The sequence below is a fragment of the Cyprinodon tularosa genome, unplaced genomic scaffold (assembly GCF_016077235.1).
Source record: "Cyprinodon tularosa strain WSP-4 unplaced genomic scaffold, ASM1607723v1 ctg404, whole genome shotgun sequence".
NCBI lineage: Eukaryota > Metazoa > Chordata > Actinopteri > Cyprinodontiformes > Cyprinodontidae > Cyprinodon > Cyprinodon tularosa.
The window spans coordinates 1,311,550-1,383,638 of NW_024039124.1; the positions used below are offsets into that span (position 1 = coordinate 1,311,550).

General features: G+C 37.6%; 1 protein-coding gene across 2 annotated transcripts; it reads right to left on the reverse strand.

The window, feature by feature from the left end:
- Nucleotides 1-10,681: 10,681 nt before the first annotated feature.
- Nucleotides 10,682-50,673, reverse strand: hs3st1l2 (heparan sulfate (glucosamine) 3-O-sulfotransferase 1-like 2). 2 transcript variants are annotated; one of them, XM_038298292.1, is made up of 4 exons: nucleotides 50,571-50,664; nucleotides 16,700-16,787; nucleotides 15,072-15,487; nucleotides 10,682-12,555 (listed from the first exon to the last, which is right to left on the reverse strand). In XM_038298292.1, the coding sequence occupies exons 3-4, from the start codon at nucleotides 15,342-15,344 to the stop codon at nucleotides 11,890-11,892; spliced, it is 939 nt and encodes a 312-aa protein (XP_038154220.1). In that variant the 5' UTR covers nucleotides 15,345-15,487; nucleotides 16,700-16,787; nucleotides 50,571-50,664; the 3' UTR covers nucleotides 10,682-11,889. The 2 variants fall into 2 exon arrangements, with proteins under 2 accessions (XP_038154220.1, XP_038154219.1); XM_038298291.1 differs by lacking the exon at nucleotides 16,700-16,787 and having other exon boundaries at nucleotides 50,571-50,673.
- Nucleotides 50,674-72,089: the final 21,416 nt, after the last annotated feature.

Sequence of the window (72,089 nt, forward strand, 5' to 3'; positions counted from 1 at the left end):
TGTCTCTCTTTTGTTTGCATAATAAAGTAGTAATCTGATCAAAATCAGAGCAGGCATGAGGATGTAGATATCTCATTTCCAAAAGTGACTTTTGTTGTGCAAGATACGTATTTTGAAGATGTTTAGCAGATAGATTTAATTTTTTGGTGCATGTATTTTTAGTCACTTTTTTATTCATTAGACTACAATTATTGTAATTGATCAACCTATTGACTTGTCTCAATGTTAATGAACAGCATAGTCTAGTTACCAAAAGCAATGGCAATATTTATTGCATAATACTTCTAAATTGTCAGAACAGTGTGAAATGGTCTGCAGACTTTTAGACCTATGTAAACAGGCTCTGCCATGAACTCTGATGTGTTAGCATTGCTGAGTGTTCATCTGAGCAAGGCGGGTGAATGTTGCGCTCTTGATTACTTGTTCACGTAAAATATTTGCCTTTTTTTTGGTCCATTTTGGCAAAAAGAAAAAAACTAATAATTCTAGATTTCTGCTGGTGGTTTTTTTTTTTTTTTTTTTTAAACCTTTATTTTACCAGGAAGTCCTTTGAGATAAAATCTCTTTTTCAAGGGAGACCTGGCCAAGAGGCAGCAGTACAATAAGACATGGTGTAGAGAAGCTGACATTGTCTCTGGGATCAGTTTATATAAACAAATTTGAATGTTAGTGGACCTGAACTGTGTGCATTGATATACATTCATGAATCATTTCCTGAAACATTTTACTTAAATACTCGAAAGACTAAATTGCATGCATACTGTTCCAAACCACAACCAGCCATTATTACAAGAAAAACCAAAACAAAACTTTTACGGTTACTTAATTTTGCAGCATAACATGATCCGTAAGGATGGACGCGGGTCAAAAATAGAGACAAACCATCCCTTTTTGATCTGTTCCTCAATCAATATTATAGTTACTGATTATTTCCCTGTTTGTGTGCCAAACCTCCCAGGGATGCTCCTGCTTTACATTTTTTCAGAATAAACAGCCGAAACATTCATCTTTTCCAGTTCGAGTCTGAAAAGGCTCCCCATCCTGCTGTGAACTGAGGCAGAAAACAGCGGGAGGAAAAACAGGTAATGCTGTAGGAAAATGTTAGGGAAGCAAACATTTCAGAAAATAAAAGAAGAACTTTAGGGATTTCAAAAATAACAACACTAACGAAAGAAAAAGACATTCCTAGAATATATTTCAAAGGCATTCCATGGGTTTTTAGACATGTCTGCACTTCTTTAAAAGCAATTTCTAATTTCTTTTTTTTTTTTTTCTTCATATGTTTGATTTGGGTATTTTGGTAACAAATAAATGTAAACCTAAGAATGACCAATTAATGCCTCTTATTAGAGAAACTAATCAAATAATAGTGCAACATAGCTGGTAGAACAATCTATAGAAATAAATAAATGATTTAAAACTACATGGATGGATTGAAGATCTGCTGTTTGGCAATCAGTTCTTTGTGGAACTGGGAATGTGTATTCTTCTGATAATTTTTTCTGTTTCCCTCCATTTTGTTTTGTTTTTTCTTCTGTTTTCTCAGATATTTTTCAACACCACATTTCATTTCCATAATATCGTCCACTTTTTTTTTTTTTCTCTCAAGTGACTTCTCCTACATTTCCCTTCCCTAAACTTCTCTAAATTCACTTCCAACATCAAACTGGGAAGTCGAGTTGTTTTTACCTATGTATTTCTGAGGATTCAGGACTCAAATTATTAAAGTAAAATCAATTTAACTTAAATTTTTACATCACTTTAGTGGTACAGTTTAAAATAGATTATGGTTGAAATTAAGTATTATTTCCTTCCCTTTTCTCCACATTCTTTATGCGGCTCTAGGTTTACTTTGTGTCAAACACTGAAATAATTGAGTTTAAAAAATCTGCATCCGTTTTTGAGCAAACTGAAGGGTAAGCTGCACAGGTAAAGAATCGTAGACAGAGGTTAGAGCAGCACACAGGTCAGGATGTCAGCACAGGAGAACTGGACCATGAACCAGTAGAAGAAGGAAGTTTTCTCTCCATTAATCCGGAAGACCTGGTATGTGGATGAATCATGGGCAGGAAGTCCTGGACCATCCACCCTGTCATGGATACAATATCTGTTGATCTTTTTGTGGCGTTTTTCAGCAGGAAAACACACCGTGTCTGAAAGCCAGACTACTTCTCGACATGTTTATTTCGAGGTGTTTACTTAATCTCCAGATTTCATGGATCTTAATATAATTGTAGTTTTTAAAGGTTCAACCATACATCCACTGCAATCAGCTTAAAGGGTCTGCTGCTATTGCTGCCAGAAACCCAATTGAATCACACCAGAAGGAGACCAACACACTATTAAGGTGTTGGTCATAATAATTTGCCTGACAAGTGCCTGCTTTTGTGAATTATTACCAACGCTGCCTTTATGAACTAACTTATGTGATATAATGGTTTTAAAATAGCTGTTTTTGAAAACAAAGCAGGAGGAAAGTGTGTTGCTGAATGTTTGTCTATAAAAACATTAGACTCTGGTTCATTTTTGTGTTTGTAAAGAAAGCAACAACAAAAAAAAACACCTACAGATGTGTCATTTTGTCGATTAATTAATTTCCAATACGCTGTGCTTCTCTAGTTATTTCCTTTGCATTTATTTTGCCTGAGGAGTCATAAAAAATGTCTGTCACCAGTTGCAAATGATGTGCAGAGATGAGCGATGCGTCGTAGGGGAAACGAACGCTCTGAGAATGTCAGAAACAATGGAGAAAAGCTTGTTCCTTACCAACCAAGTTCTGTTTACTCCTTTCTGGCACCGAAGTCTAATGGCTCTGAGGCCCTGATGATTAGATCGGTGGTAACTCACAGCCGACTGACAGGGGAGAAATCATGGCAGCACCAACAAATCTGACCTTTGCAGAAACTTCTCCGACATCCAGAGACCTCTGATCTGAATCACTGATCTGATGTGTGCTATCCAATTATCCATCACCCACGCAGGATTTAGCTCATGGGACGCCTCATTTTTCTAAAGCAGAGTCAGATCGCTGCTGCTTTATTATTTTGCAGAGAAGACAGGCTCACTTTACTGCATTTACCCTGAAAGAAAGATTTGAATTAAGGAGCTCGTTATTTGACACAGAAGAGTAAAGCCCAGGAGACCAGAAGCTGGCTTTATTCTCATGTACTGGTGATAATAACATGTTTAGAAATGTTTTTAGAAAGTGCAACAATCAAAGCATTTAGCAACACAATTTTAAAGGAGAAAACAGGTCATATTAAGAATTCAAACTTCTAAAAGTACTTTAAATATGAAATTATTACATACGGTTCAATAAATGATAAGTGTTTTTTTTTAATCAAGATTAATTTGAATTTGAATGTGCTTTACTGGAGGCATCCATGTTTGTCAAAGAACACTACTGCCACCTACTGGTTTGAGACCTCACAGTGCGATATCGGCTGTTGAGCAAGTCCCAATGATGTATAGCCCAAATGTTGGCTACATATTAAGTGTTTTTTCTCTGGCCAGAAGTTCGATGGCAAATCCTCCGTTTTCAAGTTGGAAATCCAACGACGAACCCATGGAGGATCTTGAATCGGAAAGGTGAAATTACAATTTTTTTTTCATGTTTACCCGATGTATTACAACATCCAACTGCCATGCACGTGGGCATTGTCACTTTAACTATAGCTCCTGCAAATTTCAATGGTGCAGTCCTTTCAAAATCTTAAATAATTGTTGTTGATTGAAGGTGTGTAGAATAGTTCCCATTGATTTTGCTTGTAAAGAGAGAATGGCACCCTGCTTACCACACCGTGATGTCACTGCCGGAAGATGTCTGCTAGGGTTTCTGTTTGTGGAAGATGTTTTTGTGTTTTCTTTTAGTGTCTCCATCCATCCACTTGATGGTGCCCTTTTTTCCCTGTTGGCCTGGAGGGCCTTTTCTTACTTGTTACCACCCACACCTGCGGCTTGTTTGATCATTACCAGAGGAGTATTTGAGCAGCGGACTGAGTGTGGCAGAGTGTTTGCCGGTTCACCTGACCGCTGGATATTCCCTGAGCCTAGAATCCTTGGTTTATGTCCCTCTCAGTGTCCTTATCTCAATAAACTGTTTAACTTTTCCCCTGCCTCTGAGTTGTATCTGCATGTGGACAAAATATTTGAAACCCATCATGACAATGTCAGGACTGAAGTGTTACTATGTGGGCAAAAATGACCTGTCCCAGAGTCAATGATCGCAATTAAAATTATTGTTTTAATTTTTTTACTGATTGACGCTAAAATCATTTAATCCCCACAAACGTATTAGTTTTAGGTATAGATAAAGATCCATTGGTCATTCCATGCTGACCGGACTTTTCCTTTAATAATGGTGCAGAAAAATTACAAATATTTGTGTTGGAAATAAAACTGGATTCTTTTTCAATTTCACTCCAAAATTTGCAGAAAAAGTGTGTTGATTTATTGGTGTAACTGTTGTGGGTTAGAGTTTCCACCTCCTTGTTCTTTGTCTCCTTAAAGGTCCCCCCCCCCCCCCTTGCCTTTGGGCTACTAGGACTATATACACCTGGAAATGTCTTGTTTTCTGTGAGATCCTGCTCCTCTATGATCCTGTTTGTGTGTTTATGGTCTAGTTCTTATTGTGTAGTTGTGAAGAAGAGGTTATCTGCTCTGAGAAGCTTAGCTTTGTGTTTACAAATGATTTGGTTCAGTTGTCTTTATTAAACCATAATCTTCAGCTTGAAAAGGAGATTTGCAAACAAGTGAATGGAATAATTCCTCTAGGAAGTGCTTAGTTGGTCTCTTAGGCTGCGGTAATAAATAACCAGTTCACCCACAGTCCTGCAATGATGAGGGAGTTAAACTGAACTGTATTAGAGAATAAGTAACTCAAACCTTAGCAGATGATCCTGAAGTATGTGTCATAAGAGAAGGAAAACGATCTGAAATTTAGGTGTAGAAAATTGTTTTCTCTGACATTTCAGTTATAAATCATGTGACTGGACACCTCTGAGGTGGAAGCCATGCTCTACTTTAGAGATGGATGAAGAGTAAGTTAATAAAGCAGCTAAAAGTCATTCATAAAAGGCCTTTCACAGACACAGTGTCACAAAGCGTTGTATACTGAAGGCATGCTAAGATAAACCATAGAAGGCAAGAAAAAATCAAAAGCTCTGTTATCCAGCTCCTTGTTCCTATAGCTCAAAAACTAGCTTTAGACTCTGAGGCAGATTAAGAACTTGCTGGAGGGAAAACTTTATGGAAAGTGCTGCTGGGATTAAGGGATGTCTGCATTTACCTCCCAGGCCCAGATGGATAAAGGTACAAGTTTGCTATTATTCAGAAAATTATTTTTTGATTGCTTCAGGCCTCCAAGTAAACAATATTTTACTCGACTTTTACCGTGAAATCTTCAGGTAAAAACTTGTATAACTTGTGTAAAGCTCTCTTCATACAAGGACTTTGGCTCTAGTTTGCTCTTTTGGACCTTAAGTAGCCAGAGGGTTACATTTTCCAGATATTATTTGTTTTTTTTAGTCACAAAATGGAAATGGGAACACCTTTTCTGTTCATATCAAATATATAATTTTTTATATACCATTTGCAGTGCTGGAAAGTAACAAAGTACATTTACTTGATCACTGTACTTAAGTACTTTTTCGAGCATCTTTACTTTATGTTAGAGTTCTGGTTCTGTTTTGTTTTTCTTTTGGATGTTCAGTTTTGCTTTACTCCCTGTTTTCTATTTTTTATGGTTTAATTCTTAGTTTATTGTATCCTTTGGTTTTTCTCAGTTACTGTCTTAATCTTGGTTATGTTATATTTTCTTATGAGTGTCCTGTTTTACTTTACTCCTTGTTTTCTAGTTTTAGTGGTTTTATTTTTATTTTGCTGTGTTCTCTGGTTAATTTTTAGTTACTGTTTTAGTCTAGGATCTGTTATGGTTTTCTTTTGAGTTTTCAGTTTTACTTTGCTCTGTGTTTTATAGTCTTAGTGGTTTAATTCTTTGTTGTGTTTTCTAGTTATTTTTCAGTTTTCTAGGTTTTTATCTGCTCATTAGTCCTCTCTTTGTCTCAGTCTCCCTTAAATACTCTCTCTGTTCTGTTCTTCTTTGCTGGGTCCTCATCAAACTTCTTCCAACTCCGTCTCTCTGAGCCTTCCTCCTTGTGATTTTGATCGCCCTGATGTCTCAGTGTTTTCTGGTTCATTTTGACTAGTTTTCATGTTTTGATTTTGGGATTTTTGGACTCTTGGTTTCATGTTAGTTTGGACTTTTTTTTTCTTTTTGGATTATTGGAGTCCTGGTTTCCTGTTTATTTGGACTCTGTTTTCATTTTTGGATTACCTGCCTCTATTTTCAGTATTCTCATTATTAAATCCTCAAGAAATTCAAACCTGCCTCCCTGCCTCTGCTTTTGGCTCAACAAACCATAACCAAACAGTGACACTTTACTTCAGTATTTTTTGGGGGGGGGCGTTACTTATAATTTTCACTCCACTACATTTCAAGTCAAATATTGTACTTTCTACTCCACTCCATTTCTGTGAAGCTGCTAGTTACATGTTCCTTTTGTTTCAGCTAAGCTTCGCAATCCACTGTTGCCGTTTTTTGTTTTTTTGTTTTTTCTTGAAATGCAATTTCAACATGCTAGATAGCAGCCCTTCAGACTGAATTTGGACACCACTGTTTTAGAGATTTGACATTCAACAAATATGAGAAACTCAGGGCAGATATTATTAGTTCATATATTTTATGGAGGTGTTAGTTGTTGCCATGTGACCAAGCTGTTCAGTAGGATGAGTTTTCAAATCAGAGTTTGGGTTTCTTTGTGGTTATAGATTTAACCTCATGCCTCTATTCGATAATGAAAGCGTGAGGACAATCAAGTCACTCCTGTTTTCTTTGTGGATATATATATATATATATATAAAAAAAAGAAATAATCAACATAGCTTTCCTTATTTTCAAGCTGAAGCTCTTTCCAAGAGATGTAGAATTTGTAACAGGTGCGTCTACGCATCAATATATCAGCTGGTTTCTGAAAATTACTTTAAAATTACAGAAATATACTGATATTAGAACGTTTGATTTATATATTTCAATACTTAAGTACATTGAAATGTATGTACTTTGGAATATTTAAGTATTTTCAAAAGTGAGTGCTTCAATACTTTAACTTGTTTGATCGAGTAACTTTTCATGTAGTTCAGTAAGATTTGACTATGAGTATCAGTACTTTCACTCAAGTACTACTGATCTACCACTGATCATTTGATATTGTCCCCTTTAACTAGATATTCTTTTAATTTAAGCAGCAATAAACATGACCACGGTCCTGATAACACGTTCTATGACTTTAACCCCAATACATTCTTTACAAGACTCTTATTAATAGAAACACAGCATTTCTGAAGACATGCAATACTTCTGTGATCCTCTGTAAAATGGCTTCTGTTTCTATATCTGCTATTTGAAGGCTGTCAGCAGGGTAAGCATCTGAGACACTTCTCACCCACAAATTTACAAAGTTTTAACCTCTTAAACCCTTTATCAGTTCGGATTTGCACAATTAAGCTGGAAAGTAAACAGATCATTATGAAGAATCAAGTATTTTATGTTGTTTTTTTTTTTACTTTTTATGAAATTTTGATTTTCTTTTGAGCTGAGTATGCATATACAGTATAATATCCAAAGCATCTTTAAAGGAGGACCCCCCACCGCATTATTTCCATCCTTGGAAGCAAACATGGAGGTGTAAGCATGTAGTGCAGCTGTGACGAAACAGTCCATGAAATGGGCTGGTGGTTTATTTGATTGTCAGCAGGGGTGTTTATGTGCACGGGTGATATTTTTGTGCGTTTCAGAGGAGGGGTGAGTGTGTGTCCGTTTGAAGTTGAGGAGACGGGGGGGACGGTTGGTGAGCCTGGATGGCCCTTGGTTGGTGAAGAACTTGATCTTGCAGCGTTTCTATTCATGGTGGTGTTCTTGGGCTGAACTGAAAACATTGTGCTGTTTCAGGATGTTTAATTGTTTTCAGCACACAGTTCTCATTGAGGAGCCCTACTAACCTTTTTTGAATTTTGTTTCAGGTGTTTGCCCTAATAGGAAGGGGTTTTAGTAGTGGGAACAGTTTAGCATCAGCATTTAACATCTAGAAAAGTTTTCGACTGAAGCGGCTGGATTGATTCTGTTGTCACAGAGCAGCTTTCTATGTGCATTTGTTTAACTCTGTGTACAAACAAGCTTCCAGTCAGCAAGCTCTACTTGGAGGTGCTCTGGAATCCTGCTTGTACTTCCAATCACGATGTTACAATGGTTTTTTTTTTTTTTTTTTTTTTTTTGCTTCTTTGGATCAGAGCAAATTTAAACATCATTTAGACGACAGTGACACATTTCTGTTGACACTTCTACATAAAGCTTTAATCACGAGCTCTTTGCAAACAACACGTTACAATAGAGATAATTTTTCTTCCACACCACTTGTAGGCAGTATCTTCTTTTAAACTCAGCAACATATACAGATAAGGAACAACTTCTCCCTAAAAAGACACAACCATTAAGTTTCCCTATTAAAGATGATTCTGTTTTTCTTCTGTACCTGACTTGGAGACCAGGATATTTTCAATTTGTTTCGACCTGGAACCCGTTTTTAAATCGTACCAATTTACATTGCTGTTAAGGTTTATGAACAAAACAAAACCTGTAGAGAAAGACAATGTTTTGCTCCTCCTTTCTAACAATCATCTCTGACTCTGGAGTTTAAGTTTTTACTATTTTCCATCTTCCCTTTTGCTTATGACCTGATAACAGATGTATCCTAGCAGGGCAAAAAATAAAGCGAAAATGTATTTTAATGAAAAAAACAGCAACATTTGAACTCAACTAAAACTTTAAAGAAGAAAAATTGAAATTATATATATTCAAATAAAATATTTTTGTGTCTGCAATTTCTCTCTTTCGATCAATAAGATGTAATTGAAAAAAGGACAGGAAAGACTTATCTGTCTTTAACTAAAGCGTCCTCATACTGCAGCTGAATATGGTGGACAGAAATCAAACTGGTTAACCCAGACTCTCAACCTAAGACTAAACCTGAGCAGAACATGTGGAATAAAAATGCAAGCCTCTAAAAGTGGATACTTAGGATTTTGTTTTTCTGTTTAAAAGTAGCTTCATGTTTTGTAAAGTCTAATGGATCCTGATTGGCTGTGTGTTTCCTGGACAGGGCCGCCTGTCGAAGTGGTTGACAGTTTCCTTTTGTATCTCTGCTTCTGTCTCCTTGAACCCCAGTTGGCATCAGCAGATGGCCGCTCACACTGAGCCTAGTTCTACTGGAGGTTTCTTCCTGCTAGACGGGAGTTTTTCCTCTCCACTGTCGCTACAAGCATGCTTGGTGTGAGGGATTACAGAGGAGTCAATGAGTCGATGCAATCAACTGCTTTTCCTTAGATAGAAAACTTTGAATCAGTTTGACTCTAGCATCTGGTTGAACTGTAAAGTGCCTTGAGATGACAAGTGTTGTGAATTGACACTATGTAATTAAACTGAATTTATTTGAATTTAATTGTGTTGCACTCCATGTCACAACATTAAATATGAACTGATCTACATGATCTATTCATGATGTGGAAACTGAACATGAACTCCTGAGGATGTGCGTTCTTGTAAGTTCAGCCTGAATTTAAAAGTTAAGCATAGCCTGATAATCACTCTTGGGTGAAGTTGGGAAATAATTTTTTTGAAATTCATGAACTTGAAGCAGTAAAGTAAAGCTAGCTATTATTGAAAGTGGCTTCAGATGTATTGTCCTAACAAGAGAAGCCCTGTGAGGGAGCAGATAAAAGATAAAGCTGCTTCACATCTTCAAAGAGCAGGAATGATCTGTTTACCCCTCCATCCTTTTGTCCTTCCTTTGTCTCTGACTTTCTTCAGCTGGGAGCATTGGAAGGGAGGCAGCCAGGGGTCAGCCTTCAGCTCTGATTCAGCTCTGGTCTCCTCATGGGGTTATTACCTGCAGAATCCTCTCTGCTTGACACTGCAGCACCTCCACACTGATTATGACATCCCTGGTAAAGTTGATCAAAAATAGAAGAATAAACAATGAATGGATGGATGGATGGATGGATGGATGGATGGATGGATGGATGGATGGATGGATGGATGGATGGATGGATGGATGGATGGATGGATGGATGGATGGATGGATGGATGGATTATTTCTTTTTATAAATGGATTTAGAATCAGTCCAGGTTGTGGAAATCAGATTAAAAATATTTTTTTTCTAACTGTAAACTTATGGATTGTTCAATTTTACCTTATTTTATACTTTGTGTTAACGTGAATAACTACAGTCAAGTAAGTGCTGAAAACAACATATCCTTCCTTTAATCATGTGTGTTAAAACATCATTATGTAATTTTTGAACACCCCTCTGACCAAGCCTGCAGCTGCTGTTTATTTCAGTGTTGTGGTGAAACCCGACTTACCTCCCTAACAGTGATAACTCAATGATGAAATGTAACTCGCTTTGATCCGGGATGTAAAACCAGACTCTGACAGGGAACATCTTCATCTTGTAGAGTGAGTTGTTCCCAGGGAGGCCTGTCGTTGGCTCTTTAAGCCTTTATCTTTATGTTTGATGTGTTTAAACCCTTCAAATCTGATATGTGTGCTCAACCAGGAGACTGTAAGGAAGTCTGAATGGATTTATTAAGACATTTCAAGAAAAAGAAACTACAGAATCTAACAATAACACCATATTGGTCTTTACATGTGAAGTAACTGAGAATGTACCATATTAAAGAAAAGGTAAAAAACATAAATAGAGTGAAGTGCAAAAGTATTTTTCCCCCTTTTGTCACATTTTGTCACGTTAGGACCACAAACTTAAGGTGTTTCATTGGGATTTTATGTGATGGACTCAACATAAGGTAGCATATAATTCTAAAGTGGAACGGGATTCAGGAGTTTTTGCTTTTTTTTTAAGTCAAAAAACACAAAACCCCCAGGAATGTGTGGTTTGCAAAACTGCTGGATGTTAGTTTTTGTTGCCTTTACAGTTGCAGAACTATTGGTTTTACATCTACAGACTGATGTTTGTTGATCTTTGAAGACTGTGTGGCTTGTTTATGATCACGGTCCTGCTGGAAGGTGGACCTATCATCCCTGTATCTTTACTTGAACTCCAACTAGCTTCCCTGTAGAATTCCTGTAGATTGGTTGCACTGTTTTTGTTGAGGTGTATTTCAATAAATGGCTTTCAATTGACATCTATTCCAAGTTTTGTAAAATTTTTGAAAGTATATATAAAACAAATGTGTTTATTTTTGTTACGTCCAATAAAATGCATGTAAGATTATGGTTTGAAGTGACAAAATGTGAAAAAAGTTGAAAAGTTAAGAAAATATTTAGAAAGACAGCATTAATTTTTTCTAAGCTAACCTAAATCTAACAGAAAAAAGGAAAGCAAACCCGATTACAAAGATAAACCTTTTTTACAGAAGTTTAGAAATCACAGCGAGAGCTTTTTCTTCTGAGAATATTTACACTGATTGACTTTTAATGCAATTTGGTCATAGTGCAATCAAACGTTGCAACCCTCTGCTTACCTCTTGTCCATTTCTTTAACATCACAAAAAAAAAACAAGTCGCATGAAACATTTTAATGGCACAGTTGAAGCTTCGTCATTTCTGAGGAGGCACCGGCTTGGTTCGAGTTTTTTCGGCCAAATTTTCAGTTTCACTTCTAAGTGTCCAACTAATTTGGCCACTTTTATACCTGAGAAGGTATTTAGATAAAAAAAAATTATCTTGCGTCAGTAATCTATCATCAGAAACACAAAGTGTCCCTTTCCTTCTGTCCCTGATTGTTTTTTTGTGTCCTTCAGGAGTTTCTGGATCAGCACCAGGAAAACGACCGTCCCACCATCTCAAAAAAACGTTTGTTGGGCTTCCTGAAGTACTGACAGAGCTTCTTCAAGGCCTGCGTGCTCAGTGGAGCATGTGGTCTGCCTTTAGACTCATCCAGGCACTTATCATGTCCAGCGGACAGAAGGCAGTAAAAGCCTTTGGTGGTATTGAAGTAAAAGTTGTTTGGGTTTATTCTAGGTGGCAGGTCAAGAAACTTTTCCGCCTTCCTCAGCTCTGGGAATGGATCCCTGATAAGCGCATCACCATCCACCACATGAATCTGCTCCCTGGGGAAGACCTCCAGCCAGCGGGCGAGATGCAGATGGTACAGGCTCCTCTGCAGTGCCTTGTAGCCCTGGTTAATGTGGCCCTTGTGGAGCAAAAGCTCCTCCAGCGGTTGGTAGGGCTTGTGCTGTGTCAGGCGGTTGTGAAGTACCTGGGTGTAGTCAGACACCAGCCTCTCTGCCGGATCCCTGACAATAAGCAACAACCGGACGGCAGGGTTCATGTCCCACACACGAGCTGGAACCTGAGGAGCTGCAAAATAGCCAGGCGTCTTCTCCACCGTAAGCTGGCCTGGGAGGGTGAAGGGCATCTGAGCTCGGTACCAAGCCAGACCGCGGCGATAATGCTCCTCCACGTTGAAGAAATGCACCTGTGAAAGATTTTAAAAAGAAGATGAGCAACAACAGAAGAGCTCTTTTGATTCTGAGAAACATTTTAAATATTCTGGATCATGAGTGAAGGAGCACAAAAGCCAGTCGTTCTTCAGACTTAAATTCTGCATCTCATTTAAACCAGGCAGCTCTGAAGAATATTGAAATCAGCTGAATTGCATCCAGTTTAAAGTGTAACTTTTTATTAGGAGCAATTTCTGCATGAACAATGACCGACAGAGTAGTGGAGAAATGGATGGTTGCACAGAGAGACTGATAAACTGTGTTTCAAAAGGACTTTTTGCAAATAGAATTAGGGGTTGAATAGAATTTAATAAATCAAATAGAGTAAATTAAATCAAATAAAGTTGAAGATTCTGTTTTGAAGGTGGTGTATTCAGAACACCATTATCATTTTGAAGTCCAGCCAGTCTAAATATATTTAGCCTTTTGAACCGGTCTGGACTGGTTCATAAACACAGAAAGCTCCTTCAAATTTTCTAATTTTAAAATGAAGAATATATGGTATAAACCCCAGGAGGGCGCCCATCTAGGCTGAAAGTAAAAAAAATAAAGCATCTTAGCATTTATTAGCAAACACAGATTTCTTTTTTATTATTATTATTAACTGCTTCCCTAGGTAGAGAGCCACTGCACGAAATCCAAGATCTTTTATATATGTAGGTTTAGCGGCATAACTTTTTGTGATTTAATCATCATTGTTGAGAAACGTAGAGCGTTGGTTTGATCCACATAACAGACCCTAGTCATACCTGCGGGTCTACCAGGGATGCAATGGTACAGGTAGCCCAAGGTACGATACCTACCTCGCTTTTCCACCCACCGTTTTGGTTCATGGTTTGTGCAAAACAAGACCACAGCTTTTACCCCCAATTGTTTATTCATAACTTGCAATAACTTCACAGCAAGAGCTAAATACCAATAAAAAGACACTTTTTGAACAATACATTATACCTCTTCTTGTTCTTCCTCAGCTACTATTGTGAACTTATAAATGAAAACATATAAAATGTAAACCAAAACACTTAAAAATGTTAAACTGGATCTCAATATACAGTAAGTGGTGCATGAGGCAATTGGAAGGAAAGATGCTCTTTACGTTTATCAACTAAAAATAAGCTTGTCCTTTAAATAAAAAAAGGTTGAACAAAATTATATAGTAAAATAAAACAAAGCTTAAGAAGTTTGTAGATGCACCAATATCACTCAAATCTCTCTGTAGAATTACTATGGAATTATTTTGACTTTGGTGTTGAGTAGAATGACCTACAGGTAACAATTAACAGATTGTTTAACATCTGTCAACTTTGGCAATTATTTACAGAAAACAGGAGCAATGTGTTAAAGCATACCCAGGGAGTGAGTGTGTTTCAGAGTGGAGGAGGAGGGAGCGAACAAGGTGTTGAAGTGGGGCAGTAAGCCAGAAAAAGGGAGAGCAACAGCCGCTGAAGCCATTGCAAGGCTGTTCCATTGAATCCCTAAAGACTAAACACTTCAGCTCTATCCAAATACCATTTTTTTTCTCTGGACCCTTAAACCATGGCAGAAGTGGTCCCTGTAATAAGTGCTGTCGAAATAATGCTGGCAGTTGGGAATGAAATAGGACCATGAAGCAGGAAGCTTCAGGGTCAATGCATTTAGCACAGGGACCACCTGATGTCTAGCCATTGCTAGGTGCTATGTGTTTTCTCACTTATTTCTATCTCAGGCCATATAGGTGCATCCCACCTCATGGAATCTAAAACAAAATACATTATGTGTAGACATGCAAATGTGCACACTTCCATATGTTGTGGGTTCTATAACCGAGAGCTTCATCTGTTGGCTAAATTTTGGTTATTTTTGTGTTTTTTTCTGGATGACCGTAATCCCTATTTCTTATTTATATGCGATCCATCTGGTAATGACATCTGTAGGCCTGAAAGCCTGATTCAAAACATCAGTGCAGAGTTCCTATTTTACATGGGATAGTGTTCCCACTGTTGGCCTCGCGAAAGGTGAAGAGATAGAATCTAGGAGCTATCATTTGAGGTGTTCAGATTGAGTCTTTGCTTCTTTTTTTTTTCGTATCACTTTTCAAAGTTATAAGAGGCAACATAGAATTCCCTCTTTAGTTTCACATCAAAACATTGCACATGTGCCACCTAATAGGTTTAATCAAAAAATTCTACATAAACAAATATACATACTGTCATTTCTCTTAAGTAGTAATGTCCAAGACCCCTTTTATCGTATTTTTAATAGAAAATTTGCCTGTCAGATTTTGACTTCTTCAAACTATTGCCTTTTTAGATGTTAACCCAGAGGATTTCAAACCTTTACCCAAAGTTTTAACTGATTGAAAGACATTTCCATGGCTTGTTTGAGTTCAGCTTCGGGAGCTTATAAACATGCTTCAAGAAGACTTAAGAATGAACAAAGATTTTATATAAACCCAGGAACACACCAATGTTTATGTCAGTTTTGCCTTCATGTGACATTACTGCTGTTTTACCTCAGCTTTCGCCACCTCCACATCTGGGTGCAAGTTGAGCATCTCCAGCAGGGCTCTGGTGCCTCCTTTACGCACACCAATGATAATAGCTCCCGGCAGCCGCTGCTGGGTAGCATTGTAAGAGGATGATGAGGATGTGGAGAGGGAGGGAGAAGATGGAGAAGAGTGAAGAGGCGAAATGGATCCCCTGGTGCGCAGATCCCTTAAGCAAACAGAGAGTTGAGTCTGCAGCAGGAGAAGCACTAACAACGCCAGCAGCACTGTCCACAGCATGGTGCCCAACACACAAACACACCCCAACACACACGTAGAAACAGGTGGAGTGCTTGTTAGGAGCACACTCTCATTGAGCTCCCACGCAGTGCTTGTTATCAGTCAGCAGGGGGCCTCAGGGGGACGCTCCAAAATTTCACAACCTGAAAAAGAAGAAAAACACAAAGGTTAATACCTGCTTTCCCTGCCTGACTCTTTACCACTACCTATGCAAAGAAAGGATAAATGTTAATATCTTTGGTTTTTATGGCAACAAATCAAGTAAAACTGGTAAATGCACAAAAAAATAACTTAAAATAATATATTCATAATAATAAATATAGTGTTAGGGGGGTTTATGATAGTTAGAGCCCTGCAACAACAAATATTCTGCAAAACAAGAGAGAGCATTTGATTTTTCTATTGTTAATACTGAAGCATGCAAAATATACAGAGGGATTTTTAAAGTAAATTGATGGAACAAAGCTGCAACAATGCAGGTAAAATAAGTACAAGAAACATCACTTCCTCTTTTTTATTACATCCGATGTGTAATCATATAGCAGCACTTTATCCCCCAGGAGGAAGCATATGTTTGACCAGAGAACTCAAGCTCGAGATGATGTTGCCTTTTTTTTTTCTTTGAGCAGTGAAATATCTCCCCCATTACGGTTATTAGTGTGCAGACACAGTATAATTTCCCTTCATCTCACATTTTTTAGCTCTGTAAACATGTGGTCATTCAGCTGTTTTATAACCTCATAAGTTTGCTTTAATGGGCCGTTTCATGAAAGGCCTGGGCCTGGGCTCAGAGTGTGGAGCTCGGATATGATTATGGCCAAAAGGCGTTAAAATATTAATCCAGATCGAAAAAATATACAGAGAAGATGCCCTGAAAGCAAAGAGCCATTACGATGATCATCGGTCTACCTGTCAGTCAACTCTGAACCACTTTTATCAGGATGCAGCTGAAAAACAATGTGAAAAACACATCAGTGTCTGATCGGGAGGTTTTCTTTGTAGGTGTAACAAAGCATTTGCGGCAAATGCATGAATAAATGGCACATTTTTTTCCCCTACACAATCCTTTTCTTACTGCTGTGTATCTAAAATAATCTTTTGTGATGCAAACAGAAACAAACTTGTGATCGGCTTCATCAAAGCAGCATCTTTTTTCCCACGTTTAAAGGCAGGACTGATCGACTGCTCAATCGCAGCATTCTGTGAGAAGAGCTGCTGGTTGTTGCTCATAAAGCTTTAACTGGAGTAATATTGATCACTATCTGCACTACTGTAATGCTTAGGATTTACACACAAAGAAAAATTCCTGAGAAAAACGATTTTAACGTCCATAAACTCATATGGCAGATTCTTACCTCATTAAAAATCAGTTTAGAGACTTCACTACACTTTATCCAGTTAGGGTCACTGCGTATTGTTGTTGTTGTGTTTTTCAGAAGAAGCCTAAAAAAGCCATCAAAGAGAAGAAAATATCACAAGGAACCACTAAAAAGCACTCGAAACACGAGACTCAGAATAAAGGATTTAATTTATAAGAAGCAGAGGGTATAAGTGGTGGCATCACGAGGACTTTGTATGAGATCACGAGTTGTGTTAGGAAGAATGGTGCATGATCACATATTAGTTCCAACATCATGCCACTGTGATATTTCAATTCAATTCAGTGTATTTATATAGCACCAATTCACAGCACTTGTCATCTCAATTTTAAAATTCAACCAGATCATACAGGAAAATTGACTCAAAGTTCTGTCTAAGGAAAACCAGTTGATTGCATCGACTCATTGACTCGCAGGCAATCCCTCACACCAAGCATGCTATGGTAACTCTGTTCCTAACATGCAAAACAAGTGCAAGATAAGGTAATGGGAGCAATGCAAACAAAAATGCAATTTAAAAACTAAACCCCAAGTTGACCCTCTTTTTGCTGCAAACCATATATTTTTAGCCTGATAAACCAGACTAAATGTGAGATTAAATGTGTAATTTAGTCTGGTCCCGATGAATGACACATCGGAAGATTGTTGAGGATAACAACCCGTTGCCTTTCAAACTGCTGTCTGGGCCTATTGGCCAACGTCTGATCAATGAGCGCAACTGACTGTGATGTAGGAAGCACGACAGAAAGCTGGTGGGGGAGTGTAAACAAACAACCTGTCGATAAAACGGCGAATACGTCCTTAAAAAGGAATGAGTGTAGAGCCTTCCAAAACTGATTCCAAAGTTGAGTCAAACGAGAACTGTTCAATAGTTGTTGCCATCTTCCTTGTTGTGCTTTCAGCGTCGCACAGCTTTGTCGTCACGCCCTCAAAACCCCGCCCGCTTTGCATCCAGAAATTCAAAACACATCTCTGCGTTGTGATTGGCCCGCCAGTTCTAGGGCCTGGGGCATTGATCGAGGCTAGACCAAACTCTTAGGCAAAAATGATTGTGGCCCCTGCCTTGTGGGGCTAGTTTACTAGGCTAGTATATTTTGACAATTTACTACACAGTTGTTTCAATTCTGCATTTGTGTATAAAACCGTCAGTGTGGCGCCCTCCTCAGGTTTCACCCGTCTACTGTATTTTAATACATCAGTAACAGTATTGGATCAATAGATATTCTAACTTCTTCGAGAAAAACTCCCATTAGCAGCTTTGACTCGTGAGTCGTGACTAACTTTATACTGAAGGTCTTAAAATGCAGGTCACGCAGTCTAAAGTACTGAAAATGGTGTTTCTCTGCTATGTCACTGTTGGGGGGTCCTGACATTGAAAGATTGGTCTTTAAACTGACTTATTCATTTTAAAAACACAGGTTTAAGAAGAGTTTGCTACTTTTGTGAAGAAAGGTCAACATTTTGGTGCAATCAAATCAAAGTCCCAAACATTGATCTGATGAACACTCCATAGAGTAAACCAATGGAGACATTGGCCTCAAAGACTTGGAGCTCATCACAAGAGATCAGCCATCAAACAAAACAAAAGCTAAAAGAGCAAACAGAGCAAATAAACTAAAGGCAAATGTTTTTGCCAATTATAATGTCAGTAAATATATCTTATTGATTATCAAGAAATCAATAATCACTGTTTCTTGTGTGCTTAGAGTTAGGTTGGGGGTCTCTCTCAATTTCTCTTAGTTCTGTATCAGACATTTCTCAACTTAAAGTCAAAGGCCAAACTTTAAGATGAGGTCTGGTGCAGGTGAAATCTGACAAACTGGTAGTGAAATATCAATACGCTTCCGATAGTTTAATAATTTAAAGACATTTACTGAGCAGCTTCTTTAGTGAACGCAGCATCATATCCTTCCTCCTGCTCCAGTTTCCTGTTGCTGCCATTATTATTGTTCCTGCTGCTACTGTGCCAAAGCTGCTCTGATGCGACTGAGTTATTAATTAGTGCAACAATGTTCTGGTTCAGAGGAGAAACCCTGTCTCACATTTTTTCCTGTAGCAGAGCACTAATTGCGCCATCAGGGAGCATCACCGCAGGCCCCGACCTTATGTGTTATCCCCCGACCTGGCGACACTGGCGTCATCCGTCCAGCCTCTGGCATCACACTGAGGATTCAAATGGGATTTTCAACATACAGCAGTGTCAAGGGTTTTTGTATAATGATGTAGATGTTATGGTGAAAGGAACTGGGCAATAAAAAGACAGACATTTTTTTTTAAATCAGGTTTTGTTTTTCTCAGTATAGATATTTTTTCCCCTCTTTCTACAGAGAGAAAATCCACCCTATAAATCATGTTTATTGTCAGATGGGGGCAATTTCTACTCATCCAAACTTTTAGAATTTTAAATTATGAAAATAAGGTCAAGATATCGTGGATCACAACGTTAAACCCTTCTTTTGGGTTAATTAGTACTCTGTGAAACAATATCCTGTATAACACAGCCTAAGGCATGCTTTTTGAAGTGCTTAATCTACAATTCTGTCTTTCTTCTGTCTTTAATTAAATATCTTAGCTTGAATAAGACATTTCTAACAAATTATAGATTATGACCTGTTAATTTTGATATTGTTTTTAAACTAATTATGGCCATAGACAAAATGATAGTCCATTGAGGGAAACCAAAATCAGCTTAAGAAAATGTGTGGGAATAAACGAATAACTGCAGTCGGATGCACTTTAAGGTCCTTGGAATTGATAAAGTGCTATAAATTCATTATTTCTACCAAAATTAGAGCATAATCAACAGAAATGTAATTATACTCTGGGTGTTTTTAATAAATGTAAGACTTGAAGTAAAAAAAAAATTCCGTACTCAAAACCAGGTCTAATAATGGGATTTAAATTGAGATGAACTCTGTGTTTGGTTTTTGTAATGTTAATAAATCAAATAAAGGGTTGCTGAGGTTGGCAAATATTTTTGCATCCTCATAGTTATTGAATAATGACTGTTCTGCCCTCTCTTTGACCAGGTGTTCAAAAACAAAAGAGAGGCAAAGGCACTTTTTTAAGAGTTGGAGGATAGTAATGGATTTCATCTCCGCAACATCAACATCGAGCTATTTATTGCAGAATTATTGTGCATCTTAATACCTTTATGGGAGTCTGCCTACTAGCTTTAACAGACCGTTAAATTTTATTGTTGCTTTTACCCAAGCACTTTGACCAGGATGTCGTTAGATCGTCTCGTTCCGAAAAATTGATCTCATGTCAAACATAGTGATGCTAACAAAGGATCCTTGATCAGCTTCCTCATTGTTTCACATCCGGTCACTGAGGTTGAACATCTTTATGTGCAATTAAATGTCACCCTGAAATGCATTCTGGGTACTTCGCACCACCTAGCAGGGATTTTCATTGCATTGTATAGAGCCTGACACAAAAAGACAAAAAAACACGAACAGGATTGTTATAAGTTCAGTGTGATCAGTAGCTGTCTGTTTTGTTTTTCATGTAAAAATCTAAATAATTTTTGGCTCTTGTGTTATTGATGACACATCACAAGATTATCTCTCTTAATTAGGACATATTTCAGTAACAGATGGCAAAAACGGAAAGTTTATTTGCTGTAATTTGTTCTAAATGAAAAGATGAGGGATTGCTGCTTTGATGTGAACTCTTATTAAACTTAGTATTCCACCCACATATTGCAGACACAAGTAAATCTATGGGGCAAAATAAGCAGCGTTTTTTTTTTTTTTTTTTTTTTTAAATCCCTGGGGTGTTCCCCGTTTGACCAGAAAGCAGGAGGGAGAGCAAATATCAGGATATTGAATTTTCTTTCATGCTGTGCTGCCATAATAATGTCTTCAGTTTGGAGATGTGTTTGCTAATTATTTTTCATTGACTGACTAACTATACCCAGCACCTGTAGTATTCTTTAAAGTATTTATGTCATAGTAAAACCACTCCATCGTGTCATATCAGTTGATTGATTGACTTTATTGATCTCACAGGGGAGAAATTTACAATCATGTCACCCCATGATTACCAGCCATCTCTATCTAAACATGCCCCTGAAACAATTTGTATATAAGCCAGTCATAACGTGTGAATTATTCTGTCTGAGACAGAGCAGGCTTTTGCAGAGAGCAACAGCTATTGTTTTTTTTAAAAAAAAGGGAAAAAGTGACGCACTGCTAAACCTGTAATGTTTCTGCCCTTTGTGGACTTCTTTTTGAGTTTTCAGTTATTGTTCTGTTTTGTTGCTCATTGGTTTCTTTTCAATTTTGTGTCATCTTTGTTTTCTACTTATATTTAAGCAGTGTTGCATTTTTTGATCTCTCTGTTGCCCCGTTGTGCCTGTGTCCTTTTCCCTAGCTCCCTTCTAGTTACTTCTATTCACACCTGCTCCATATCAGCCGATTAGCCCATTCTTTGTTCTATCCCTCATATATACACCTCCTGTGCAGTTCCCCATTTCTGGATCCTCTTCATTGCTTTGCTTATAATGTGTATTTCTCCATGGCATCTCCTGGTTTTGGTTTCATTTTGTGCTTCTGTTGCCATCTACTTTTCATTCAATCTGCAATAACGCATCTCTGTCTCCTACTAATCTGCGTTTGGGTCCGCAACAACATCCTCCAACCCTATCAGTATGATCACGAAGGGCAGAACCATGACAAAACCACTTAATATACATTCAAACATTTATCTTAATAAACATTAATGTCCTCTGAACTGGCAGACGTTTTCATGTTGGATAAGACCCTGATGTGCGCTGATGATGTTCACAAAACTATGACAAGCTGGGTGCATTGCTGTGAATTTCCTTCTGAAAGCAATCAGAACACTGCTGGCAGACGATTACTCGCCGAATGGGTTTGTCTCTGCTGTCTCCTGCATCTCCCCTGCACACTCTGTACATCAGCAGCCCTCACCCATGACCATCCGAGCATGGATGCTACTGCCTTCACACACAACCGTATCACCACATTACCCCGGTCCACTACACTCTAAGTCAGTGTGACCACAATATCAATGAGAGGATGGGTCAGAAGGTTCTTCAACTAAACCAGATAAAGACAGAAATGTGGGTTTTAGTTAATGTCAGTGGGTTAGATCATTGATTTCTAAAGTCAGGTCAGGAGATCATCTATAAGTTAAAAACTAAACAACAAAAATGATCGGGGTGATGGATATTCATGTTTAAATAGATAAAATCCTGACTTGACCAAATGCATTGGTTGTTTGTATGATGCTAAAAGCCGTGGTTTATTGATCTTGTACAGATGTTTGTAAATTCAGACAACTGTTTGGATCATAAGTCTTTTCCGGTATTATTTTGTGGGTCTGAGACTGAAAAGCTTGGAAACATCTGGGATAGTTTACAGCAACAGAGTCATTCCTGCTCCCTCTGAAAAATCAACCAGGCATCAAGAGTTGATCATAAATGCTGCCACCAGATACCTGACCCACACCTGGAAAAAAAATCAGAGATTTCCTCTTTTAAAGAGGAACAGCAAGAACATGCCTGTCAAGTTTTGGATCTGAAAATAAGGCAAAATATTCAACAGTCACTGCGATCCGTCCAAATACCCCAGTCCAGCTCTAGTATAGATTTATATTTGAGGACGTGTAGACAAGAAATCTAAAAAAAAAAAACTATTGCAAACTGATCTGAGCGATTTTGACCTGTGATGCCAGCGACAGTTCTGTTTGGAGAAGCAGATCGGTGTTTTTTTTTTTAATACAATTTTATCAGGGACGTAACTACATGCTACTCCCCCAAGCATTATTTAATAAGTTTTAATAAATCACACATCTTACTAATGTTTTCATTATAACAACTATTGAGGAATCACTTGGTTTCAAATGGCTGTTCCTACACTTCCACCAAGTATTTCTTTGAAAAAAACCGATGCCTTTACCTATTTGTCCGATTGCCACAGATTGGGAAATTTGAAGTATGGGAAATGGGAAATTTACAGGAAACTACTTATGGGTAACAGTTGTTGTGGTTTCTGCTATTTTATTTGTTACCAGGTTCATGCTGTGTAGAACTAAACTGGAGTGACTTGCCAGATTTGTCTCTGTTTGACTCTCTGTTTGTCAAAGAATAGATGTTTAAATTCTTCTATTGGCCTGTAAAGCTCTAAACTGACTTGCACCACAACATACAGTATTTCCAAGAGGCGTGTCCAGTGTGAACCGTGTAGACCTCTAGTCTTTAGAGATCAGCTTACTCCTTGTTCCCAGGACCAAAAGTGATGAAAGTTTAGCAGAATTTGTTTTCCTCAGCTTTGGAAAAAGCTTTTGATTAAACGATCTAAACTATATGTTAACATATTTTAAATGTGTGCAATGTTTTTGTGATTATGCTTGATCTTGTTGTCATTTCCGTGATGTAAAGCTCTTTTGATTGCCTTGTGTATAATAGTTTTTAAGTAAATAAACTGGCTTTGTTGGCAGTATTGCATTTGAATCCGTTTTCGAATGTGCAAAGGCCTGATATAAAAGAAACACTGTGGCTGTTACAGTTTACACAACATGGATCACCCAGAACCACTATGTTGGATGGATGTTTTGTGAATGCTTATTGTTGTTCAAAACATGTTAAAATAAGACCTATAATTCAGATGGGGAATTTTTGCTTGGTTCATCTTAACAAGGCTATTTTCCTTGACTGTATTGAGCAGCTTTTCTTTGTGTTATAAAGCAACAGCTCTTTGAAAGTGGATGCAATATAAATTGTGTAACTCTTGGGGGAAAATGAAGCTTTTTATGCCTAAAAGAGTTTCCCCCAAAGAGGAGAATGGGGTTATTTCTGAGTGCCTTAAATCGTATAAATGTGTCCTTTTCGGGATGTTTAAAAAAAAAAAAAAAAAAAAATTCCCTTCTTACTTTATTAACACACAGCCACACATACCCAAAGTGGTTAAAAGTCACAATAGCACAGCTTACTATTGTGTTAAAAGGCCCTCTAAATTTAATTCTGAATGGAATCTAGATTCATGCAATTAGGATAATGCCCTTAAACACACTTTTTACAGATGAAAACTGCTATTTATATTATGTTGAAATCTTCAAAACAGAATACCGGTATATAACAAAACAATCAAGCAAAGGATTAATTCCTCAAACCAACAGGAAATGAGTCCTGATTTAGGTTTGCACTGCTTTACAATGTTTGGACATATTTTTTATAGCCCTATAATATTTTGTAATCATACAAAAGGTTTATGTCTTTTAATGGTTAACCTAGATACACACACTTCACACTAATATATGGAGAGAATCAGTGACTCTGAAGGAGAAACTCTTAGATCAGTTGACTTCTCTGCTGAATATGATTGTGTAAACTATTGCAATGTCAGAAAAGGTAATTATATTGTCACCTAGGAAAAAACAATCAATATTATAAAAAGGAGCTTTAAATATATGAACTCTTTGTTGCTAATGTAATAGTTGTACTGTTTGAACTACTAAATGAAGAAATAATGGATGATATCTTAATTTACAGAGATTTACCTGTACTTTTCTTCTTTACTATTTCAATAGAAATGTTTCTGAGACAAAACTGCTTTAAAGACATGGCCAACACACTTTGTTACTGATAAGACCTGGTGCCTCATTCAGAGACAGCAATAAACCTGATGTGAAACACCCACAATGCAGGGCGTGTACAGGTGGCATGTCAGCAACTCAGACAAAGACATATCTTAAGGAAGGCTGATGTGTGTGGGGTGTGTGTGTGTGTTTTGCATGGAGAAACACGTGTCTTGTGCTAAGATGGATCATGAATCCCATGTGACTTCCCTGTATAAAAAGAATATTCCCCTACCATCATTCTTATTGTTCTTTGTGACCTTTTTCTCCATATTTCATTACTCAAACCCATCTTCACCTGCGGTGTCTAACCTCAGCCTCATCTCCTGTTCCAGATCTGGTCCTCCTGTTTAAATCCTACCCTGTTTATGCGGATCAGCTAACAAACCCCAGCACTATGCTAATGGAGGATGCCCTGCAGCCTCCTCTTAGCTGCTCATTAATAAAACACAAGTCGCACCTTCCTGGCCTGAAATATTTTTGACTCAATGAACTTTTAATCTTGACAAACACGAAAGGAGACAGAGTTGGAAGCTGACATGAGAAACGGGTCTATGCACACGTCAAACCCAGACAGACAGTGAGTGTTGATTAGACCTTGCTGCTCAGCGAAAATAAGGTTAATGCTGTTTGACCCAAATACAAGCGTGCGGCTGTTAAACCCAGGCCAGAGAAGCACAGCTGCTGTAAAAATAGGGAAAATAAATTTTTAAAAATGATTTCTCGTAGACACACCTTTTTATCTTTAAATGTCACAGCTTCTTTTTGATATGTAAAATCCCATCAAATCTATAAAACGGCATCTTTAATGTCTTTTTCTTTCAAACAGATTTTAATTGGCTTGCAATGCTAAAAGATTGATTGAAAAGGCATTAAAAAAATGACTTTGTGTTTAGCGGGAACAAAGCCTCTGCATTTATTTCAGATTCATATCTTTCAAGGAGGTTAATCATGTGGTACGGCATGAAAAACAACCATTTAATCCATTCACACAGACCAGGGTTCCAACTGTGAGATGAAAAGTAAGAATATTTGGATGCATTATATTGAGTAGTTTTTAATTTTGGCACTTAATAAGCTCTGCAGTTGTTCTGTAACTCCATGTGGTTTCTTGTACCAGAACATTAACAGAGGATATGTCTGTATTTCTGGATATTCCCAGACTGCGTTCATTTAAATAGATACAGTTTGAATTCATCAGATTGGTGTCTAGAGAGTTTGAAGGCTGCATCACAGCAACTGTGAGCTTTTTTCACATGGCAAAAATAGTCAAGTGAAAATAATAATTATAGAGGACAAAATGAATATTGTTTATGCTTTTGTGTCATACTTCTGCCTTAGCAAATGATATAAGATTTCTGATAGTGAACTGCATTTACACTGAATTTGAAATAGCCCTGCCAAAAACTTCACAGCTGTCTTGCTTGCAATATGCCCAAACACTGCTGTGAACTTTGACCAAGCACCTGGAGCATCTATCCACTTGCATGTTTTTTTGTTTTTTTGGGCATCCTTTTTTGGTTCAACTGACCTTGTCGGACCTTGATTTTCACGAGACAGTCACAGCGCTTGTGATATGTAATCCTAAACACTGTTGAAATACCTGGGTCTACCAGACTAGCTCCCAGTTCAGCCAATAAAACCACCTATTCCATGTGCTGCAGCTAGACGATCACTTTTAGTGTTACTACCTTCTGTCTGGTTCACAGGCTTATTTAGTTTCTGACTGAATAAAGTCCTCACTGTGCTCCTTCACCCTATGTCACAACCACATCCAGGCCCTGATTGGATAATGCAAGGCTATTTGACAGAAAGGCTTTGATTCAACTTCAGTGAAATTTCCTATTGCTCTATCCGCATGTCAATCGCTTCTGCTTACATTTGCGATTTACTTTGATCGCCCATTTTGTGCTAATGCATTGCTGTCCATGAATTCACTCCTGAATGAGTATTTGCACAGGGCTGACGTAAATAACTCACTTCAACTGCCACATTCACAATCAATGTGAATGCACCTTCATACAGTAGGTAATTTTCCCTTATGAAAAGGATACAGGTCACCAGCTTGCAACTTATTAACTGTGGGCTGTGTGGACCTGTATTTCAAAATTTGAAATATTCATGAACAACAGTCAGGGGTTAATAAATTCATTAGGAGGGCCATAAATGCCCCCAGAGACCCACTTTGGAAACCCCTGCTATATAATGCTATTAAATGTGTTTCCATCAACCTTTTTTCTTCTGAATTTTGAAAATCAAATTAGGAAGGCTTGATGCAAATAGAAAAATTCAATTCAACTTAATTTTGCACAAAGGTTTTTACATTTACTGGTAGGGGAGTTTCACCTATTCAAAAAAGGTTGAATGCACAAAACAAAAAATGGAAAAACATATTTTGAAAAGTTTTGACATAGAGAATATTTACCTCACCTGACTGATCAGCTATTTTCGTGCTTGCTGGCGTCCTGAATTCAACATCTGAATCATATTTCTCTCTTGATGTCTTTGAATGTCATGAACCATTGTTAATAGCTGACGTGATAAAGTACGGAAAACTTGCAGAATTAAAGCACATGTATTGAAACCTTGGTTTATTACTAATCTGTGGTCTGATCTAGCTTTCTAACTCCAACATATAATGACACTGGGCTTTGCATCGCCTTATTAATGCTCTCCAATAAATAGAAGCACATTTGCATGGAAATAAAGCTGCTGACATATTAGGGGCAATATCTTGGAGAGCACATCTTTTTCAAGTACATCTATTACCCCCTTTTTTTACAGGTCAGAGTTTTCTCCTGTCTCACTTTGCCTTCAGCTCTGTCTCCTCCTCCATTTCAGTACCACACGTTAAACAGCAGCACTCTCCTACTCTCTCTTAGTAACTGCCTGCTGCTTTAAATAGTCAGCGTGAGCTACTTCATGAATCCACCATCAGTCCCTGTTCATCCTGCAGCTTTACTGTCCCACCTGTCTCATTCTCACAGACCTTCTGACTTGTTTCCATCAACTCTGTCCTCTTCTCTCTCTAGAGCAGGGGGCTTCAATTCCAGTCCTAGAGATCAGGTATCCTGCACCTTTTAGATGTGGCTCTGCTTCCAGATAACTAAATCAAATGTCTGAATTACCTCCTCAATATGCAGGAAGGTCTCCAAAATCCTGATGATGATCTAATCATTTGACTAAGGTGTGTGGAAACCAAAACGCATCTAAAAGGTGAAAGATATCAGACTGGATTGGATGAAACCTGCTTCTCCAGGCTCTCTCTCACCACTTTTCTTACAGATGACATCAATCTTATTAATAAACAGGCTCACTAACACCTCTACTTTTAGATGAGACTAAATATTCCTGTGTCTTATTAAATCCAATCCATCCTTATATTCTGATCATATTTATAATACTTGAACAAAACAAAAATCTATACACCATAGATTCCCTTCCTCTGGTAGGTGCTAGCAGGTTCCTTTTGAAAAAAATAAAAAAATAAAAAATTTACTAATGTATATATCTCAAATAAACCTTCTAAAGAAGTCATCATAGATACACAATCATTATTTTCTATTGTTAAAAACATGTATTTATATCCTAATTTATCTTCGAACGAGAACGTTTAGCCCAATTAGAAGCTTAAAACAAAGACAACAATTTAGAACCGTGCCTTTAGTTGCACTCGTGTGAAATGCCTCAGGCAGGACAGTCTGACTTTGGTATACTTCCAGAAAACTTTTGCTACCATTTGCCTGCTTTGGTTGGCTGGACTGCTGTCTTTACTCGCACCATATGAGCTCTAAGTTAGCCCTTCAGCCCTGCTCAATGAGCCTCACATGAGTCATAGCGAGTCCCTGTCTTTGGCTTCTTGTGATTCACATTAGGCAGCAACAACAATGCCAAGACTCTTAATGATGCATGAACCCTCCTTAATGGCAAACATGCAGACTTGGAAAGCAAATGAAGATGGAGGAAGAAAAAGAGGAGAAAGGTTGGAGTTTAATTATCTGTGAAAGGCAGATGCTGCCATCTGCTTTTGGGGACTTGTTGTGTCTGTTTGTGTTTGTCTCCTGTGTTTGTGTGGGTGTGTGCAGAGCCTCTGTCTTTTTTTTTTTGGTGAGCAGACAGTAAGTGACTGCCTGCGATCCAACCTCTTGAATTTTTTTTTACTGAGCGGTGGCATTTGGGGAGGGTGGGGGAGGGATTATCCTGCACAAAGAGACAGAGGGTGGCAGGGAAGGAGGAGGATGGTGGTAAAGACGGAGGATTGGGTGGAGGTACAGAGGGTATATATCTCCACAAGAAAATATGTACGGCAGCAAAGAGATTGTCCCTGGTGGGGGGTTTCATGGTGGACCACTTCGGGTTGCCAAGCCTGTCGCATCATAAGGCTGAAAAAGTGTGATAAAACTCTGTCCCTCCTCCCTTCCTTTTCATTCAGCTATCCTCCATCCAGCTCCTCATTCTTTCAGGTTACATTTCTGCAACCATTTGTGTATCCTTACTTCCAAACTTCTATCACAACCACAATTTCTCACACTTCCCTGCTTCCTCTCAGCCAATCAGAAATGCTGATTGCAGCATACACACTTGGAGATGATTGCCTTTCAGACTAACAAAGGAAATGTAACGAGTCTGCTCCTATTTCCCATCCTGTTCCCATTACCCGCCTGAAGAGGAGATGGCCAACACTCAGAGGGGAGTCTGTAATCAAAATAGATGGTGCCATCTGAGAAAGAGACATGAATCGGTCATGCTTCCAGAACAGGACAACTGCTGGCTCTCTCCCCGCACTTGTTGGGTTATCCCGCTTGAAAAAAGGAAAGGAAGACAATAAACAGCAGGGATCATCGTGGTTTGGGAGTTAGAAATATAGAAAAGGTCTCCAAACCGCCTTCAAGACTGTCTTTGTCATTTTGCCTTCATAAAATGCTGCCAAAGTAATTTTTCTTGTAAAAAAAGAAAAGAGAAACTTCTTTCCTGCTCGCAGGTCTTTCAGAGTTCAACAAAAAGATGAAAGGAAACATGAGCACAAAATGAAAACACTTTTGAAAAGACTCAATTTTTTTTTTTCTAAAAATCCATTGAAGTGAAGAGGCCTCTTTAAGGTACTCTGTGGTTATAAGTGAGGAGTTCAAGGTGCTCTAAACCAGAACCTGGAGCTGTGTGGATGAGTTTGATTCTTCCTATTTAAAAAAATAGAGATATAGAGAATAGAACAGAAAGTCCAAACGCAGCTTGTACTGAAGGCTTAGACAGCTTTCTGCTTTTATTTCTCTTTGAAATGTTTCTCTGCTCACAAACAAAAATGTATTTACTACACAATAAACTAAACAATAAACCAGAAGTTCCAGAAAAAGGCTGAAAATCAAACTGCAGTTACATAAACTGCAATCACTCACATTTTGCATGGACGCTTAGCAACTATTATCAGAGTAAAATATGTATGGGTTGTCTTTATTTAGAAAATTGGGATGTTTTGCTTGTTAATTTTCTTGTTGGAGCAGTGTAGATTGACCCTAAGGTTCTAGTGCCCATCCGCTTTAGGCCGCCCCTCAGTGTACATTGGTTATTGCCTGGCTGCGCCTCTGTCTTAAACTCCAGAGAAGATGCATTGAAATGTTGCAGAGTGCCAACAAACTAACAGATAAACATTTTCTTTTTTGCACCATAGTTTCTTCTGTGTGTTTGGATCTAGGCATGAAGGTAGCAAAAATGTCACTTCATGCAGCATGTCACCAGATGTTATTCCTAAAAACTGTGGGATTTGGTGTCAAAATCGCACCTAAACCGTAGGTGAGTGGAATGAGGATCCAGACATGTCTCCACATCAAAGTGCAGCTTTTTGATTTCAAAAGGGGGAAAAAGAAATGTGTTGATTTTAGCTGTGTGAGTGTTAAATAAATTATCACTTGAAATGATAAGTTTGCCAAAAGAATATCAGATATTAACAAATGAAGAACCAGACATAAATACTGCAAATACAACATTCATCTCTTGAGCTTAATTTTTGGATGTTTAAATCTTTAATATGTTTAGTTGTTTCTAGAGTATACTTCAGAATAATTTCCCAAATTTCTGAATCTTTCTTATAAAACGTCACACTTCTATTGTAAAGAGGGAATGTTAGAGGACAATTCATTTTCTTTATTTCTTTTGTAAATCTTGTTTATGTAGGTTATCATAAACCTCCATGCCTAACTTTGGCCAAAAATTTAATGACTCTCTACTGACATCATAAACATATTCTACTCGATTTTTTTCACTGTTGGAATAAGAAAGCATTCATGGAAGTTTTCACTTATTTATTTACATTGAATGCAAGATGAATTGTCATGAAATTTGTGAATTCACAAAATATATCATGTCAGAAGCCAACAGATGTGTTTGCTTCAATACAGAAAAGTTTCAGACCAATGAAACAAAGTGAGATGGATGACATCACCACGTCAACCAGAGGGGGCAAAACAAACATGACTGCACCGGTTTTAGCTGGAATACTTATTATTTCTGTTTTGAAAAATTGCGAAATGACGCAATTTTTTGCCTTTGTCAATGGGAAAGATGTTTATGCGTTCCTCTTGCCAGGACTCGGCAAGAATTTGGTTTAAGTGATAATTGAAATTCTTGCCAAATCAGCTAGTTGTGAAACATCAAGAATGTGATACAGCGCAGCTGTTGCTGCTGTGATTGGCTAAAAGCTTTAGACAGGAAGTATGTGCTACTTGATTTACCCAATCAGCTTGAAGTATTGTACTGAGTTTACCTCCCTTTTCTGTGTGAACACTTTTAACAGGAGGCTTTCCAAATGGATGCATGTAGTTCAATTTGAATTCTACACAGTATCTATCTGGCTTATGCCAGGTTATTTCATTTTCTCCAAGTATTTATCATTCATTCAGATCTACTCATAACAACAACAATTTATCAGAGAACTTTGCACCTTTCCTCTTTTTGCTCTTCCTGCATTTCCTGCATGTCACTCTGTTGTTGTTTTTCCTAAATCAGCTTGTTTTTCATCTGTTTTCTTTTTTTTTTTTGCAAAGATGTCCAAAGGTCTTAAACTACCTGTATGTTCAGATACACTTATGCACCTGATACAGAGGCTGACAAGCTCTGTACTGGTGGTTCAGTGTAATATATTAAGCTGAAAAAGTCCTCAGAATGAAAATTAATTTTGATTTTTTTGGACCCCAACCAAAGCACAACACAACAAAGCCATACAAAGCAAAAACATGCTTTAAATGTCAAAATTCCCTTTTTTGAATTAAAAAAAAAACATTTGCTGTTTTGTCATTTTTCTATGTGATTTTATTCCTGCTTTACATAGCCTTTTAATAACCTGCAGTAGCAAGTGTTTTATTTTTCTACTGGCTTTCAATATTTGGAACTAGCTATTAATGATTAGCATCAAGCTGAATTATATTTGATTAATTTACCTAAAAACTTTTTACTGGAAAGGAAGCCGATAATATTTAACAAAGGCTCTCAGTATTTCTAGTATAGAAGAGAGAATCAAACCCTTCCACCAAATCTGTTTTCTCTGTATTTATTCGGTTCTTAGTTTAAGTCTTGGTATCTCTGACCTTTTGCTGTATCTGTTCATTTCAACTCATGAACCTCATGCTGCTTTTCAAATTACACTCGTAGGGGAGAAGAGTCCTTCTAGGAGCGACACCAGCCACCCTTGGACTTCTTCATCACCTTATTCACTCACTCACAAAACACCAAGATAACCCCCTTCCTCACCCCCTCCCTTATTCCATTCCTTCTTTATCCCCTTCCTCCTCCTCCTCCTAAAATCTTCTGCCATGCACGCTCCCAGATCTGGGTCAACCATATCAAACACCAAAATATGCCGGCTCCTTCCTCCTCTTTGGTGTGCTCAGCTATGTGTGTGCTGAACTGCGTGTTCTGCACTGGGGAGGATTTGTAATTAGGAAATACTCTTTATCAAAGAGACCTACAGTATGTGGCTGTGTGTTCATGCTTAAAACAGAGATATACCTGTTATATGCATGTGTGTGTGTTTATGCATATGGTCTCCTAATCAGTGTGAGCAACAATGAAACCTTGGCGGGATTCTGTGTAAATTTCTCTCTCCTTAGGGGTGTTATGGCTTACATGTCTAGGCTCTGCTGCTGGCATTAACTCCGCTGTTGTGTCTGCATGTGTTCAAAGCCAGCTGGCGAGGATTCATTTGATTTAAAGAGGTGGGACAGTAAAAGAGATGAATGGCGTGAGTCAGGTACCTGATGAGCAACATTCTCTCCCTTTTTTAAATTTGTTCTTCCTCTTTTCACACACCTACAGACCCCTCACCTGCATCTACATGCTTCTAGATTTTAGTTTACAAAACTGTTTTCCCGTCAGTTAGGGGTTGAAATGCACTTAGCTATAATTACGTAAGCTATCAACAGAAGCCAGATCCAGAAGCAGAAAGCAACTAATTTCATTCTGTCTGCATCTTTTGTTTCAGCCCCTCTTGCCTCAGTTGCAAAAAAATAATCTGATTAAAGCAGCAAATGATGATATCTCAGAATAAAATGCTTCCATATTTGTGGTTTATGTTGGCAGACAACACATTGCTCTTCAGTATGACAGTCATGTTGTCATTGCAAAACTCTATAAGAGTTGCATTTCTACTGCTCTGACTTCGGCTTAAATTTACAGTAAAACTGACTTATACTGCTGTTTAAAATGTATACAGCTAAAAATGTGTATACTCTAATTCTGTGGATAAATATGCACAAATTGATGCATTCAGTTTTGGGAATTCTGCAAAGTGCCTCAAACTCAAAGTGAATATTTTCACAGTAGCTTAATAAAAGGAAATAGATAACAAAAATATGAAATATACCAACAAAGATGGGAAGCCTCCAATAGCAGAAATACCACCTACTTTAAAAAAGTTCTTAAATAAATGCTAAAATAACAATGCAGTATTTTGAAATCAGGAAGACTGAGAGAAAAGGAGAAGCTTTTGATCAGAAATACATAAGAAACAGGTGTTCTCTTTGCAGTCATGTTTACTTTAAAAGTCATTTAATATAATGAATAACTCTGAGTAGACATATACTAATACACTCACCAATCATCAGCAACTGTGTGAATATTTTAGTTATTTTTTATATCAATCTGATTCATGTCAAACCGATATGTGAAAACTGAAAAGGGTGTGGCTAAGCCACACATTCCTCAGAAAAATAGCCCCCAAGCCTATGGCTGACGCTGCATCTATATCTTTTCTGTTATTAAAAGAGCATCATGTCCATATTTTGCATACCATGCAATTACTATTGGAATTATTATAATAATATCAGTTGTTTTGTACTTTGGACTGAAATTGTAGTCTTTCAAAATTATATATTAACATATTTTCCTTTTGGTTAGTGCCCCAGTTTTCTTAGCCAGTTGAGAAGTGTTAACAAAGTTATTCTCTCTACACAATAAACACCAGGAACACAACAGATAAATCTGAATGTCTGACTGTTGCTGGTTAAGAAACTTAGTCGCTTCCTCTATTTATCATGTTGTTCATGTGTAATTTTTTTTATAAATAATAAATCAACTTCATTGATCTCACATTGGAGAAATGTACCTCTGCATTTAACCCATCCCCTTAGGGAGCAGTGTGGGGTAAGGGTCTTGCCCAGTAGAAGAAAAAATAGGAAAAGAGAAGCAGAGATTTAATATGTATATTTTAGAAGAAACTGAAAATAATTAACATCTTGACCCCGCCCTGCTTCCAAAGTTTATACCTTCATAGATGTATTGCATATGTGGTTTCTGTCATAGTGACAGCCTGGCCCAGCAGTGAGAAGATCTGACCTGTCCGAATGGATTTAACCCAACTGTCACTGAGGAAAAACGGGACACTGCAGGGGTGTTGGAGGATGTGTGTCTGTGTTAACTATGAGGTGATTTGGGGGGGGGGTGTTTTTTTTGGGTGAACCCAGTTTCTTGAGCATTACATGTGAGAGTCATGTGCAATATGGGTCTCTGGAACGAGGACGGCCTGACAGATGGGGATGAACAAGTTTTGTCTGGTCAATATAGTCATGGGCCAACGAGCTCAAATATTAACCGGGTCCTTAACTGGGTTTTTGAGGCGTCACAAACAGAGCAAGCAGAAGGACAACAAAACAGAAAGGGATTGAGACAAAAAACAGATGGTGTTTTTTTTTTTTTTTTTTTGTAGAAGAGAATGAATTCGAAGGTCGCCTGATGAAAGATGTAGAGAAAACGTTATATGAGGACAGGGAGCAGAGGAAGAAAATCTACCAGCATCATTAGATGTGTTTGGGCTCCTGCTGGAAGTTTCCGATGGCAACGATTGTTTATCTTGCTCTCACCTGTGCAGTTGACCCAAGGGATTAAAAATTGGGGCGGATGGAGGTTTGGAAGGATGGAGGGAGAGGAAGGAAAAAGGCTGGCAGGTGGATGTTAAAACAGAGGATAATGGGGGTTACACATAATGCCACAGTAGGTGCTGTGCTGCAGCCAAACAGCTCCCTGCAGTGATCGTAATAAACAAATCAGGTTGATGCTCCTTTGCTGTCAGGAATGGATAATTAATCTGATCAGCGTCTCAGCTACTCGCCTGTCATCTTACAGCAGACAGACAAATAGTCCCAGTCAGAGTTTTCGTATACAAATTGTGTTCTATCTTCATTTTGGGTTTTAAGTTATTTATCATATATATATATATATATATATATGTATTCTTAACTATGTTTTCAGGTGCAAATTATGTATTAACTGAACAATAATACATAACATTAAAATTAGTTTAAATTCCAAACACATGTATATACACGTTCCCAGTAATATTTGGGTTAATGTTCCTTAACTGGATAGTTTTTTTTAGCCATCTGCCAGCTTCTAGTGGCAGGACATTTCATCTCTTCACAGACTAGGTGAATTTAAGCTCCAGTGGTTTTTATAGTGACTTTTAAGTATAATCTAGAAACATAGGACTTAATATAGGGAAAAGGGTTTGGATATGTATTTATATGCTTTCAAATACACATCAAAAATGCATTAAATGCATTGCACAAATGCATTTCTATTAACCATTTAACTGTAATAAAAAAGACATTTGCTAAATGGAAATACTGCAATCTGGAAAAAACTTGGAAAAAACATAGAAAAAAATCTTAAATGTTGCAAAACTGCAATTGAAACACTTCTTTTTTTTTTTTGCAAAAAACACTTTCTTTGCATTTTACAAGTCACTTGATCTGCAGCTGAACCTTACTGCCTTGTGAGATACAAAGAGGAAGAAGACCGCCGTAAATAGTGGAAGATGATGGTGCCCACTGGAGCAGCGGCTGGAATATGGATATATCTCATATCTTTAGATCCGCTGCTGCTGTGTTTTCAGAATTATGGCATGAACAAACATAATCTCATGCAGCTTATTATACTGACCAATTGCAAAATGTTGCATTTTCAAAATTAGCGGAATATTTACATTGTTTGCACACATGGAAGCGCAGCTACTGTCCTGTTCTGCACCTAACTGTATGAAGAATTTTAAGGATTTGGTCTTCACCTTTTATAAGTTTGTCCTATTTGAGTAAAGACACAATGAAAACTCCACAGCATTTTCCTGGCTCCACTTTGCATTACCGTTCACAGAATTTTATTGAGTTTTAAGATCTCACTTTTTATCCTTCCTAACCAGAAGACATTTGGGTTGTCCGTGTGGGCAGCAGCAAATTTCAACCAAATTTAAAGATGTTTTGGATCAGTTGAGGATCTTTTCTGGGTCAGCTCCCCGTCTATTTGTAGTAGGATGTGACTGGACTTACTGAACTCCTGTTTTCTCTAGATAGATAGATAGATAGATAGATAGATAGATAGATAGATAGATAGATAGATAGATAGATAGATAGATAGATAGATAGATAGATAGATAGATAGATAGATAGATAGATAGATAGATAGATAGATAGATAGATAGATAGATAGATAGATAGATAGATAGATAGATAGATAGATAGATAGATAGATAGATAGATAGATAGATAGATAGATAGATAGATAGATAGATAGATAGATAGATAGATAGATAGATAGATAGATAGATAGATAGATAGATAGATAGATAGATAGATACATACATACATACATACATACATACATACATACATACATACATACATACATACATACATACATACATACATACATACATACATACATACATACATACATACATACATACATACATACATACATACATACATACATACATACATACATACATACATACATACATACATACATACATACATACATAGATGTACATTGATCAAAAAATAAAGGGAACACATAAACATCACAATATCTTCAATCAAATCAAACTTCGGTGAAATCAAGCGTTGAGTAAACAACACTGACAAACTAATTTCAGCTGCTGTGCAAGGGGAACAAACAACAGGTGGAAACTATTGCCAATTAGCAAGACACACTCAATAAAGGAGTGTTTCTGCAGGTGGGACCACAGACCTCGTCCCAGTACCCATGCTCTCTCGCTGCTGTTTTGGTCACTTCTGAATGTTGGTGGGGCTTTGACACTCATGGTAGCATGGGGCGGACCCTACAACCCACACAAGTAGCTCAGGTAGCTCAGCTTATCCAGGTTGGCTCAATGTGAGCTGTGGCAAGAAGGTTTACTGTGTCTATTAGCATAGTGGCTAGAGGCTGGGGGACTACCAGGAGACAGGCCAATACACCGGGAGGCATGGAGGAGGCCATAGGAGGGAAACATTCCAGCAGCAGGGCCACTACCTCCGCCATTTGTTCAAGGAGGAACAGGAGGAGCACTGCCAGAGTGCTGCAAAATTACCTCCAACAGGCCACAAATGTGCATGTTTCTAAACAAACCCTCATACACCATGTGAGACCATATGCTAGTGCTGTTTGCCCTGGGTGCCTTTTCATGCAGGAATATGTTAGACCTCATGTTGCTGGACTGTGTCAGCAGTTTCTGCAAGATGAAGGCATTGAAGCTATGGACTGACCCACCTATAGGCTCTATGCACAACTCCACCACTTCCTGAACTTCAGGAGACTCCTTTGCTTCCCGTCTTTCATGATTGAATGCACTGATTAATCCAAGTGTGTATGACCTAAGTAACTGGCCAGACACACCTGGATTAATCAGTTCGTCCAGTAATGAAAGACAGGAAACAAAGGAGCTACCTTAAATTCAGGAAGTTGTGGAGCTGTGCATAGAGCCCTTTCTGCAGACCGTAATCTGACTGAGCACATCTGGGACGTCATGTCTCGATCCATCCAACAACGTCAGGTTGCACCACAGACTGTCCAGGAGTTGGTGGATTCTTTAGTCCAGGTCTGGGAGGAGATCCCTCCAGAGACCATCCAACACCTCATCAGGAGCATTTCCAGGTGTTGTATGGTGGTCATACAGGCACATGGAGGCCACACACAATACTGAGCCTCATTTTGACCCGTTCTATGGACTTTACATCAGAGTGGGATCAGCCTGTAGTGTGTTTTTTCCATTTTAATCCAGGCCTCCATTGGTTAATACATTTTATTTCCATTTATGTTTTTTATCAGCACATTCAACTTTGAACAGAACAAAGTATTCAATGAGAAGATTTCATTCATTCAGATTTAGGATGTATTATTTGACTGTTCCCTTTATTTTATATATTTGATTTTAAACTTATAATCGATTTTCCTTTTTTTTTTTTAACCATACGCCTAAACCAAGAAATAAGTATTCATTGTTTTCACATTTTGATATCGTCCGAAATAAATTCTGATCCAGAAGACAATCATGACTCCATCAGTTCAGTAACTCATTCTTATTAAGAAACCTCAAGACCTTTCGATGCTGAACAATTTTAAGGAGGCTTTAGTGGATATATAATTAAAATCTGGATTATTTTTTTTCTTTTTTTAACTCTGAAATTACATAATTGAATGCAGGCATAAAAGTTAAATGAACCCTTACTCTCAGTCAGTTTCTCTTTGTTTTTGCCCCATTTATAAAAGCTAACGCTGAGACTTGATTTCACTTAAAATGTTGTCACCAATATCTGAACTTTTTCTTCTGTGTTTTTTTTCTTTGATCAATTAAAATAACAAGAAACTACATTGCATTTTTTTAAAGATGACAGTCAGCAAATAATAAAGAGATTCATCTTTTTATATCATATTTAGGTTAACAAACTTGTGTTGTGGTGCATTTCCATGTCACTGCTAATGAGCTGCTGCAAACTAGCAAACATATTGTTCCAAACCTGCCCAGCATGAGGCAACTGATGGAACAATTTAATGAGGGGAACAGATTCGTATGTTCAGCAGGTTCCGTTAAGGAGTGATTTTTACCTTATTAGATCCTGCAACGTCGTTTCAGTGAATGCTGATGCTGCTTTGTTTCTGCTGCATGTGAAAGGACTTTAAAAAGCTGCAGGATCCATTAGAAAATACACAAAGTATGCTACTGTATAATAATATCCCAGTTTATATGCTTTTGTTTCTATCTGCCTCTTTTTATAAATGGATATAAATGTGCATAAGAATCTACTCAGCAAAGTTTATGTGGATGTTTAGGAAGTGAGTGACCTTCAGAAAGATTGTTTTTCTTTTCTCAATGAATCTCTGTAAAATCAGGAGGAAGGTAATGGGTGTAAACTTCTTGACGAATTAAACAGAAGTTGGATATGATCTCATAGGTTAAAACTGTAGGTGCAAATGCATGCACATGTATTTTCTACAAATAGGCAGGCTGTGATGTATCCAAAGCAGTGATTCCAGTCACACCCGAATCGCTGCATCTGTTCTGTTTCTATCTTTTATGAAGCTCAGATGGTGTGGCATTTTTCTCTTTCTTTCTTTCTTTCTTTCTTTCTTTCTTTCTTTCTTTCTTTCTTTCTTTCTTTCTTTCTTTCTTTCTTTCTTTCTTTCTTTCTTTCTTTCTTTCTTTCTTTCTTTCTTTCTTTCTTTCTTTCTTTCTTTCTTTCTTTCTTTCTTTCTTTCTTTCTGTCTTTCTGTCTTTCTGTCTGTCTGGCTGGCTGGTGGCTGGCTGGTTCAAACCTTGATTCCCCACTGCCTTTCCAGACCCGCTCACCAAGCCCCTCTGCACACATGCGTGAACATTTCCACACAATATTCATTAATACATGCTGACACACATGGATGCCCAAACTCATTCCCTCAGTCACAGAGAGAAACGTTGAAGCACTTGCACACATTAAAGAGCAGGAGTGTAATCTAAAAGAGGAGAACATGAGGAGCTTAGCAGGGGGGTGCTTCTGATTGACCAAGCACTTTATGACTCCTAAATAGCTTTATTGCATCCTACTTAACACCCCCCTCCCCCACGCCCCAACACTTCCTCACCTCCTTCCTCCATTTCAAACCCACGGCACACCCACTCTTCCGGAGGGGCTCTCTGCGACTGGAAATTAATGAGAGCCATCACTAACCACACACACACAGAAACACACATATTTTTGCCATACATATTCGAACTCCCTCCAACTGTCTTGAATTTATCAAGGTCACCCTTCAAATATGAAGCAGCGCTCCTCTTGCTGGAGTACTTCCCTTCGCCCTCCATGGCCTCCCTTTGATACTTTATTCATAGATTTGGTGAAAACAGGCACAGATTCGTGTCCGTTACTGTACAGCTCTGGTCAATACATGAAATATTGAGGCGACTTATTTAGTTCTGCAGGACATCAGAAAGGAGAGCAGGATGTAAGACTGTGGTGGAAAGAACTGGTGCTACTGCTGCCATTGAAATCTCATTTATTCTCTCTCTGGGTAAGAATGATCATACAATAAAAGTCCCGAAATGCTGTTTTTTCTTAGAAACATTATTTTTTTGTAGGAACGAAGATTAATGTGTTTAGTTTAAGATGTGAACACTGATTCAGAGGAGCACATTTTCACAATAAAAAAGTGATATTCTAAATCATTAACATGAACCCTGAAAGGGATTGGTTCCATCCATCCATCCATCCATCCATCCATCCATCCATCCATCCATCCATCCATCCATCCATCCATCCATCCATCCATCCATCCATCCATCCATCCATCCATCCATCCATCCATCCATCCATCCATCCATCCATCCATCCATCCATCCATCCATCCATCCACAAAGCTAAACAGCATTTCAGAACTTCCAGGATTTATGAAAAAAAAGTTCAGTTTTTAGTTCAGCAGGTGTGCTCACATAGGTTTTCCTGTCTGCTGAAAGGAAGAATTCCCGCTCACAGTGAGTGGGAATTCATCCTCCAGCTTAAAGTCTTTGGCTAGAGTTCAGTGTGTTGACAGACATTCTTAACTGCTGATGTGCCCCGAAGCAAGATGCTGAAACCATGCCAGCGGCTGCTTTCGAAATCACCTTTCTGCTCCCCGTGCAGGAGGATAACGACCATAAGAAAAAACATTTTGGCAATTGATTGATCAAGATTTAATGAAGAGGAAAAAATGAAGAAAAAACAAAACACAAACAGAAATTATCAAGAAGCTGCAATAATGTTGATTTACTTCACTTTACTAAAGTTCTGAAGCCTTGGAGCAAATGGATGGAGCTGCCCACTATCCTGGCCTTGTAGATCTTTATATAATCATACCTCTAGGCATCTTTTGTGCTATATTTGCAGCTTATAAAAACTTAATAATTCAGTTTTTCAAATTTCACAACTGTGTTTTTGTATTCGCTTTGTTTTTTGCAAAATATGTTTGATCACCTATAAATGGGGGAAATAGGGAAAATGTGTCATGATAAACATTTAAGTTAACCTGGATACAATGTGAGGAAATAAACTGAGATTTTCTTTTTTTTAGTAGGGGGTTAAGGTAGAAGTTGATAAGCTACACACGTGTTTTTTGTGTCTAGTCAAATGAACTTCCTCCATCTGCCTGCCACCAAGAATTCTTGTCGCTTTAGAGGAAATGAAGTGTGACGGCCTCTCTGCTCTACATGTTTTTCGTCTGTGTTTTTGTCGCCGTCATAGCTTTGCCCTGACATAGTGGGCGGCTTCCAGCCGGATAAACTCCCACTACAAGGTTAAGAAAGTACTGTTAACACTAACCGCCTGCGAGCGCAGCTGACCTCCAGCTTTGGCTTTTTAAAACCACAAACCACATCTTTGAAAAGACCACTAGTAAACACACTAGAGAAATATTTTATTTGCTTTGACTTTACTTAAAGCAACCAGCAGGTCAGACTGAAGCAATTAGACAAAACATTATCTTATTAATTTAGATTTGTAATAAATGAGTCCTTATTTTACCCATTAAATGGGTAATTCAGTGACTATTTCATTTCTTTTATTCCAACAAAAAAAAGTTTCAGCCCATTTTGGAAAATAAATAAATAAATAGAAAATCTTTTTCTTTTAGGCCTTTCAAATTATTTGCTTAAATAACCCCCAATTTAAAACTAAACATGAGTACATCTGATTACATAAATATTACTGTTATTTAGCTTATTTCTATAAATCATTGATGAGGATCAGCTGATAAATCTGACTGCATATCAGTGCATATCAAATTTATACAAACCTCTAATATTAGATCTTCCTTGGAAACCAAACACTGATGTTCTAAAATGATCCTGAATGGATCTTTGAAGGTCAAACCTCAACTGAGAAGACATTTGAGACAGAAATGTTGGTGCTTATTCAGACAAACTTATATAACTATTTTCATACATTTAAAATGAGCTCCTATGTTCTTTATAAGGAGTATGTATAAGAGAGAAAATATATATGCACTTTGGGGACACTAAATGGGGGTTTTACATGTGGATCTATAGCAGTTTGTATATAAATAAAACAGGTGCAAATGTATTTAATCTTTCAACACAGCATCCAAATCAGTTTACTTTAAAGGGGTGATTTTTTTCGTGATTTTTGGAACACCTCTATAATAAAATCGATTGTTAAATATTGCTATGATCTTGGCGCTGATGTCTGGTCTGATTACTTATTTCACTCACCTGCTTATCTCTGCACAGTTCTCATTACCGGTCATCTGATCCATCTGGTTCAGTTTCTATTTAACCTGCCTTCAGACCAGTCATCAGTCCCAGATTTTTTCGAGGCAGTGGTGAGAATTTTTTGACCATTCTTGTGATTGCCTTATCCTGACTCGTTCGGCCTCTTGACCTCTGAGCCGGTCTTTCCCTTTTCTGATCTGTTTGCCTGACCTGGCTTCTGACCCCTGCCAGATCTCTACCTGTCCGTGAACCAAACCTGGATCTGTTTCCCGACTCCGTTCTGGATTCCCCCTTTGGCACCGCTTTGTATCTTTGATCTCCTGGCTCTGACTACCAAGCACATCACCAAACCTAGGCTCGGTTTTGATCTCTGGATTATCCTGCCTACCTTCCTCTTCTCAATTCTGATATCCTGCCTGTCCACTGAACAGCAATACATCAGAGTCTGGGACTCTCTGGGAGGCGCCTGCTTCGTCTTGTTGGCAGCCGACCATCTGCAAACAACCTCACCCTCTGGACTCGGATTTATAAGAGTTGGAATTATAAACCCAGGTTAGTGACTCACGTTCGTTATCATCCACCTCCAGAAAGACGTGGTCACTAACCTGTTGTCTCCTCCTGCAGAGGGTCCTAACTTAGACGCTGACGCTGCTCACTGTGATTCTGTTTCCAATAATCATTTTGAGATCTGTTTGTCCGCCTCAAATAATGGATCCTATTACCTGACAAATACCACAAATTTTCATGATCCCTAATTTGTTTTTGTTTATTTTAGATCCCTGATTTATCCCCCCTCTAGTCTTTTCTAGTAGTTGCCATATAGGTTTATTTGTTTACCCAGATCTCAGTTCATTCCTTTGTTCATTTTATATCATTATCTCTGTTTTCTAGCTGCTGTCATCCTGTGTTTATTACTCTTCTACCTAAGCCCCCTTTGCCTTCATCAATGTCAGCTGTTCCTCATTTTCATCTGATTGCACTCACCTTTTTTTGTTATGCCTTTCTCCACACCCCCGTCTGCACATCAGTTCTCCAGTTTTTCTTTTCTCAATTCTGTTTCTTCCAGTATTTTACCTCCTTGCCTGTCATTCTGCCCAGTTCTCCCTCTGCTCCTCACACCTGCCTATGTTTGTTTTGGATTATTTCACCAAATGGTTACATTTATGATGGAGCTTCTGAGTTCCTGCATTAGGTCCACAATTCATGACAAGAATGATTAAAAGTGTGGGAAATCTAGAGCATGCATTTGGGAAAAAGTACCATATTTTACGTAGCAAATTTTCTATAGCCCCTAGAGTAGGAACAAAGAAGAATACTAGCTCTCGTTGGCTTGTTAGCTCACGGCAGTAACACTGTCTAATGAAAGAGGGAGCTTCGTCAGCTCTTTATTTCAGCTCTGCAGGAGTTGTACAGAGTCTCTTCATTGGTTTCACAGCTTAAATATGGCAAATAAATGACAAAATATGTGAATTCGGGACATTTGTTCTCAGTCGTGCTTGCTACTAGCATGTGCTGTGCTAAATGAAAATTAGCCCCCTGATTTCAAACATCTTGTTAGGGTTCCAGTTTGTGTGGGTTGTTTTTTTGTGTTTTCCTCTCTCCACCACCAGGTGGTGCCCTGTCCTCGTTGCCTCCCTGCAGAACTGCAGCTCGTTGGGTCATTACCAGAGGAGTACTTGAGCAGTGGACTGTCACCACCTCGACGCCAGAGTGTTTGCCAGTATTGGGTACGCTAGCCATACTGAGATTAGCTGAGTCTAACCTTTGACTTGTCTCTCTGAGTCTAAGCTTTGCCCTTGCCTTTTGTTTTCCGGTAGGATGCTCTCCTGATCCACTGGATAAGCCTGGTCCTTCTACCCCCCTTGGAAGGAATATTCGAGTCACACTGAGCAAGGGGAAACCTTCACCAGATCTGTTCAAGCCCACTTCAGGAACACCTGGTGACAGTCCGTTCCATCGCCTCTTCTGGACCCAACGCTAGTCTGCCCATCCGCCCTCCAATGAGTTTTCAGTTCCGGTTCACCAGACCTCTGAAGTCCCCCTGAGATAACCCTGCATATAATCTCTCTCTCTTTGTTTTAGTCAACCTTTCAATAAACCTGTTAAACTTTTAAACTTCTCTGCATGTGGGTGAGATCAATAAAGCCCATCATGACACATCTTGTGGTGGTAGCATCATGATATGGGCCAATTTCCCGGCCCATTATAGATAAACACATAGAGCAGAAATAGAAACTTTATGTCAACATACAGGTAGAAATCCAGGGAAAAATGATGCGTATTTTTTAATCTAAGAAAATATTTCTAAAAATGCAAAGCTTTTAAAGTCATACTGAAAAAAGATACACTTAAAAGGAAAGCTTCAAAGAAATATTTTCATCAAACAACTGCTCGTGAAATATAATTTCAATACCATGGAGCTTCATCCAGTCTTATTTCTTTTAGCTTAGCAACATTTAAAACACTCTCTTTCTGATCTCAGATGTTTCACTGTCAGAAGAGATTAGTATGTAGCAGGGAAGGCGGTAAACTTCAGCGCACTGCAATAAAACTGAGGGATGATGCAATAATAAAACAGACATGTACAAGTGAGGATCCCGACCTCATCTTGAAGCGTGTGCGAAACCAACTCCTCGACTAATAGCGTGGAGAAATTAGATCACACTTGAGAACGATTCTGCTTTTCAATTTACACAGTGTGGGAGAAATATCAAACTTTAAAAAGATGTTAATTTTTTTGTATATTTTCTTTTTGTCATTGTGATCCTATTAATAAAAAGGTCCGAACTTTTTTTTCCGGGGCAGGTAGATAATAGCTATAGCATCAAATATTTAATTAATAGGGGTCATTTTCATTTTAAGTCCAAATTTGATTGGATTTAAGGTGAAATTAGAGTCATGAAGATTTTTTGTATGGTCTGAAGTCTCCTGTCTCTGTCTGAATGTGCCCTGAGTTAGAGCTCTGCAGAGGACAGTTGCTGTCTGCTCATAAATAAAGAACATGAATTATTCAAGGATGCTCCTTCAGCTAATGCCCCGTAATGTTCCCAAACAGCTATAATGTACTCCAACACAAAGGTGGCTGAGACCCCTCTCAGTGATACACAGAAACATCAGCCCTCCACCCCTGAGACATAACATAGAGTCATTGTCAGAGCTGCTCTCAGGCTCTTATCTCGCTCTCAGATTGTTCCTAATTTTCCCAAACATCCAGTTCATTTTTCATCCTAATTGCTGTCAGCGACTTTCGATATTTCAACCAAACTTTACTCAGCTTGTTAGTAATTCTCCAAACTTTTTGCCTTTTTTTCTTAGCTTTTCTTTTTATACTCTATCTCTCCTATATATCCTGTCCCCTAGTTGTAAGACTGAGTTGAGGTTTCAAACTTTTGCGGTTTAGCTTTTACATGGGGAAATCTCATCGGCTTTTTCAGAGGAAATAAACAAATCTCTTTTGGAGCCTTTGGAGAAAAAAAAAAAAAAAAAACATAAAATCTGTCTAAAGCGGAGTGTTTATCGCTCCTGCTTCGCTTGTCTGCATTTTATCGACTCTGCTTTATGTTCTAATCACTTTTTAATTGATCTGCCTGTTTACCGTTACTGGGTTTAATTGCTTTGGTGTTTTGCGATCCCGTTTGTTCGTCTCACTGTGAAGAAACGTGGACTTTTCTGAGATGTAAAATAACTCGGGTTTAAAACTTTTTGTCTAATGAGAAAGAATGGCTTTGTGGGATTTTACTTGTTTTTCCAACAGGAGAGACTTCAAAGGTGCTGATCTGACTGTGTTACCATTTCAGTTATTTAGAAAAATGTCTTTAGAAACTTGATTGCACAGTGAATTAAGGTGCCTTTAAGACTACAGCTACATCAACAGCAGCATGCTTTCAGTAGGGTTTCAGAGGGATAAAAAAATGTCACTGTTATTCCATATCTGTTTGTATTCTGCAGTGAAAATTTACATATTTTTAAACATGTTAAATTGTACTCCCTGGAGAGAGGCTGTCATCTAATTAAAATGTTTGTGTCAATATTGAATCATTTTTTGGGGGATTTTATTCTACCGGTACTTGTTTTTTTTTTTTTTACATTTAACAAAACTATGAATGATTCAGTTATAATTAAACTCTGATTTGGTAAAATATGTGAGCCCTGACAGACATAAGTGATTACTAAGAGGATGGAAGCAGCAGCAGGGTTGAAGTCAGCCCAGCGATGTTAACTCTGAGCCGTTTGTTTGTGATGATTTAACAAAGGGGGGCAGGTTTTCTTCATTGTTCAACACTGAATGGCTGTTACTGTTTACTAAATTAAATCTTTCTTAAAAAACGAAAGCTTTATTTTGTATTTATTCAGGTTATTTTAGTAAACTAAAAAGGGGTGCTGCTTGTAACTTATTTACAAATCTGCAATCTGCTGCTGAATTAGAAAGATTTCCGATATAGTTTCCCTTTTCCATAAGTAAAGGTGACCTGATTATATTGTATAAAAGTAAAATGATATGCCCTCGCAGAAAAAATATATATATTAGCATATCGGTACAAATATATGTAGAATTATCTTGTTATAATACCTCCCCCCTGTGCTCTATTCTTTCCATGATCTTGTTTACTGAATGTGCGTACTACAGCCTCTGCGCTGTTGATTATTAAAAAGACAACTATGAACGATTATAGATCACTAAATAGGTGTGAACCACCTGTTGATTGATTGGTCAGTTACAGTAAACAGTCTTTGTGCTTGGTCTCAACATGTTTGATATCTAAGAAGCGGATTCACCATATCAGGCACTATAAGCATTTGGTATTCCACTGTGAGTTCATCATAAACAGTAGAAAAGCACCATCTGCATTTTGTAAAAGTCATTTAGTTTATTTCCTGCACACAGTACCCATGTTTTTTACCAGATATACCATAAAATTAGGTCAGTTAAGTATTCTAAAGAAACCCGGCACTGTTTTACACCTGAACAATGTGTAGTTAATCTACATAATGTGTTAAATTGAACAAAATACTAAAATATAAAACTTTTTTCAATAATGTTGGAGCTATTGAATATGACTGTATATCTAAAACGACATCACTGAAGTGATGCTGGATTATGACTTAGTGTTTTATGGTGCTCTGTCAAAGTTTTAGTTTATAGAATAGATTAAATGACTATTGTATTAAAAAAAAACTGATATGTGTAAACTTAGACTTCCTTTAGTTTGAAGTTATCTGCTCCAGTGAGCTGTATAGAGGCTTTAGCTCATCATTTCAGCTTCTGAAACGTTAATGTTCTGGCTGTTGGATGCTGCCAGAACACCAAATGAGGCAAGCAGATTTTAACGCTACAAGCATTAATCTGTAGGAATAGTTTAAAATACAGTTGATCAAATGGAAGAGTCCCAAAAATAGTAATATTGATCAGAATTTCTTCACATCAGTTTATTCTTACAGAAATATAAGGAATAATAAATTAGAGGGAATATTTGAAACATGAGTTTTGCAGTTCAGGGTATTCGTGTGTTGGAAAAGTTTTCATTTCTTCCAGCAGGAAAATGTATTCTGTAAGAGAAAATCCAAACCCAGCACACTGGTGCAGTTTTTTGTATTTATTGTTTTTGGTGTATTTTTGTTTTTACTGTCAAACTGTACCAACTTTGCTAAGGAACTTTGCTAAGCAAAATGTTTTAATGAATCAGCCTAACAAAAGAAAAGCCTGTAGGAAAATGAGATTACAGTTATTTTCAAGCAGAAAGAGGAAATGAAAGCTGGTTTTCAGAATCGGATACTGTTGCACAATCAGAATAAGCATTATGAGAGGAAATCATATAAAAATAGTTTTCTTTCTTCATATAACCTTATGGTTATCCCTACCATTTACTGCTGCTGGTACTCAATCTGAACATTTAGTAAGTAGATATTTAATTTAAAGAAATATTAAAATACTGGCTCAAATGAAAACACAGAGCAAGTTCTCTAAATCAAAGGTTTTTGACAGAAAATAAGAGTTTATATTCCATAAAAATACTGTGATCCCCTAAAGGGTGTTTAAGAAGCAAAGTTCAACAAACTGTTAGTCTAACTGTGAACTTGTGAGTTGAAAAATCAGGTTTTCTACTTTCCAGAATGTGAGCGAGTTCAATAAACTCTGGCATCTCAACCTAGAGTTATGACTGTGGTTTTAAACACCCTAATTGGTGTCCTCTTACTTGAATCACCATGGCAACTGGGGTCAATGCAGTAGACATCAAAAGCTCTGAAAATCAGCCAACATTTACATTTGGGATCCATATGGGAAGGAAAAGACATGTGCAATAAGACCAAGATGAGATACTGAAAAATACAGGATGGTCCCTGCAAACCACTACAATATGCTGATGAAGGTTCTCAGTCATCCAGGTCATAGTCATTCCGTAAAAATTCAAAAAATATCCACTGGACTTTGTTTCCAAGATTTGAAGACGTTTCGCCACCTCTCCAGGAAGCTTTGTCAATTCAAATTCATTCATTTGAATTGAGAAAGCTTCCTGGAGAGGTGGCGAAACATCTTCAAATCTTGGAAACCAAGTCCAGTGGATATTTTTTGAATTTTTACGGAAAAACCACTACAATATTCCTCTTTAAAAAGGAAACTATACAAGATTATAACACCATTTCAACATTTAATTTAAACACTAGTTTGTGAACCATTGAAATGAGTGGGTTAGATAAAGAAAAGCTGTCAGCATTCCTTTTTTCTGGGATTGAAAAACAAAGAGTTTCCCAATCTGCACACAGAGCCCAAAGGTTTAGATTTGTAATTTCTCTTGATTTATCATTACACCCAATGCTAAAGAGAATGTGTTTATTCCTGGTGTGGTAACATGTTTGGTGCTGGATGGTTCATCTGTTTATGAAGTGATGTGAGGAATTTTCTGTTCGGGTTTCGGGTTTTGTGCGTCTGACCTTTAACGCTGCACAAAACTGACCACTGTTCATCAACGACAGGGGAAACTTTCCTCTTGTTATCAGCTCAGAGTAGTAGTTTGCCGTCCTTCCAATTATTTCCACATCACAGTTATCACAAAGTTATGTTATGTGACTGTTGACAAAGTCTGACACATTTTGGTGAAGCATTAACTTCTCAGATGTCACTGATTGCTCACAGTTTAAGGGGCAACAAATACACATCCCCAGTCTGAGCACACAGACAATGTGTCCCGGACAATGACTCCATTCATCCCTCCGCTGCCTCTGACTCTAGTGTCTCTACTCTGCTCGTATTATCTGACTATAAACAGAGGGGAAGGTCGACAGCACAGCGAACACCAAGTCTGCCCGTTTACAGACACCAAGCCTCTCCGACTGCAGACTCTGGTTAAACCTCTGCATGTTTAAATGACTCAGTCTTCAAACTGCACTTTTCCTGGTACCACTTACCTTATGAGCAGAGCCGTAGAATAAATCAGGGTTTAAAAAGGCGGTAAATGGAGATAAAATGTGTTGGTGGGACATGATTTATGGATCGTTTCAGTAGGTTCACCCTGCTGAATAATGGGGAGTCTAATTAACAGAGGCAACTGTTGACAATAGATCATAAATAAACTGCAGACTCTTGAGGAAAAGGTTGATGTTTTTAAATATTTTTCATTATTTAAATATACACCACAGTACTTAATGTGCAGAGAATGGAATAAAGGAAAACATAAGTTCAACAATTCACCAATATCAGTCACCAAAATGCAACCAGTGAAAGTTTTTTCTACACAGATGATGTTGGTATTCATGAGATTTAGTTCGTTTTGTGTTTCATTTTCATTATAATCACAAAACTGAGATGTTATAAACAATAGGAGCTTGTTTTAGGAAAAACATCTTTCACCTGAGGGAATTTCATTTAACCTTATGCGCTCACCTTTGAACACAGGATCCTTTATGTGCACAGCTTCAATTCCGCACACTCTTCATATTTGTCACTTTACATTATGAGCTTAATATTTAATCTGTGGTCCCTTCACAGAACATTCATTAAATAATTTGGAAACACATCATATGTATGAACTTCCTCCTGAGTAAGGAGGAGATGCCAAAAAATTGTTAAAAGTGTAATGAAGTTAAACTTCTTGTGCTCCATCAGTGTAGTAACTAGGGTTGTACTTTGCACACACACTGTTCCTGCTGCTATATTCTATAGTACGCTTAGTGTCTTTCTTCCTGTTTCACTTTACATTTTACAAAGCTGAGCTCAGCCACTGTTTGCATAAACTAAAGTTGTACAGGTCTTACCTGGTTGTGGATTCCACTAAAATTTCTCTGCAGCCTTTTTCTTCTTATTCTTCTCTTTTCTTGCTTTCTTCCTGTTTTTTTTTCTGTTTCAGTTCCTGCTGAGTGTCCAGAATCTGAGCGAGTCAAACTCCTCACAGGGAGACGAGGCGTATGTATGTGAGAGCAAGCTGGTGACAGGGAGAGCGTCTCTGCTTTGTGCTGCCAACCTCAGCCACTGTGTTATTGCAACTGAGTTACAGAGAGAGGTAGGGTGTGTGAGTGAGTGTGTGAGGGAGATTAGTTCACACACAAACATCTCTGCCTGCAGGGAAACACCCCTCTCCCTCTTTCTTATACCACCCCCCCTTCTTTTTGTCTTTCACGGCAGGTCTGTTCTTTTCATGCGATCACCTTCAAGGACTCATTATGGAGCAAAACATTTCCACTCCTCCTTGTCCGACTCCCCCCCTCCCACTCTGCTCTTTTACAAGAACCACTGCTCCTGCTTGATTTGGGGATTTCAATCTCCTCTTGTAAGCCTCTCTCCAGGTAGCCCCCATCAGTTTGCTGTTGAGAGTCTCCATGATCATAAATAAGTCACAGAGGACTGGCATAAAATGACACAAAGACAAATATAAATATATAAATATCTGATAGGTACATCTCAGGAACTCTTTGTCTTTTGTTTTCTTAAGCACAGCCTCTTTATTAGCATTTTCTCACATTTTAAAGATTTTTCTTTTGTATTTCAAAGCATTTTAGGTCCATAGTTTAATCTAACTTTATAATTTTAAGAAATTTATTGATTTAAAGGGTCATTTTAAAAGGAGAAAACATAAGAAATATATCATCGTGTTTTGCATTACAGAACTCTGAGGAAATATTTTAAAAACAAAGATAAACAACTGCAATAAAAATCAACTAATAGTAGTAAAGAAACTGATATTAGATAAATAAAACCCCAAACCTAAAAACATGCAGAATTTTAAAAAGATTTTTTAATAAAACAAAAAAGAACATTATAGATCCCATTTTATCATGACCTTCTCCAAGTTAGAATATCCAAATTCAATACCTGAAGCTGAAGCTCACAGTCTAAATGAGCAATGACAAAAACACAGCAAACACAACCTTGATTTTAACCTTGAGGAGACCCCCTCTCGGTTCGGTTTAAGCCCATCACAATTATTACAGTGCTCAGCTTCAGCCAGCTAATCTGCTCTAGATCCTCAATAAACTGCTCCCCAGGAGGCCGAGCATTGGAGGGCTTTTCTGTTGTTTTGGCCGAACAATTTATGCTCCATAATTTCAGGCTTACACTCCCTACACCTTGTTCTTAGAGCCAAACAACGGCACAAGGTTAACAGGCAGACCGTTAGCTTTAATTGGAGCATGTTATGGGGAACATGTTAGGAGTGTAACTCAGTTGGAACCCCTCCGCCCTCAGCCTCGCCCTCCACCCCCACCCCCAAAGCCCCCAAGGCTACAAATGACTGCCACTGTTCTTGATATGTGGATGCAGGCGACCTAATTTCTCTATTCAAACATTCAATATCCAACCCTGTTGCCGTACACTTTGCTCAGGCATTAGTAAATGTTGCCCTGATTACAGTTTTTTTTTTCTTCCTATCAATAAAATATTCAATGCATGCTTGAAACCTCTGCAGCTGTCTAAATAAAATAACAGACAATATTTCTGAAGCTCAAAGCTCCTGGGTGAAGAATGATATTACGGGTTGTACAGTATAATCTTTTACAGTGAGTCTTCCAGAGACTCGTTGAATTCTTTATAACTTCTGTTTTCGGCTGTGAATCCAAACCCTCATATTTACTCCTAAAGAAGTAAGCCTTAAAAAAAAAGGTTGCATGTACATTCTCCTGCAACTTTCCTCCAACACTGGCAGGAACAAGAACAAGCAGAGTTCTTCCAGAGGGCAGACCTTAAACAGCACAATAAGTCTCCTGATACCTTGTATGTATTACTGCAGAAGAAGTGTCTATAAGGGGTCTAAGTGTATCACACAGTGGGAGGTGGTGGAAACAATGAAACAAGCAGTACAGTAACTCTAGAGCTTAAAATTGCCCTGTACCTCAATGTTGGCCTTTGCAGAGGTAATGCAAGGCGCTTTGAGGAGCATGAGTTTAACTGTCTTATATGACTGTGGTACAGCAGAGATTCGAATAAGGGTTTACTTCTAAAGGAGTTGTCATTGAACTTTTCTGATGGATCTGAATTCTTTCTACTAAAAGCTGCTACGTGACAAGAACTGAGAAAAATTACCTCATTGTGTTTTTGCAGCTCCATCTCAGGGGTTCCTGCTGATAGTTCTTAACATCTTACTCCATTCCTCCAGAGCTACCATCGTCTAGCTTTAGATGCATCTCTTTTCTTACATGCTGGATTCTAAAGGCTCAATCCTCTCATGTAGCTCAGCAGAGGCATGGTAAACAGCCACTCGCTTGATGCAGGTATTTTAAAAATGGGGTGCATCAAAAAGTTGCGGTATAGCAGTAGTAGTTAAAGACTGGACTTGAGCACTCCTGTCTTAGCAGGAATTTTTTCAACATGTCTAAGAAGAGTTGTGTTGCTACTTAGGATATGGATTGTTTTAGGTAGGAAAAGCAAAGATAACTTTTCTTTCACCCTTTTGATTTTGGGTTGAAACTCTATTTTTTTATTTTATGTGTGTAAACCCATTCAGTTAAATGTTATGTAATGCATGAATCAGCTGGCATAGACATAAAAAAATATATGAAGAACATGCAAATATTCTTCATATATCAAGAATTTTGCTGTCCTCCTCCTTATCAGTTAAAAAAATGCCTCCTCTGTCATAGCGATGCTGATGTTTTCTTTTGCAGATGTGACAAACTACAGAGGGTGGGAATTGGTATAAGTTTGGCTGCTGAGCTTTTTTGCAAAGCATTAATTCTCAGAGGCAAAAAGAAAATGTTTTCTCAACTTAAGAACACGTCTGTGTTGTTGCGTAACATTTAGCCACCTTAGGGGTTTTGTTTTGGGTCCCCTTTCAATTTATAATTACCACAACATCTTTGGTGCATACTTTTGACGAGTAACCAAACTAAATCTAAATCAACTTTGTTTCTTGTAAATGTTTTTTTGTTACAGTGCAAATTTTGAGGTTGTTTAAATTCTGCAGACTTTGGCCTAAAACCATCTTGGTGCTGCCTTTTGGTTAAAAAGGTATATCTTGGTACATGGAACTTGATTTAACTTTTATTATCCTCTGATTATCCACCCATTTTTTTTATATTGAATTTTAATTTTAGATCGAGTTTGGATACACCTTAAAAAAAGTTATTTTCATTTTTGCCCATTCTTCTTTGCAAAACGGCTCAACCTCAATGAGGTTGGATGATGAGCTTCTGTGAACAGCAGTTTTCAGTTCTTTCCACAGATTCCCGATTGGATCTGCACTTTGATACTGTTTCCTGTACTGTTGCCTCGGCTGGTGTCAGATTGTCATGACCCTGAGGTCTGGAAGTGGCTCCAGCCACAAGCGGCAGACAATTCTACCCCCCTGGATTCCTCTACTTCCTCTGGGATCGGACTGAACTCTTAACCAGGTCAGTGACTTTTGCTCCTAGTTGTGATCAGCCCAACATTCTTAGTCACTGACCTGAGTTTCTATCCCTGCAGAGAATCCAGTTATCCGCCCTGCTGATGACCAACCTCTCACTGTACTGTTTCCATAAAGCCACTTCAAATAGTGGGTCCAAGGTTCTGAGGCCATGACAGACTTGGCAAATCTAAAACCCGCATATATTTATTTGTGACCCATTCATTGTAGATTTTGCTTTATATTTTGGATCACTGTCTTGTTTGAAGATAAATCTTCATCCTACCCTCAGGCCTTTTGCAGACTCAAATAGGTTTTCTTCCAGAATGGCCCTGGATTTGATTCCATCCATCTTCCCATCAGTTTTAACCATCTTCTCTGTCCCTGCTGAAGAAAAGCAAGTCCAAGCCATGATGCTGCCACCAGCGTGTTTAACCGTGGGGATGGTGTGTTCAGGGTCTTTAGCTGTGTTGATTTTACCCCAAACATAATGTTTTGTTTTGTTGCCAAAACGTTTTTTTTTTGTTTCATGTGACCAGAGCACCTTCTTTCACATGTTTGTGGTGTCTCCCAGGTGACTTGTCGCAAATTTTAAAAGATACTTTTTATGGATATCGTTTTAAAAATGTCTTTCTTCCATAAAGGCCAGATTTGAGCAGTATATGACTGACTGGACTGATCTTTTAGGTCAACATTGGATCATTCAGAGATCCACACTGAACTTCTGCAGAGTTTGGTGCACGGAAACTAAAGGTGCCGGGTAATATTGCATGCCTAACTTTTCAGATTTTTTTTTTTTAGATATACAATAAATTTAATTCCACTTGCGGCCCAATTGTTATTGATTCTTCACAAAAAATTGCAATCTTATATTTTTATGTTTGAAGACCCAAATGTGCCAAAAGTTTAAAAAGTTAGAGTGGGGCAAATACTTCCGCAAGGCACTCTATGTTTGTATATGATTCTCTATTGTGCATCCCTTTTAAACTAATGACATTAGTAAGCTACAGAAATCACTTTAATGTTTTTATTGTCCCAAAAGGATCTAGTGACCATCTGGAAATGAAAATGACAATACTCCATGAGCACTCCAATGTTTTTCAGACATTAATTTAGTCAAACTAATCAGTCACCAATGCTTTAGGTTTTACTTTCAGTTTCAAGCATCCTGCTGTTGAGGTCAGGTAGTTGTAGGGAGATTATTGGGTAATTGCAGGGCTACTGATGCATACATCCAGTAAACATGTCAAGTAAGACTGATGGCTCTCAGGGGCAGCATTGATCCACATGTCCCAAGCAGGGGCAGGCTGGCTAACATGCTTTTCGGATTGTTTTTGCTACAACGGCAAATATTTAGGTAGGCGAATGAGAGAGTTTTCTATGAGATCTTGTTTTCCAACGTCATTGAGACAAGGAACTGATAGAAAATAGGTTAAAACGGTTCCCATGGCCTTTAGAAGAAAAATAGACCCATAAGAAGTCTCATATAGACAATTTCTTACCTAAAGTAAGGAATTAAAGATGAACATCTGGAAAATTACACAAAAAAATAGCACAACTGCTTATGGCATTTACTTTATCATATTTAGTTACTTTAACTAGTGTTTTACCGATACCAGCACTAAAATGGTGGTATCGGTATCGGCGAGTACCAACAAATAGGGCACTGATACCATTTTGAGAACCAAAAGTTTATTGAACTATTCACCCATTCCAGGTAGGCAATAAAAAGTTCTACTGGATTCACTTTGTATTAGTCTTTTTGCTGGGTAGGCAGCAGCTTGTCCGCTTCAGAGTAACTCACAGATTATTTCATCTAGAAAAATGCCCACCAAAGGCAGCAACAAGCAGCAGTCCGAAGAAGACCTTCTACTGCAGGACTTCAGCAGAAATCTTGGCAAAGTCAACGGCTTTGTTTCACGGGAAAGCCCTCATCGTTTTAGCCATCCCCATCTGGTTGTTTTGGAGGATCTGGCACATAATGGCAATTATTTTACATCCAAGTAGTATGCAGTTCTTCATATATACACACACATTAATATCAAACAGATAGTATCGGTATGGTATCGGTATCAGCCGATACTGTACAGCCAGGTATCGGGTGTCAGTATCGGGGCCAAAAAATGGCATCAGCACTAACTTTAACACAATTGTTTTATGTCTTACCCTGCTAACATGAAAAAAAAATTGTATTAACCAAATATGATTAAGTAAATGCCAAAAACGGTTGCATTAACTTTTTCAGTGTAATTTTCCGGATGTTCATCCTTAATTCCTTACTTTAGGTAAGAAATTGTCTATATGAGACTTCTATATGCTGCCCAGAGAGATATGCAGCAATATCTTCACTTTATGGTGACAGTTAATAATACAAAAGTGCATTTGTTACTTTGATGAAAAAACATATAAAAGGAAATAGAAAAAAATATATTCAGATGTTTCAGTTTCCAACTTTACATCATTGCACTTGTCAAAAGTACAAGGCAACACTTCAATATCTCGCTGCCTCTTTTTGAACTAGTTCTCAACTTTTGTTATTAAATGTTTAATTCTACATCCATAGTGGTCCATAGGAGCTGAAACAAGTGGGAATATCTTTGCTGCGGTATTCTTATAGGCTCTTTGGTGGCCTACATCCGTTTATGTGTATGTAGATAAAGCGATGGTGGGGGTGGGAGATTGTCTGAATTATAGAGAGACCCTCATCTCTCAAACAAAGCTCCTCCAGCAGCTGAAACCCGGAGCGTCTCTGTTATTAAAACCATGTTACTGCTCAGGGTGCTGGGAAGGTTTTCTTTTTCCCCCCTCAAACAGAAAGTTGACCCCCTGTTGATTTGCTCTGCAGGGGGGCACCGTTCACGGCACCCTCCTCTTCTCTAGCTAAGACCCTTGGGAGACTCTCAGCTGAACCTCCACCCCTCCCTGGCAACTCCCTTGTTTGTTTCATCACCCTCCTTCTCGCTCCGTTTCTCTCCCTCCTCTTATTTCCCTTCCTTGGAGGATGGAGCTAACTAACTCTCTGATCTTTTGTTCTTATCCCTTTCTCCTGAAATCTTATATTTGAGTGAATTTTATTCTTCACCTTCATTTTTCTCCCTTCATCTCTTTTCTATCTGTCAGCCTTACCCTTTTCCATCCCTTTTATTTATCACTTCACACCTTTTCAGTTTAAAACTTCTTGGATGGCTCAAACTTTCTCTCTTTCTCATGTATCGTATTTACTCCTCAGAACGATTCGACGGTCACTCTGGCCTGTGACGGGACCCAGGGGGGTCTGGCTCTTCCAAGGGGCGACATCTCTGAATAAATAAGCAAGGGTAATTTATTCCCAACTTGCAGTCCCGTATTTTCACCCGTTCCTTTCACACCCACAGTTTACAGAAAGCAGATAAAGACACAATAAAATGGTGGGGGATCCTCTCAGAGGCTCATTATATGGTTGTCAGTGAGGGTTTCTCACTGGGCCTGCTGATGGATCGCTCATTCCGCTCTGTCTGCTTCTTTTCAGGGCAAATTATCCATATTACATTATGTTTTTTTTTTTTTTTTGTGACTAAATATTCAGATAAAACTGGTCTAATTTCAAAAAGTAATGAGCCGTCAAGTCTAGCTGAACTAAAGCAGATTATTGGGAACGACTTCCAAAGCTTGTCACTCAGAACTAACAGCTATTAGTGGTGTAGCACCTCAGCACGCTCTGGGTCGCTGATGAGGATTAAGCCATTTATGAGCAATTTGCAGCCAAAAAAAAAGGTAACTTATGAGCACAAGTTGTGTTTGAGTCCAGCTAGGTTCTCAACTCTAGTGTAATTCTTCCCTTACTCTGCTATACGCAAACAAACACTCTTCCATTCATCGCCCCGTGAGGGAAGTGTGTGAGCAGCAGGTCAACTGTGAACATCATGTATTAATAATGCAAGACAGGAAGCAGCTTCTGCGAGGAACAAAGCTCTGCACTCTGATTCTGCGCCCCGGCTGCCAGACCCATTGCTGCAAGCTGCATCTTCCAGTATGGACAGAGAAGAAAGGCTGGAAGGGTGCATGCAACAGAGAAAAACCTGCAAAGACAACTTATGAAACATATTGCAGCTTATTCTTGTTAGCTATACCAAAGTTATGTTAATTTGAATCTGGTGTTGAGGGGTAACATGTCTCTAATTGCAAGGCTCAGAGGCAGGATGCAGACAGTTTTATGAACACTGAAAAGGTAGCAGAATCAGGAAATAATGAGAATCTATCAATGGCAAATATCTTTCTATCATTCTACCATGCTGATTCATTGTCTACCCACCTGTTTTTGCACAATTACAGTGGGGGCTGGTGGCTATCTCCAGTGGTCACTGGGTGAGCCAGGTCAGTCTTCCACCACAGGGCAATACAGAGGCACACTGGACAAACAAGCACACTGATACCTTTAGAGTGATAAATTAACCTGGCAGTCATGCTTTTGGACTGCATGATGAGGCTGGGTTACCTGGAGGGAATGCATGTAAGTCCAAGACCCAGGATGTTAATGCAATGATGGAACAGTGCTACAAACAGCCCCACCAAACAGCGCTTCTGAAAGGATGCTGCCTTCTTAATTAAGAGAGAAGTTGGAATTGACCACCAGGTGTAGCAAACTTGCTGAAATGCACAGAACATGTTTCTCACAAATACACAGGAAAAGTTTCCAAATGCTTCAATAAAGAAATATATAAGGCAACATTATGTTTTATGCACTAGTTAATAATATTTAAATATGAATGATTTATTGTATTTCAATTAATTAGAATTATGAATCTAAAAAATATTTAAAATTTTTAAATCAAGTGCTGTTCTTTTGACAGCTCCTTGAGCAGCAGACTATTTGGCAGACCCACTGTGTTTAGACTCTCTAGTTATCACATGAGAGCACGATTTACCTGGTTAAGATTTAGATTAATTCTACTTAATAAGTCAAATACCATTGATCTTGCTAGAATTTCTACGCCTTGCTAGAATATTATTACCTTAAGTTAGAAGCAGCATGAAAAATACAAATATTTTGACTTCCAAATAGGAGCTGAAATAAACATTGCTGTAAAATTATAATTTCTAAACATTAAAAACCTGAAGAAAAAGATCATGCAAGTTAGTTGTTGCTTGGCTCTACATTTAATGTTTTTGATTGCCAGGTAGATACGGGATGGTGACCCCGTGGCAGCGGGTGAAAGGCTGTCTGCATGCTGGGTGGCTGCTGATGTTGGGATTCTCCATAGGGGCCTGCTGAGTCCTGTCCTCTGTCTGCTCTGCGCCACATGTTTTGCCTTGGGTCTATGTTTGCCCCACTTTGCTTTGGTTTTTAAATTCAAGTTTATAAAGTCTTTTATGTTGCCTTGTTTGCTTGTACAGCTGGTTTTGATTTTCAAATTGAATTAATTTAAATTTAAATAATACTTAAGCTTTTGAATTATTATTTTTTTTTAGATTTTTTATAAGAATAAAACTTCTCTTGTTTAGGTCCTCCCTCCTTTGTTTTTAACAACCAACCTCTTAAAACGGTTTCTGTGTTTTATTCGGTCACAGTTTCTCTCAGGTGTGTAGTTTCATTGCTTTGGCTTTACTCTCTCTCCTCTCATACTATTTTCTTTGTATAGAACCAGCAGAGCGATGAAGCGCTGACAGAGAAAGCTGTTTATGTGGTCTCTACTGTAGAGCTGGTGACTTTATTGCAGGAGCTACACATTTTTTATGAACTGATTGAAATCACCAAGGAGCAGTTTTTTTTAAATCACTATACATACATATGTGGAAACTTTATATCAGTGTGAATGAATACAACTATTTTCAAACCAACAATTTTATCCTTTTCAATTCAGTTTCAGGTATTTCCTTTGGCTTATTAAACCCTGCACAAGCCACCATATTAAAACAGAAATGTGAAAAAGTGCAATTTTATAATCCAAAATTGATCATAAACCTATGTTGGGATTTTGTGGAGGCTGGAGAAGAGATAAACCAAAAACTAAAGTATTAACATCGAGAAACTAGAGGTTTGGATGCAGTATCCACAGCCTGAGGGCTTCTGCTGCTAAAACGCTATGAAAACAAACTACTCCTACAAGAGAAAGGAGTTTGGAGAGACATCATGCATTTTATTTTACCTTGGCTTCAATTTTACAGAAGGAAAAAGGAATTTCTATGTAATTAAATGGCAAATGTTATATTTGTGCAATAACCTAAATCTAATCTTAAAGGTAGAGTACATATAAACATTTCCATGGGTTTAAAGAGTAAATCTAAAACCTACTATTGTGAAATAAAAATACCCTTTAGACCCATTGCCAAACAAGGAGAATCCTTCAAGCAGAGATTTTTAACTCCTCTCCTAGGGGCAAACTGTGCTGTGCTGCACGCTTTAGATGTTTCTCTGCTTTAACACACCTGATTCAGATAATTGTAGTTCAGCAAAGCCTGTTAATATGCTGTCAATTAAAATCAGGTGTGTGAAATAGGCGTAACCAAATGAAGCTTCATTACACTTTAAGGCAGAGCAGTCTGTTGCTTCGCCCAATGGTTTATTACTCATTCGCTTTATTCGATGCTCTACTGGGGAATCCGCTGCTCCAGTAAATTTATTGCAGCCTAGCCATCAAATAAATCATATTTCAGCGGCACTGTTAGCATTGTTTGCAATGTTTCCATGTTTTTGTCAAAACCATGTCCAGCCACCACAAAGACTATAAAGCTTTATTCAACTCTGCATCTGTTTAAGTTCATGAAATTATTTACACTTAAAATACTCGTGATATTTTGTTGACCATCATCAGCTCCTTTTCCAGTTCAAATGTGAGCAAAATTATATTCCCCTAAAGCCCATATCACACCTTGGTGATTTATCCAGTGTATGCCTGACGTGCCGGAATCTTCTAAAACACTGGCATGTGCTGAACTTTCTATGTTTTTTCAACTTTGGACGTATACATAGCGTTTTCACAATGAGTCCAGAGCGTATGTCCAATGACGGCCTAACTTATACATAACGCCCATGCCCATTAAATGAGGCACCAGTCTGTGTCCTGAGGGGGGCAGCCATGCGCACTGTGGTGTCCGCTCGCCGCCAAAAATAAATAAATAAAAACACACAAAAAAAAAAGAAAAACAGAGTGTTTGCAGTCGCAGCAGATTCAAGGTGCTCAAAACTTATACAAAATCATAACTTATCCAACGTATGCCAGAGTTTTTGCCAGATTTTTTGTACGTCAGGCATACGCTGGCTAATTTTCAAGGTGTGACAGGGGCTTAAGTTTGAAAAAGCAACGTTTCGCAATTACAGTATTTGTATTAAATACCAAATACTATTTAAAATTTCACATGAATACATTTGAAAACAAGCGTATTGCTGTCACTTGAGAATATATGTTTTTGCTAATTATATGGTATAAACCTGATTATTATTTTCTATAAACTTAATAGTATAATGTATAAACATGATAATGATATTATATAAATATTATCTATATTATTTCAGACACGACTCTAGTGGGTGCCTTTATCCTCCAACTACTTCTCGTCATCTTATTCATAATTTTAAAAGACAGTAAGTTTGAGCTGCAGATCACTGGACGCGAAAAAAAGTGTTTCCATTGAAGTTTAGCAAAATATAACAATTTTGATATGACAAAAAAAAAACACCTCATCAAAGTGTAAAAACTTTTTAAAAATGTGGTTTTAAATTTATGGTTAGAATTACAAACCTAGCTATAGTGGGTTGTGCTTTCTTTTATAAAATAAACAGATTTTCCAATAAAGGTTTTTTGTGTTTTTCAGTTTTGGATCAGACACAGAAGACATAGTATTGTGTTTGTCTTAAACAGGGGTATCAAAATGAATGCCTGGAAAGTATTTTCTAGTAATAGTCTAACACATTAACGTGCCATAATAAACATTGCTTGGATACCTTAGATACCTTGGATACATTGTTTGACTTGTGTACCCCCATGGCCATGACCTCATCATACTATCAGTGGTATGGTCAAACATGTTATTTTCTGAAAATAGAAAGTGCAACTGATTATAAAATGAAACATATTTATTTATCCTTAACTTGAACATTTATTGCTCAGACATTTAATTATTTTCAATTAGAATGAAAAATAACAAATATGTTGCCTGGAAAGCAAATAAGTACTGAAATAAATACAAAATCAAATGAAGTTACAAATCCAATACTGGAGCTCTTTACAAAATAATATTCAGATTCACTTTTTTATTTTTACTTTGTTTTCATGGACATGGAGTTGAATTCATCTTTTTCCCTGAACTGTGAACTGCTGAGCTTTGTGAACACAAAAACTAGTCGGCTTACAATCCTATGCTCTGAGTGGAGGAACGTTTAAATATGACATTCCTCTTTCAGGGAGGATCACACTTTTCAGCAGTCTGGTTCTTACTGCCTCTGTGTTATGATGCCAATGACACAGGTAAAGACTTATCAATTAGGGGGGTTGGCCACACCCAGGCCCCTAGACACTTAAAGTTCAAACCTGCCAACAGGGATGGAGGGTCCCTCTCCTGATGAACTTATCCTAACATGGACATTAAACCGTCTTGATGTGTTGGAGAGGATCGATGCTCCGTGAGAGAGATTATTTTCCAAGATCAGTCACAGGGCACCTCTTGACCAGATTCCCACACATAGGTCCACTCATGCAGTTTCACAGGTGCTGCAGTTTGAATCACCTTTGCCTTGTAGTAAGAAGTTTATGGGTTCGATTCCCAGCCGAAAAGTTTGCATAAGTTCCCTCAGGGTACTCTAGCTTGCTCCCACAAACATAACTGTTGGATGAGGACTGTTGGCATCTCTAGGTGTGAGTGGTTGTGTGTCTCTGTGTTGCCCTACAATAGACTGGTGACCTGTCCCTGGTGAGCGGCCCCCTCTCAAACATTGACTGTTGGAGGCACTGGCCCAGAAACCCTGACAGAAAAAGCGGCAGAAGATGGATTGATGGAGGTTCCTTTACAGCTTTAATGTAGATCCTTAAACCAAATTTAACTGTATTAAATATTGTGATTTCAGCTCATATGCAGAATAAAGAGCTTAAACATCCATTGGACGTGCAGGATGATTAAGCTCTGGTATAGATAACTTTCAACTGCCAGGTATTGAAAGGTAAGATATCTTTTCTTTTTCCTGAAACATTCTGCTGAATAAGATTTCAGATGGAAGATAATTTTAATTTAAGGATATATAATGCAAAAATCGAACCACAAGAAAAGCAAAAAAGTGACAGACTATGCAGTAAAAATACAAACATTTATTAATAGAATATTGTGAACTAAAGCATGAAAGCCAATCTTCAATTTATATCCCACACTAAAGCATTTGTGATTTAAAAAGCTCTTTAAAACATAAAATATAAAACAAAAACTGAGTAACAAAGACATAGTTTATGCAAGTCATTGTAGAATATTGCAAACTTTGTTTGCCCATTTAGCATCTATTTAGCAAAAAAAGTCTGTCAACAGGCAATCTGTTTGAAATCTTTCACTGCAAACATTTGGTCCAAATTTGGAATCCTAACTGGCTTAATCGGGTAGAAACCAGGGCATCTGCAGAATTAAATTTCCATTAAAAGGTTAGTACGGACAAAAGGGTCATTATATGAGAAGCACCTTTCATTTTTTGTCACAACCTGCAGCTTGTTAAATATAAACAGAATTAAACTGAAATACATTGATTTTATTAACATAGTAGTAATTAAAATCATAAACACATTTTTTTTTTATCAGCCTTTAATTTGAATCCATTTATCAGGCTTTTTTTTGTTTGTTTGTTTTTTAATCCCCTGTTCTGTTAAGCCTTATAGCAACAGAATTGGAATCTGAGTGCCGTTGCTCTGCTCAACACTTTACATTTATTAGTGATCCCTGAAGTATAAATATATCATTAAATGCATAAATGATAATGTCCCCTGAATTACATAAATTAACCATGGCATAAAAGATTTATCTATTCGTCTAATAGATGATTTAACCATAGAAAATCCCATTGAATTGTAAAATGCATATTTAAATACTTACATGTCCCATTAAATAATGAAAAAAAAAATCTAAAATTATGATAAAATAATAAATTGTAATAAAAATACATGTATTTAAAATGAAACTTACTTTAAGTTATACATTTTAATAGATATAGCGTGATGTAATTCTTTTGCATTGCTATCTTTGGGATCATATGCTGAAATGTTTGGGAACAACTGTTCTATAAGATTTCCTAAGGTTGCTGGTGAAGTCATCCAGGTCATAGTTATTCCAAAAAAAGTTTTAATAAAAACTTATCGCTGGACTTTGTTTGAAGATGTTTCACTTCTTCACTTTCTTTTTCAATTCAAAATATCTGGATTAGGATTGAGTTTCAAGCTTTATAGAGTAGCCCAACAAAGCCTTGTTATGGCTTAGAAAATGCAAATTCATCTGGGAGAACAGGTCCACCCCTTAGTAATGGGGAGTTGTTGAGGCCTTGTTGGCCTTCAAAACCTGATACTGGCCTATGCCTCTGAAAAGGAGTCATTATAGGGTCTTTGTTGGCCATGCAAGATGTTCTGATTCTGTTCTGCATTGTAGGTTTTTGAGAGCTGAAACCTGAGTCGAACTCCTCTGTTTAAGTTTTTTTTTTCTCTTAACACAAATGGCTTCTTTCACAATATAAAGATCAAAGTGTTCCATACGCATACATAGTTTAATGAGATGATTATTTTGAGCTGACTGAGGCCCAGAGCATCATAGATTTTCTACTATACCTGCAAGTGTTTAGGCAAAAACGGATTTATTGCTTGAGCAGTGGAAGACATTAGTTTATTTTTTATGTGTACCTGCAAGTCTTTAACTGTTTTCATGCGTGTGTTTTTTTTTTTTTCTGGTCCTTTCATGTTTTTCACTAATAGAGTTCACATTCTTTCAGAAATTCCAACAGTAATTTAAATACACCCACAATATTGGATTTAATAATTTTTTTCCTCCAGTTAATGTTACGTTTAGTGATATTGTGTTATCTAACAAAAAAAGGGATCTGATACATTATAAAATGCTTGCCTAGCCTGACCAGGGTTTGGTTTACTTACAAGCAGGAATTACATTTTAATTTCTTTATGTTAATAAATTCCATTTCAGACAATTGCAAGCTGAATGTTTTCATTTCCAATTCTAACTATTCTTTGTCTCTGTTAAAGAAGTAATATTTGGACTTTTGAGCTAGATAAAAGGGATGTTCTTAGACGTTTAACCGACTTTTTCTAAGAACTATAGCTTGTTTTGCCATAAAACTCCTTTGCCATCAAACTTATATTGTCATGATCCTTGTGTTTACATGTGAGTTTGAGTGGGAGCTTTATTCATCTAAGGATCTCTGTTGGAGGGAGTGGCCAGGGTAGGCTGGTCTCACATGTTGGCATTTCCATCTCCTGGTGATTTAGGGAGCTGTTGAAAGACATTTCTGTACCTGCTGCTCAGGTTTCTTAAAAATCCAATGTGAAGCCATGGTGAATCTTGGTGAAATCCTGTGTATGTACTTACCTATATCCAAGCTGATCCCTTATATCTTCTATGCTTTAAAGGTTTATGCATCTTATGCATCTTCTTCAATCTTGCTGTAATCAAACCTTTTCAGTGTTTTCCACTCCAACGCCGAGGTTTCCAGCAGCCCCTTGCTAAACACTGTTCAGAGATCTACTGGGTTACTTGACACTGGATTCCACTCAAAAACTCAAACTGTTGCAGAAGCAGGCTCCGAATGTGTTTACTTCTGTTGTCTTCAGTCTCCTCTAATTATGTCACTTTCTCTCCTTTTAACTTTTTACCCCACCTCTCTTCTTCTCTTCTTTTTTCCTCCTCCATTTCAATTTCCAAGTCTGTTTGCATTAAAAAAAAAAAAATCAAAATTGCAAATCATTATCTAATAAAGTTTTTTTTATTCACATCTGGCATAGTAGCTGAAGCTGTAATGCTCCACTTGGGAAATTAAAACCTTTAGTGCTACAATACTTAACAGGAAACTTTTCATCATTTCCAGGATCTTCCAAAACCTCCAAAATGATTCCTTTATTGATATACAGTGAGCCATTCGCCTTCTGAATCCATCATTAATCAATCATCACTATGATCTAATTTCCATTTTCTTCCACCAGATGCAACTGATGCCTTTAAGCCGGAGCTTCTCTCCTTTTCCTTTTTCTTTCTGCTATCAAACCTTTCTACTTGTAGAGATTTAAGTCCTGTGTCTAATTCTGTATGTAGATTTGGAAGCATCCTAGAATTAGACACTATGACCTGCATAGTCTTTCTTTTACATGTAAAGAATCGGCTGTAACCACACATGAACATACAATTGCTTTTATCTTTATTTTGTTCGTCTACATTTCGTCTATGTTTGTGCACACATACTTTAGTGTGATTCAAATGTGGCTCCTGACATTTTCTAAACCTATACTGCAAAAACTGATTTAAAAATAATTACAGATTTCTTTTTTTATTAAGTGTATTGTTCTTAATTTGAGTTGTGTTTGTGTTTTTAGATAAATACTGTATCTAAAATGATGCTGCAAAATGATTTTTTTTTTTGTTCAGGCTTTTATTGTTTTTTATAGCTTTAAAACAGCCAAGAAGTATAAGTATTCCTCTGCAGTCCTTTACATACATATCCTGCTAGAAAACTGAAGAAAAAAACCCCCAGAGATGTGACTAATTTACTGGCTTTCACTCTGTTATTCAAACTGTTATTTTTTGATGGACACATAGGTATTCAAGATGAAGCGTTTAAATTTTTAATTTCATACCATGTAACCAGGTTGTAAACTGGCAATGTTTAACCATCTCTACATCCATTTATTTGGCCTCAGGTTAGGATAAAACAGCAACTCTTCAGACCAGAGACGACAGAATAAAACCACTAAGTGTTAAAGTGCATCAAAATTCCCTTCAGCTGAATGTGCTCCTGAGTTTTCTAAGCATTAAAAAGCAAAACATGAATTCCTAAAATTTTCAATCAGATCTATATTTGTCAGCTGAATATAAAAACATAAAAACTGACAGATATTTTTCTAACATTACCTAAAATATGTCTAAAATGTGCCATATCAGTCAACACATCCAGATTGATACCTTTTCTGCGAATGCAAGTGACATCTTGTCGTGTCTGTCATCAGTCTTTGTTGGAGGTGATGTGTGCTGGATCCTAGAATAGAAATGCAATGTTGAGAAGTAATTTAAAACAGAGCATGAATTCATTTACACTCATATTATATCATATATCTTTATTTTTTTCTGGACATGTCAGCAACTTTTAGGTTAGCGGGATAACGAAGAAGACAGAAGGATCTAAGTATGAATGTCAGGAGATACAATATGTCATCAATCATATAACAAATATATAAATTTTTGTGAAGTCTTTGCCTAATTTTTGACTAATGTTTAGTTTTCATCCAAATCTATCAGCAGAATTCATGCTCTTTATTTTTCATAGTTGTTTCACTGCCAGTTTCTCAATTTTTGTTACATTATTGCGATTTTTTCTGTGGTGATGAGGTTGGAACACCTCAAGAAGTAAACTTGCAGAAAACACTTTCATGCTGCACAAACCCTACTCTGAATTCAGCAGCAGACACGATATTTCTCCCCTGACACCCTCAAGTAGATCCAACCTACGGCAGGAACTGTTAGACTATAAAATACTTTTTTTTCCTCCTGGACAGGACTTCCTATGACATAAAGAAACTGTCTCGAAACGGAGGGCTTACAGCTATATATGAAAACCAGCCGAGGTGTTTTTTCTTTTTATAACAGAATTAAAACATTATAGATGCAACATTAAGGAAAAGCTATAAAACATAATTTATTTTACAAAGCCGCTTGCCTGTAGAAGAATATTATTGCGTTGGATATCGAAAAAACCACCCCAAGTGTCTTTGTGGTCTAGCAACCTGACACAATTTATACAATTAGAGAAAATAATATATATTCTCAGGGGTCCAGGGACAAATTCTTCTCTGTCTGGGATCCGATGTTGACACATCTAGGTAAACTTAAAACTGTGCCCAATTAGGGATCTTTTAGCAGTCATCTTGCATTTGCATTTGTGATCATTATTTAATCCACGTGACTCATGCCGTCGCTTCGTGCACAGCTTCACAGTATTTCTTTTTATTGTTCGTATTTGTTTTTGTATTACCTTCAGTAATATACTCTTGCTGGATTGGTGTCCAACATGTTCTTAGGATGGGGGGTTAAAATATAAATATTTTAACATGACAAGTATTGTGTCTCTTTTACCTGAAACAATGCATTGTATTACTGATGCTTAATACCAAGAAAAAAGAAAAAAACGAATAAACATTTTAAAGAGATAAAAAAAGAAACCCTGTTTTATGTATGATTATATATTTATTATAGAGAGATAAAAGCAGAATAAAAAGTTATCTTTAAAAGTCCACCACATCACACCTTTAGCAGCAGTAATTCTTAGTAGTCTTCATCTGGCTGTCTTCATTACTCAGTCACATTCTTCTTTAAAGACTTTGACCCACTCTTTTTTATAAATGTGCATTATTTCAGTTAGTAATGCCAATATGTGTGTCTGCAAGCTCTTTAAAATTGTCTTTATAGCAAATGGCACCAAGCTGAAAGGACAACCGAGTCATACGAGGGGATAGAAGTACGGCCCTTTAAACAGAAAGAGTACGAGTCTATTTCAACTTCATGAACAATAAACATATTTTTACTGCTTTCCTGTTATTGTCGATTTTTAAACATCTCTATAAATATAAGGTTGTTTTCTTTGAGGTAACTGGTGAGTTTTGCAGTTTTTAGAGATGGTGCCTGTGGGCTCCCTGTGAAGCAGACCCTGGATGATAGCTATTAATTCAGTTTGAGGGCTGGACTTTAACAAGATTTTTGCAGCAACTTTACCAATTTGTTTTTCAGTAATTCTTTTGTGAATTTATTGCTCATTTGGGGGTTTTTAATGATCTACTTTGGACCAAACTTCAGCTGTTGGGCAAATGATCTCCATAAAGGTGTGAACGGGGAGCAGGCCTTCTAAATTTGGTGTAATTACTCCCACTCATACTGGTCCCCAAAGTTCAATATGGCCCCTTATTTCAAGAAAAGATCTCAAAACAAAGGTGTTGCTGAAAGGCTGAAAGAAAATGGGGAATATCTCAAAAGTGTGCTGCAACATAGCAGCCAGGACCAAACAGCAGGTTAAAAGGACAGGTTCCACTCAGGCCTCACAATGATCCTCCAAAAGACTTTGGAGCACATGCTAAGCATCATATCCAGAGGTACTCTTTTAAGGTATTAGTGCTACCAGCATTGCTGCACCACATCAAATTGGTCTACAAGATGGTCCCAGAAGAAAGCCTCTTCTAAAGTTTATGCACAAGTGAGCCAGACAAAGGTCAGGCACTACTGGAATCAAACCCTATAGCCTGATGAGACTGAGATACATGTATTTATTTTAGATGTTGTCATGTGTGTTTGGTGGTAATTAGGACAGTGTCGCAAAGACATGTGTATCCTCACTACAGTCATTTAAGGTGAGTGTCATGGTTTGGTCTGTGTGATTGCTTCCACTCCTACGGTATCACAGTCCATTGCTGAAACCATGAATGCTAACATGTGCTGTGATATACCAAACCACTGCATGATCCCCTCACTTCAGAAACTGGACCGCAGGCAGTATTGCAAGATGAAAACAACCCAAAACACACATCCAAGATTGACACTGCTTTGCTAAAGAAACAGAGGGTAACGGTACAAAATTGGGAAAGCGTTTCTCCAGACCTAAACCCTATTTAGCCTCTGTGGGGAATCCTCAGGCATAGGTAGAGGAGTACAAGGTGTCTAACACCCAACACGTCCATTATGTTGTCAGGAAGAAGTGGAAAAATATTCAAAAAGAACCACATGAGGCTCTAGTGTACCCCATGCCCAAGATACTTTAGGCTATATCTAAATCTAATTTGGAAAGATTCCCTAAGGGTTGTATTCACTTTTGCTGTCATTAGTTCAGACATGAATGACAGTGTGTTAAAAAAAAATTTTGGGGACCTAAAATATTAAATTTTATATAAATTGCACATTGATTACTTTGCATTATCTCAAAGGGTCAAATATTCTGTGTTTTCCCATAAAAAAGAAATTTTAAAGTACCACCATGTTCCCTTAAGGAGCTGTCATGACATAAAAGCTCTGAACTGAATCCTCCTAGAAAATGGCAAAGAAAATGTCAGCATAGGCAGACATTTTCACATCTACAGAAAAAAAAAAACATGTTATCAAGCACCCACTGGAGAAGCAAAGAAATTGCTTTCACTTTAAAGGTTTAGTTAATCATATGTCTTTTTTTTTTTGTAAAGGAAAGGTTTAAAACAGCACAACTGCAATTTAAACCTTGAATCAGAATACAGGGCTTTCTTGCATGACCTAAATAATGTTTTAAAACATTGCTTTTCTAGTGATTTTATGAATATTTTAAAGAAAGCCATGTTGTAAATAAAGCAGTAAGGCAGCTTTGCCTGGCAAATATAAATGTCATTAAGCAAAACTATGACAGCACATAACATCTGCCAGAAAAGGGACATCATTTTTTAAAGTGAACTTTCTACACCAGAGATGTGAACACCTTCAGATCTGTTCCACAAACTACATGTAACCACAACAATATCCACAAGAACGTAAAGAAAAAAAGTCAGTTACCACATATACTCCTATGACTCAGATTCTATCCCATTTGCTCTCAATTAACTTTTCAAGAAAGTTATATCATTAGAGTCTTCTAATAATAAGATCTGCAGAAGAAAACACAATGCAATCACATTCATAAGGTAACAAAAGCCAGAGGAAAGACTAAGAGCAGGCTTGTTTAGAGGAAAGAGCCACTCTGGTCATAGTGTTCAGTTTCCATGGTTCAGTCCTACATAGTTGAATATAAGACAGGACATCTTTATTTTACAGCAAATATCAAATAGCAAAGAGACAGACACAAGTCTATGCAGACAAAACTACAATGTTTTGTTTTTGCATGTTTAATTCCCCCCTAACTGTTTAAAATTAATTTAAGACTGTAGTGAATAGACAACTGTGAATCTGCTGCATGAAAAACATTTATATGTTTTGGTAGATTTTCAATCAATTGCTTAATCTTCCTAAAAATGTTCCAGATATGACACAGATTTTGTTTTATTGCTGTAACCTTTAGAAAATGCAAGTACTCTTAAATTTTCCACTCTGACCAATCTAAATTTGTTTGTTTTTCTTAGACAGTAAATCATACTTTAAGGATAGATATAATTAACAGCTTTAGATTCTAGCATCAAGTAATAAAAAAAATTGACTATGATGCTGAAAAATAATGAGAAGCCAGCTGCCATTTAAAGGAAAATCTAAATGATTTCCTTTCTGTAAAGACTTGCATGAATCAAAGCTTTACTGTCAAACACCACCCGACCTGAACAGACAGTGGTTAGGACTCTGTACAAGTTTTTGTTTACTTTGCAGAATTGTAACCAAAGAAATTGTATCTCAGGAAATACATAATGTGCAGATGAAGATAGATGTGGCTAAGAAGACGTGTGTTGGTTACGCATCATGCAACAAGCAAAATCTTTCTAGCTTAAGCTGCAAACAAATGCAGGAGAAACATCATCTGTTAAGTTTATGAGGCAAAGTTTTATGTTTAAATGTTTCAGCAGAGCCTCCTGCAAAAGTCTAATGCTTTTCAAAACTTCGGTGGTTAGCTCACTGGAATACAATCAAATTTTACTAATTATACTAATTATGCAAAAAATATGCCATGAATAAAGGACTTTCAATAAAAAATAGACTGATTTATGGACCCTCTAACTTAAATTCAAGTTTTCTGATGTATTTTCTTTTAACTGAGCTATAAGCCAGGGATTATTTTTTGTTTTTTCAGGATAGCATGAATCTTTTGTCAGCT

Excerpts from the sequence above, each read along its gene's own strand:
- hs3st1l2 (XM_038298291.1), bottom strand. The coding sequence starts at position 15,344 with ATGCTGTGGACAGTGCTGCTGGCGTTGTTAGTGCTTCTCCTGCTGCAG. Across the intron at positions 12,556-15,071 it reads TGGAGGTGGCGAAAGCTGAG|GTGCATTTCTTCAACGTGGA; the intron begins GTAAAACAGCAG and ends AATCTTTCACAG.